General features: G+C 33.2%; 2 protein-coding genes across 4 annotated transcripts; one reads left to right on the top strand and one right to left on the bottom strand.

Annotated features, from left to right (window-relative positions):
* Nucleotides 1-4,799: 4,799 nt before the first annotated feature.
* On the bottom strand, nt 4,800-18,675 carry LOC143236677 (protein phosphatase inhibitor 2-like). Of its 2 annotated transcripts, XM_076475078.1 has the most exons (5): nt 18,520-18,617; nt 14,523-14,537; nt 13,245-13,424; nt 8,004-8,101; nt 4,800-6,913 (listed from the first exon to the last, which is right to left on the bottom strand). In XM_076475078.1, the coding sequence occupies exons 1-5, from the start codon at nt 18,600-18,602 to the stop codon at nt 6,684-6,686; spliced, it is 606 nt and encodes a 201-aa protein (XP_076331193.1). In that variant the 5' UTR covers nt 18,603-18,617; the 3' UTR covers nt 4,800-6,683. The 2 variants fall into 2 exon arrangements, with proteins under 2 accessions (XP_076331193.1, XP_076331194.1); XM_076475079.1 differs by lacking the exon at nt 14,523-14,537 and having other exon boundaries at nt 18,520-18,675.
* LOC143236675 (deubiquitinating protein VCPIP1-like) lies at nt 18,639-57,156 on the top strand. Of its 2 annotated transcripts, none has more exons than XM_076475075.1 (17): nt 18,639-18,742; nt 22,664-23,428; nt 24,398-24,593; nt 27,271-27,402; nt 28,462-28,701; nt 29,391-29,600; nt 31,861-31,948; nt 32,640-32,783; nt 32,955-33,088; nt 33,481-33,638; nt 34,089-34,232; nt 38,438-38,587; nt 38,946-39,159; nt 39,689-39,796; nt 53,665-53,858; nt 55,135-55,662; nt 56,343-57,156. In XM_076475075.1, exons 2-17 carry the CDS (start codon nt 22,778-22,780, stop codon nt 56,463-56,465), a joined length of 3,414 nt encoding a protein of 1,137 aa, XP_076331190.1. In that variant the 5' UTR covers nt 18,639-18,742; nt 22,664-22,777; the 3' UTR covers nt 56,466-57,156. The 2 variants fall into 2 exon arrangements, with proteins under 2 accessions (XP_076331190.1, XP_076331192.1); XM_076475077.1 differs by having other exon boundaries at nt 18,696-18,813.
* Nucleotides 57,157-65,027: the final 7,871 nt, after the last annotated feature.

Here is a 65,027-nt window from a genome sequence, read left to right as displayed (position 1 = left end):
AGAAAATAAAACACTTTAAATATCTTAATTGTCAAAAGAAACTTTCACAAAAGTGCTACCAATATTGATTCTGATTTTTAAACACAATATTTAAGTTCAAAGCACATCACATTTTCTAAGGTGACAGAACGTAATGTGATTCTCTCGTTAACCCTGAATATCGTAACTCTTACTTTTCCATAACAAACAACAAAAATTTCGTTTCCAAACTACAGTTGGACTGAAATTAAGTTTCTAAGAGTTTTAAAAAAGGAATTCCATTTGAGTGTAACAAACTAATAAAAAAATGATTTTTAACCGCGTAAAATTCCACATTTAGGTTATTCATGTATGTTAATACCTTTGAAAGTGAAGGTTCAGTGTTTGTTTAGAAAATATTTTTTTAAAATATTAACATCGTTAATTTTAATGTATCATATTCTCAAACCTTAAAGGTGAATGGGAACAAGAATAATCAGTTATGACCAAACTATACCTTCTATATCTCAACCAAACTATACCTACTATATCTCAACCAAAGTATACCTTCTATATCTCAACCAAACTATACCTTCTACGTCCAGTGATGAAGAGTTATCTCGCCCATTATTAGTGCTCATTAGGCCAATTTGAAAATGACACATACATAGTAGTCGTTAAAACGCTATTTAAACTATCTAACCAAAAGCACCTTGGGTGGGTGTGTGTATGTAAAAAAACAAAAACAAGAACTGTGGCCAAAAATGGATTGATCGCTCGACTTAAAGGACTGTTCGAAATCAAAACTGGTGGCTCAACCAGTAGCTACAATTGTAGCACTAGAAATAACTGTAGAAAAAGGGCTAACTAATGAATAGATATTCACTTTACAATCATTCTCAAGTACTCCGCTGGGACAGCAGTAAGTCTTCGGATTTACAACGCTAAAATCAAGGTTTCGATTCCTCTCGATGGACACAGCAGTTAACCTGACGTGGCTTTACTACAACACAAATAAACATACACACAATTATTCTCAATGCTATAATTTTAGCTACCAATTTTGATTTCATTCTTTTAGATCGCAAGGTCAAATCCTTTTCAGCCATAGTTTTTTTTTTAAACCTAAATTGCTTTTCAATATATATAATGACTTTACTGTTAATACACACCAACAAACCAACAAAGAAGTGATACTCAATAGTAATCAACATTTGAGTTATGACTGTAACCCAATTATTTTGAACAGACCTATACTTTATAGAACCAACAAGATTCTTTTAAAACATCTGGTGTTTTTTTTTCCTCTCTAAAACAGCTGCCTTCAACCTGAATGACAAGAAACAGAAAGGGTTCACTTTTAATATTTTAGGTAAAACTGTGGTAAAATTTCTAGATCTATAGTGCATGTGACTTTTTATGCTGGCGTGCACAAACATTTTGTTCAAAACTGAGCTGTTTCTATTGAATAAGTTCGCACATGAGACAAATATTAAAACTAAATTTGTCATCTAACTGTAGGTTACAAACATTAGTCGGTGTATCAAATAAAAAAAATCAATTACAGGAAAGTATGATTTGTCAAAGATTGTGAATCAAGACTACTCGGGCATAGCTATCAGTGCTGCTGTGCTAAGCTATGTAGTATTAGAGCCATGCAATGTTTGTTGTCACACGTGTTACGTCACTATCAAATTAAAAAATGCATGTTAAAAACCTGGTATCACTTTCTGGTGCCGGGGCGTTGTCTAGCAGTACCTAGATTATCGACAGTTGACCCTAAATTTGAACCGTTAAACTATAGGGAAGGTATCTAGTCAACAACACTCACCACCAACCGTTGTATTAACGAGTAGTGGGATATAACTGTTGCACTTATAACACATAAATGGCGCCAAAGTGAAGAGTGCATTTATAACGTAATGAATCATGAATTTTTTTTCATAGTCAGGGCATGCTGTTAAGTCTTAGAAACCAGTTATCTCTGATGACCAAGTTTTATTACAAAAACAATTATTTTTTTTTATAATTAATTAAACACCTAAGGAAATAGCCTTGAAGAACATTTCTTAAAGTGATAATAACTTTCCTAACTAGGCCTATTGGAGCCATGATTCTGTCACACGCTTAATAATTAACTCACAGCCTGTCATCTATTGGTTATAATTACAATTTGCGTACAGATAAAATATAACAATGTTGGCTTAATTCACAAAATAACTTACATGTTGAGTCTTTGTGAGGGGTTATACTCTCTGTTTAATAAATCAAGTTTACAATGTAATAAATCAGTATTGTGCGTTCGTTTTATCAACCTTTACATTCGAATATTTTTATTAATTAAAAAATCTTCGTCGCTTGTGTCAATATCTTTTGTCCTTAGGTGAAAGGTTTCTTGAACCAAAGTAGGAAACCATAACAATCTAACTTTATTGGTTGAACTATGTACACGCGCAGAAGCAACGTTTTTTCATAAAATTAAATAAAGTCAGCGGGAAAAATGGACGAACTTTTCAACTGCTGTCGTTAACATTAAACTGGTAATCTTAAACCAAGTTCACACATTTTAAACACAATAATAACAAAAAAAAACCAAAACACATGGACGTTGACGTGTACGAATAATTATTATTACATCATACTTTTTTCTTTTGTTTAAAATCACCGATTTCTCAATGCCGTTTCGTGCTACTCATTGTTTTATCTCTTGAATAGAATATACGTCATGCTCGTTTCGGAACTTCGAGTAAAACAAACCAACATATGATGTCTTAGCTGATTGTTATTCTTCACCTTGTATACTAGAAAGGAATAGCAGCATCCACTCGCCGCTAACTAATGGGGTAGTCTAATGAACCAATAGCATTTGATCGTCTCTCTTATAACATATCCATGACTTCTAAGTGCGGAGTGCGACTTTGCAGCACGGAACGCAAACCATAGACTAAATTATCCACAGACCGGCACGCCAACAGATTTTACTAGTTATGTCAACGTTAGAATGTCGTGTGTTTCAAAACAAATTAAAGATTTTTCTACACTTATTGGTAATGAAAACAAGCCATTAATAGCAATTGGCTTTCTGCAGCTTTCGGAAAAGTCGTGTGAAAGTAGGAGATTACGGCGGTTTTATTCCAGCTTCTGAGAAATGTCTTCATGGAACAAATATGTACACACCTTTTTTTTATATATATCTAAAATCTGACATCCGTGCCTGGAGAGTCCCGTCAGTGTTTGAACAGACAAGTTTTCGACTTATTAATTAACGAAATAGAGCGACAAAAATAGTTTGCTACAATAATGGTGGCACGACGTACGATTTTTTTTTTTAGGTTGAGCACAAAGCTACATGAAGGGCTATCTGTACCCTGCCCACCAAGGCTATCTAAACCCTGTTTCTGTCGATATAAGTCTGTAGACGTATTGCTGTGCCACTGGAGGGCGCGTCGTGTGAGAAGAAGAAATTAATAGTCCACAAAGGATTGGAATCACGTGCTCCTACGTAATTAAACAATTCATTTAGTTCGGAATGTGAAATACTACTCATGCGCAGAACTGGTAACCAAGCAAGTTATATGTAGAAAAGTGTTGTTTTATTATAATTACAATATTGAAACGTTAATTATACATTTATTTAGCAACATATTCAGGTAGGTTGTGTATACATACAAAAATAGAGTCCAGATCAAAGTGTTGTCTAACGTGAACATGCATCGGTATTACCTTGCCAACTTTGAAGGCTTGTGTACGCTACCAATTGAAAGTAATAGACCATAAAATCCTATGGATACTTGTAGTTAAAACACACAAGGTAGCTTAGGCGTAACACATTCCTAGGCTTAGCTGAGGAATGTGCTTAGGCGTTACACACTTTCTTTTTTCTAAGGATATAACTGTATTAAGCTTAACAAGCATTTTTATAAAGAATATTTTTAAAAATGTTAACATTACACATCACTAATCTTTCTATTAGAAATATAACAAACTGAGTTAGGCTAAATTAACATTTTTATGAAGACTGAAAAAAAGAGGGTTTAGTTTTCTATGAAGAATATAAAACTACAAGAATTTTTTACTTGAGTGATTCTACTAAAAAGTGTTTGTAATAAAACGTGTAGTTACCTATAACAATCAGTTTTCAACACGAGGAAGGCGTTTTATATTTCACATCAACAGCCCTAGCAAGTTTCCCACATGACATTTTTCATGAGATAAGAAACACTAAACCCCGAAATGTAATTCAAATTACTTTGACTGTTAGTATATAATGAATATGGTATTATATAGTGTTATTTAACGAAACTTTAATTACTGTTTCCCAACTAAAAGTGGCCTTTATGACAAACCACCTTATGCCTGAAAATCATAGGTTTTTACAATACACAAATTTTCAAATAATTTGCAATTTTAAAACCAGAATTCCATTGAAAATTTTGTACATGACACAAGAAAGCTTAGTTACAATTATTTTCACGTGGTAAAATACAGTTTATTCCCGTCTTCAATGTAAATGTTATAACAGCTAGGTTTACATGTGATTAGCACACTGTTCCTGTCTTCAATGTAAATGTTGTAACAGCTAGGTTTACATGTGATTAGCACACTGTTCCTGTCTTCAATGTAAATGTTGTAACAGCTAGGTTTACATGTGATTAGCACACAGTTTGTTCCTGTCATCACTGTAAACATTGTGACTGCCAAGTTTACGTGCGAGGATGATAATGTTTGGATCAGCCCTTACTTTTAGTGTACATTATTACAGTGCATGCTTCCCTGAATAGTCCACACAAAACAAAATTTCTACATATATGTAAAATCATAAGAAACTACTCTTCACAGTGTTTGTTTTTTATTCCAGTTGAACAGTTCTGTTTATTCAATTTCTAAAGAAGTGAAAACTCCTTACAAACTGTCTTGTAACAAAACAATCACATTTCTGGTGCATCATTCTTTATTGAAAAGAAGTAATTTTTTATTGGTTTTCCTTAAAAATTGAAGGAAGAAAAGCACACATTTTAGTAGCATCTCAAACCTTTCTTACTTTTCAAATTTCTTTTTTATTCTAATAACCATGAAAAATCTTTATTTTCCAATCATTTCCAAACATAAGCAAGTCCTACGTTGTTTATTGTGTGTCCTACTTTCTCATAGTTACAAAACATTCATGCTTGCTACAAGTACTGATACACTTATATTCGCAGACAAGGTTGGAACTACTTAGAACAGAATGATTATCAACTAGATTTGTTTTTTTTCTGAATCTAACTTGCAGCTATTTATTGTCTACAACTTTAACAATGTGTACTAATCTATTTACACAAGAAAATGTAAGGTTTTAAATGATCCATTTCACAAACTGGCTGGCTAAAGAATTTTTCTGCTTAATATTTTCAAAATCCTACTTAACACAGAATTCCATTACTTACTTTATGGGTTACAGAAGGTAAAATAAAAAAAACAAAACAAAAAACTACAAACTGTACAGTTAAATATTTACTTTAGAATACTGTTAAATATTCTATATTTTATTTAGAAAACATACACCAGAGGCTACAAAAACAGCTTAGAATACTGACTTATGTTCTAAATTTCACTTGGAAAACTATGAAAGATGCAACAAGCACAGATGGTTACTTAAGTTTGTATGTAAGCAGATATGTTGTTATAATTTATTTTGGGTTTCTCAGCAACTTTCTAAAACAGTAAAAACTAAAAACACACATTAACAACTTGCAGGATTATATGTTTGTAACTTTATAGACGTCTGTTACAAATAACATTAACAATCAATATAAGCCAACCAGGATAAAAGCTCAGTCCTGTAACAGGCAATTTGTGTTGGCAACCAATAAATGTAATCATGGATTACTTGTTAATATTGTTACAACTTTCCAACTACTAATAATTACCTTTCTCTTAACGTGTAGGTCTGAATAACAATATACGTTACTAGTGATTTTAGTTAAATAAAAACAAAACAAGTCTTTTATAATTATTAACAAAATCACCCTTTACATCTTAGAAAATCTTGCAGGGGCAGAAAATGTACATCTTTTTAAGTACAGTGGCTTACTGGTCTTTCATACAATTCTACAGAAGCATCACAGGTTATTAAGTGTTTCATATAAATTTCTCAAGATATTTTAAAACACATTCCTAATTTTAAGACGTTACAGAGATGCAGACCTTACTTTCCTATATCTGCTAGTCAAATTTGAATTCACTAGTCAGTAATATCTTATTTTCATTATAAACAAAGTAAGTGGTCAGAAAGTCTGAAATATAGCCAATGGTTTGTTGTGGAGACAATCGACAGGTAAGTTAAAACCTAAAATATAGCCAGTGCTTTTTTTGCATGGACAATCAATAGATAAGCAAACCAGGTTAAAATTTGAAACACAGCTAGTGGTTTGTAAGGAGAACAAATGAGATGGATAGTGATCCCTGCTACAGCTTATTGTTTGAATATGTCGATCATTGATGCTTCAAAGGTTTTAAATAAAGAATAAAAAAATAGAAATTTTACTAAAAATTTGCATCTCTCTACATAATATCATTAATCTATACATATGCGCACACACAAATTCCCACTTAAAGTAAAACAAAAAAGTAGGGAACAATCTTAATTAGTCTGACTTACTGCTGCACCTCTAACTCTGCTACTCATAACCTCTGCACTACCAACTTGTAACCAAGATAACAGGAGAAAACAAAGATAGTAATGTTCACAACGAGATTTCCGTACTTTCATTACAAGTTGGTTCTGCCACTTCTTCATCAGAGCTTCCACCACTTGCTTTTGTTGCTTCGGACTGTGATTCATCCATTGTTTCTTCTCTATTATCTTCATCTTCACTTTCCAAACCTTCTTGGGCCATCAACTTTCTTGCCAACTTTACAGCATAAAACTCATTGTAGTGGATTTTTCTCCTATATTCGAAAGCCTTTCTATTTGCTAAGGAAACATAAAATTTCTACTCTTAGGTAAAAATTTTGAACAGGTTAAAATTATTTTTCACATCCAACCTTACTTAATTTTTTAACTCAATTGAAATATTTTTATCTAGTTTTCTAAATAAATTTACATCAGTTGTTATAAGAAAAGAAGGTTAACAACAGATGTTCTTCATAAGGAATGTGAAAAAAACACCATTACCTAAAATTAACTTGTTTGTATAATAGTTTCTGGCTCTACTGGTTTTCCAGTATTTCACTGGCTTCCAGCATTCAAACCATATGTTAAGATTAATTTTACAAGTTTTGGGGAAATAAACATGACAGTGCCAATTCAATGTCCATGCAAGTTATAATACCTGGGTTACGCATTTGAAGTACTTGTAATTTTCATTCTTTAAGGCAGAACATAACTTATAAATGTTTATCACTCAGTTTCATCATTATACATAAAAATATTTTATGTTTTTATATGATTTCAGAAATGATGATTTACATACCATGTTCAGAATTCATACATAATTGTAAGTTCTTGAAACAACTCGCACATTACAAGACATTTTCTACTATTAACACTGTCATGAAGTAACATTTAATGTAAACACTAATTTAAAGTGACATACTTGATGTAAACACCAATATAAAGGTGACACATATTTAACGTAAACATTGATATAAAGTGATGTATTTAACGTAAACACTGATATGAAGTGATGTATTTAACGTAAACACTGATATGAAGTGATGTATTTAACGTAAACACTGATATAAAGTGATGTATTTAACGTAAACACTGATATGAAGTGATGTATTTAACGTAAACACTGATATAAAGTGATGTATTTAATGTAAACACTGATATAAAGTGATGTATTTAATGTAAACACCTATATAAAGTGATGTAATTAACGTAAATACTATTCTTAAAGTGAGGTGTACTTGATAAGAACTCTTCACAGTTTGATTATAGTGAAGACATATGGAGAATGGTGATGTATGCTGTATACAAAATATCCTGCAGTTTTACACTGAAAGATTTTTTTGATGGTTACAAACTGAAAACATGTTTAAAATATCCAGAGCTAAATAACCTCTTTCTTCTTCTGTTTCTTCTCCATGCTCATCATCATCATCATCATCATCAGCTTCTATCATGGCCTTTGGCAAATTTTCAGATTCAAGATTGATTCTATTTAGAAATTTTGAAAAATATTTATTAAGTGGTCTTTATACACTCAAAATAACTAAATCTGAGGAATTAAATGAACAGATCTAATAAGGTGGATTTTTATATGTTCTAACATGGTAACATATAAGTCATTAAAATGACTTCAATGTTGTTTTCTCCAACTGTTTTATGACAATTATTTTTGATACGAACCCACATCTACATCACACAAGATGAACCCTAACAACGTCTAATACAAACACGTGCATCATGACACATAACCCCCGAGTGATATCTGATACATCCAAGTGTATGTCACAGCATACACCACCACAGTATGCTGATACATAAACATCACAACATGTTACCTTAGTGACATCTAATACACAACTCCCTAGTGACATGTACATCTCAGCATACAACACCATAGTGATATCCGACATCCATGTGTACCTCACATGTCATCTTAGTGATGTCTAACACACCCACACATATATCAAAACAAAAAACCCAAGTGATGTCAGATACACCCAAATTTACATCACAAAACATGACCCCTAGTAATGTTTAATACACCCACATGTACACCACATCACCTTAATGATGTGTGACACATCAACACACACATCACAACACAAAATTTCTAGTTATTTCTAATACATCTGATACACTCATGTGTACATAACAATATCACCCATCTCACCTAAAAACATCTCTGAAGTAAGTTATACATCTTTTACTTCCTCTAATCTCTAAGAGTTAGCACAGCTTGCAGGAATCACCTACACCTGTTGGGGGGTACAAGTAAACAAAATGTGGTGAATCTGATACATTTGCCTTCTGTTTAGTGATTACGACCTGAATCAGTCACATTGGGGGGGGGAGTACATAAATGTTATTTTATTTGAAGAACAAATTGCTACAAAGATAACATAAACTTGAGACTCAAACCTGCACTGCTTTCAACTCAAACACCATGTTATGTTGACGTGTTGTAAGGTTTGTTTAATTGCATTAAAATGAGAATAAATGGTTGATACAATCAGAGACTTTAGTAGAATATTCAAATATTATGTAGCTCTTAAGAATATCTTACTTTTATACACACTGTTTGTATGATTCATGTACTGGTTTAGGAACAAAAATATTTTCCTTTGTTGAAAATTTCAGTTACCCATTTTTGTAAGACTTTACAACTGAGGTTCTATTTCATTAAACTTTAACTTTGTTTCTATTTCAAAAATAATGCATAAAGTTTTACTGTGTTTATTATGAGTGACATACAATAAAAATAACATTTTATCAAACTGAAATTATAAACAAGCTAACTTTTAAAACAAGTAATTGGAAGGTTTTATTTGAGAAAAGTATTTTTAAATCACTTTTTTCTTTATTCATATAAATTATTTACACTTCATTTTTGCAATTTTTTTTCACCCATTCTAACAATTACTCAGGCTGATAAGACCTAATAATAGTGGCACTGTCAGCAAAACAAAACTTAATACTTTGAATTTGAAATGATTTAACAAAGTGTATTTCAACTTGTTCCATAAAAAAACATTTCCTATTATTTTGGAGCAATAACACAATTTAATGAAGTATAGAATTACAAAACACGTTTTAACAAATCAATCAGATCAGTAATTATAATGAAAGCTGTTTTTAAACATTTCCTTCTGGGCAACATAACTAAGATATTATCATTTTATTCTGACTTCTAAGTCAAATGTTGCTGAACTTGAAATCATAATGGCTTTTTCAGTTGAACAAAACACAAGTTTTCATTGCATGTTTAGGTTACTTTCTGATGCTCACATATAGATAACAATTACATCACACCATGGCAACCATGCTGAGAAACAGTGATTGGCTAAAATGAATAAAACTGCACTTGTATTGATGTTACAAGGTTCAAATTGATGCCAGTGTGTTTTGATTTTTCTGCTATACCACAAAATCGTTAAAAAGCCTTAGAACAACACTCACAACCAAAGCAAGTGATAGTATTGTCATTATTATCACTTGCTTTGGCCGTGATTTTTGTTCTAAGGCTTTTTAAGTTAACTCTTCTGTATTACGTGTATCTAAACGTGATGCACAATGACATTATTATCGCTTACTTTGACCATGATTTTCGTTCTAAGGCTTTTAACGCTCGCCATATAATGTGTACCTAAAAAAATCGTTAAGGCTTTCCAGGTGTGCCGTGAAAATTTTCAGATTGTGCCATAAGTCAGAAAAGGTTGAGAATCACTGTGATAAAGTGATTCACTGATCTCAGGATTGACCCAGCTAAGATCGTTTCTCTAGCATCACATGGTGCACCAACAGTGACAGGTAAAAAGATAGGTGGTGCTGTGTAGATGAAAACAAAGTGTCTCCACTTTGTACTATAAACATATTGCATTCTCCATTGCCTAAACTTAGCTGTGACGGACTCAATTCAAAAAGTTGGGCATTTCCAAGACATTTGACAAAATATATATACAAACAGGTGGTTTGGGTTGAGAAAATTTTTTATGTAGAAGAGCAAACAACATTTTAAACTTCTTCAATCATCTTCAGGTTCACAAAGAAAGAAAGAGGTAACTGTCCGATAGCTGACCACACGTTTGAAGGCGGCTGTGTAACTGAGTATAGGAATGTAGAGTGCATGCTTAGATGTTTGATTATATTTATTAATATAGGTATAAAGGTGTTCCTTTGTAATGGTTTATTTTGGGCTTGAGTTGTTGTATGAGTAAGGCTTCTTTAATTTTGCATTTGTTTATGTTTGTTTCTTTATTTAGTATTTGGGTGTTTTCTATGATTATGTTGTGTTTATTTGATCTGCAGTGTTCGAAAACGTCTGAAGGTGACTTTTTGTGTTCTTTGAATCTGGTTTCCATTTTTCTACTTGTTTCTCCAATATAGAAGTCGTGGCAGTTATCACATTGTATTTTATAAATAATGTTGGTGTGGTGTTTGTCAGTGTAGTTTTTACATTGTATAGACCGTAGTTTTGTGCCTGGTTTTTGAATAAATTTAGTATTAATTGGAATGTCATATTTTGTTATTAGTTTTTGCCAAATGTTGGTTATTTTTCTGCTCATGTCAGAAATATATGGTATGCAGCAGTATATGATTTCATGATTTTTTAATTCACAAAATATATTTACTTTTGTTGGTTGATTTTGCTTTTTGTCTAGGTGTGTTAAGGAACACCTTTATACCTATATTAATAAATATAATCAAACATCTAAACATGCTCTCTACATTCCTATACTCTATTACATAGCCCCCTTCAAACATGTGGTCAGTTATCGGTCAGTTACCTCTTTCTTTCTTTGTGAACCTGAAGATAACCGAAGAAGTTCAAAATGTTGTTCGCTCTTCTACATAAAAAATTTTCTCAACCTAAACCAGCTGTTTTTACACATATTTCTCTACAAGTGGGTTTTCTAGTCATCACTGACATTTGATAATAATTTTAACTGTGTGTGTGTTACAAATGGGTTAAGTAATTGTACTTCAAAACTATACAGTATCTAAAGGTGAGCCTGAACTTACAATAAAAGAGCAACATACCATGAGATTGCTTGGACTTCAATGCTACTAAAGCTGTGTATGAGAGTTATAACTTAGTCCTGGTTACCCTTTCAAGAAGAGAAAAATGCTACTTACATGGTTTACATAACTACTTTTCAGAACATAAGACAGTGATGCTAGTGCCATTAATACTATATATTCACAATGTTTTTGTAGAACTTAGTAAGCAGTTTTAAAAACAAAATTTGGTAACTAGTGAAACACAGCCATAACAGCTAAGTTAGAGTTTCTAGAATCAGGACAGTAAATGCTCAAAGATCAAGAGAAACTGCATAGAACTAAGAGAAGAAAGTGAAACTAGTATTTTTATTAATGGAGAAACACTTAAGAAGTGTTCTGATAACACTGAAAATTAGTTATCAGACCAGAAAAAGAGATACCAAGTTTAGAATAGAACATTAAACACAAAAAAGAAGACAATGAGATTTTTAAAGATTTTAGCCTCTTGCTAGAACTAGTGGTGAAGAATTTGTCAAGTACTGGTAAAAGTGAAGAAGTTCTTGCACTGTTACATGAAACTGACCAAACAGTAGATACTGTTCACAGAACTCTCCAGGGGAAGATGAATAAAAAGTAAGCAAACTCTTAGACAAAGAAAACCTCCATCAGGAATACCTCATGCTAAAAGGTGTAATTTCAAGCTCATACAAACATTTATCTACTCATATTCTGTGTCAGAGTGTTATATAACTTAATAAAGAATGATATCTGAGTTTTTAAAGCTGTGTACAAAAGCTCCACGTATAGTTGTTACAAGTGTTGTGTGTGAAATGAGTTTCAGTGCCCAGAATAGAATAAAAAGAAATTTTCACATTCATCAAAATCAGAAACTCGGGACAATCTTTTGAATATTTATATGAGTAATATTCAGTTATCAAATTATGATCCAGTCAGGTTATGGGTTACAAAAAAGGAATGAAGAAACGGACAGCTTTGTTGACCATATCTACTTATGGCTAAGAAACTAAAGAAGTGTTTCAGTTCCCATAGGAGTTGTTGAACATGTACAACATATTGGTTTAACATGAAAATTCGTGAAAGTTTTTCAAGTTAAACCATTAAACTTTTTGGTAATCATGAACAGAAGGTGATGGAACCTTCTAAATCTAGTCATAATTCAGGGTATATTACTTAGCAGTGGCAGAGCTGTAAAAGACACAATATGTGCAAAGATGCTGGTCGGTTATAAACTTAGTTACTGATATCCATTCAGGCTAGTCAAACTACATATATCAGTTTTGTGATATAGGACTTCAGGGGAATACTTTAATAAATAATGGCTTTTTTTTTACCTTTAGTCAAAAGATGATCTTTGGGAAAGAAATGTCAGTGTATGTATACCTTTTTTCTACCTTTAAGGAAAAATATTTATACATCATAAAGTACTTAGGCTTTACAATATGTAAGAAAACTTTGTAACTAAAGGAGAAAAAAGATGGATTGTTTTAGTCATTGACATAAAATTTAATCTAGAGCTTTGGGAAACAAAAAGTAATTGACACCCCGATGGTTAGTTTTATAGTCAAGCTTAACTTAAGTATGAACATCTCTATTTGTATACAATGACACCTACTTCTTTGTTAGAAGCTCTGTATCAAGAGCACCTCTCTCACCACCTGGCTTATCCCCTACATCTTCATCTGTGTAGTAGTTAAATGGAGTTTTTGGTTCATCAACTTTCATGTGTCCATAGTCTTTATCTGGAGGATGTAGAGTTTGGAGGATGTTCATCTCATCCCATTGGATGTCTTGGCTAAAATACAAAATTCAGCACATCAAAACACATAACTTATGAAGCACAAACTTGAACAAATTACTGTAGAGTGAATCACGTTACACAACGGTGGCAGCAACACAGTTATGGCAACTATACTGACAGAAATAATACAGTATTAATGTAGAACAAAAATATACCTAGAAAAATAACTGAAGTGTTACGTATTAGGTAAATGTCACAAAGATCAATCACTGCACAGAAGAAAAATGTATACCAAAATATCACTGAGGAGCACTAACAGTACAGATATCAGTACTAACTATATCACTGAAGAACACTAACAGTACAGATATCAGTATTAACTACATCACTGAAGAACACTAACAGTACAGATATCAGTATTAACTACATCACTGAAGAACACTAACAGTACAGTACAACTATATCACTGATATCAGATATCAGTATTAACTACATCACTGAAGAACACTAACAGTACAGATATCAGTATTAACTACATCACTGAAGAACACTAACAGTACAGATATCAGTATTAACTACATCACTGACGAACACTAACAGTACAGATATCAGTATTAACTACATCACTGAAGAACACTAACAGTACAGATATCAGTATTAATTATATCACTGAGGAGCACTATTAGTACAGATATCAGTACTAACTATATCACTGATGAACACTAACAGTACAGATATCAGTACTAATTATATCACTGAGGAGCACTAACAGTACAGATATCAGTATTAACTACATCACTGAAGAACACTAACAGTACAGATATCAGTATTAACTACATCACTGATGAACACTAACAGTACAGATATCAGTACTAACTATATCACTGAAGAACACTAACAGTACAGATATCAGTATTAACTACATCACTGAAGAACACTAACAGTACAGATATCAGTATTAACTACATCACTGAAGAACACTAACAGTACAGATATCAGTATTAACTACATCACTGACGAACACTAACAATACAGATCAGTATTAACTAGATCACTGACAAACACTTACAATACAGATACCAATGAGAAAATATCAAAAATTTTAAAAGCAACAAGAGATTAATATTGCTTCTACAGAAAAAACAAACTTACCTTTTATGCCTTCTGCTGGATAAAGCATAAAAATAAAAACAAATAAAATGTGGATTTAGTATCTGGACAAAATGAGCAAGAATTGTAATTTGGTTCATCTTTACATATATAAACATCAATGATCTAACACATGCTCATTTACATATTTTTCTTCAATAAAATATTATAAGAACCTAACAAAAGCCATGTTGACACAAGGCAATGTGAACTTCAAACAACAAATAAATCTGTCGAGTACACACAGATCCACAAAAATAAACAAAAACAGAGATCAAAACAAACAACACACACTTATAAGTTAACATATCTAACAGGGAAAAACTTTTTCTTAATAACAAGTCTAAACCTGGATTTCCATAATGTATATTTATTTAATCTGAAACTTCAACCATCCATCACAAAGAGTCCAAAAAAACTTATCACAGGCAATTTATCCAAGTTCCTATTAACCTGGAACACTTGAATTAAATCACTTTAGTTTGTTTGTTTCTTTCAATTAAAATAAAATCAAGTTTTCAAATATTTTATTTAGTTTAAATGACTGAATACAATAAGAAACAAGATGATTAACAGGAGAATCTCTCATTAAGTATATGGATAATGTTACTTTTATTAGAAAGCATAGAGAGACTAGGTCTTTACAAAACTCTTTCATTAAGTGTATGGATAAGGTTGCTTGTAATTAGAAGCACAGAAAGGATAGGACTAGAACTTGCTTGTCAGGACTCTCTCATTAAGTATATGATTAAAATGTATTGAAGGCAACTGGTCAGCAATACTCTCCATCAACTCTGTTTTTGTTGAATTGCCGACAAGAGAGATGGTAACAGGTCGGTAATATCCACAAGACCTTTGTTTTACTGAATTACTGACTAGAAAAGAGAAAACTGGTTGGTTGTACTTGCTACTAACTTTTTGTTGAACTATTAACCAGAGGGAAGACATATGGTTGGCAGTAACCACACCAACATCTCTCTGTTGAACTGCTGACTAGAAGGAAGCTAGAGATTTAGTTAAAAAAAGTAAATTAGAGAATCCAAAAGAAACAGCCACCTGTAAAGATTAAAACTTACATCAAGGATTTTTTTTTGTAATATAATAGTAAATTGGCTCCTATGGCATGCTGTTGAAAACTAAATCATTGAAAATCATGAGATGGCTGAGCTTTTAAACACTCTCTCCAGTATTTACAAGGAAAGTGTTCCAGAATCTGAGCATTCTATGAGAAATATTAAAATTGACCCAAATGTATGAAGCAAAAGTTCCAAAATGATCTATGGAAAGATTTCATAATCATGAAAGACCTTAAAAATTTGCTATACAAGTAAACAAAGAAAATGTATAAGCTGCATGGACAAAAATATAAAATTCTATATTGTATGACTTGTGAGTTAAAATGGAACAATGCATTCTTTACTTGGAGTTTTGTGTGTATTGTAAAAGAATTATATTCTTGTTGGTTTTTCTATGAAAGAAGAAAACTTGTTAGAGTTTTATTGCAATAAAACATAAAGAACTGAGTTTAAAAGAAATCTACTGTTAAGGTTTTGGATTCAAAAAAGGAAGAGTACTCAGAACTTCAGTGCTCTGAGTCATAAACATCAGAAACAAGTGGTATACTGGATTTTACCCAAGGTTAAAGATGACAAACATTATAGAATGGTACTCACAAAAACAGACACAACTTATTGCATTAAAATATAAAAAGATATGTCTATGGTTTACATTAGTGTTATAGTAATTTTTATAAAATTATGTTAAATTATATTGTTAGTATTCAGGTGGTCACTGTTATACATTAACTTATTGATATTAAATAACAATACTGACAAATTAAAAGCAGATATACCACATCTTATCGTCATCATGATAACATGAAACACACTTGAAAAAAAAAAGTTAACAGATTAATGAGATCAAGTTTATTTTTTGGTGGATTCACCTTGGTTTTCATTTACGATATCACTTCATTTATCACACCCTTTAGAATTTTTCTCACTAAACAGCCTATAGGTTATAGGACAACTCTTATTACCATAATTATCCTCTTTAAAAATTGGAGAAATTTCCTTACTTTAGCCAACTGCCCACTACCAACCTACTACAAATAAGGAAGGCTTGAATTTCTCAGAGTTGACCTCCTTAAACTCTATAAAAATAAAGTTTATTGGTTTGATCAACTTTGGAAATTTGACAAGCTTTAAACAAACATTACAAGCCTGTGGAACACAAAACTTTATTTTTTTTTGATAAAGCACTTATATTAAAGATTTATTGCTGCTCTCCAAAACCTTTATAGTCTGAGTGAAAGATGATTTCTGTATAAAAAACATACTTCTTTTTATCTTAAAGTTTTCATATTTCACTCACATGACCTTTAGAACATTCTAAATATTAAAATCTTTTGTTTTGGTGAAACTTTATACTTGTACTTTCTCTAACCTAACACTAACTGTAAAGAAATCATCACTGTACACTGGAAGGTTCAAAAATATGAAATAAAAAAAAAAATACCATTTGTTCTCTGCACTGACTATAGTATTGATCAGAAATATCTAACCTAGGTATCTTGACAGTTTCAACTCTTAACTTTTTTCACATCTTTCTTCTTTTAATGTTACAGTTTTATTGCTGTACTTTGTACCACCAGAACAGCAACCATGTGTCAAAAGCATTAATGACAGTGGTAGCCCACTGGATGTTTCCTGTGAAACGTGTGATGTGGTACCATTATTGAATTCATGCAAGCATTCAAGCTTTTTCAATCATTTGCCTTTATCTTTTGTTTAATAATTTGTTCACATGCATCAAAAAAGTCCAAATTCATATAAATCCAATGTAACTACTCAATCTGTCCACATGTTATAAAGTCTGTTAAAAATCTTTCATTTGTGAATATAGCCTTTTTTAAAACACTAGATTCCAGGTTTTTAGCTCTGTCTGGAACAAGTACATCTTATAAATAATAAACTGATCAACAAATTAAGTTTTTCTACACATTACTCTCAGTCAGATCCTTGTTTATAATTTATATTATACCATAATTTTCCATTTTTGCCAATTTCTTGGTCACTTGTCTAGTGTCTACTGACCTAACAAACACAAGAAGCTTGAATATCTGATATCTGACCCTCTTTAACCCTATATGAACCTGATATTTATTGTAAAAGGCCTCTCTTCCAAAATGATTCATGTTATTGGGTTTCTTTAATTTTTACTTGTATAATTCTTTATCACAGATCAAAGTATCATGAATAAAATAATTCACTAAATATATCAACTTTCATAAATATTGATTAAAACACAGCCTGTTCAGGAAGCAACAGATAGAAAAGCATATTCACAAAAGCTGGTGGGATTAACAAACAATATTCTATCAAATTATAAGTCAAGCTAAGATTTTAATCATTTAAAGATATGAATATCAGTTTCATATCCTCTATTTTGAAGTAACAATAATATCATCTTTAAAAGAAGGCTTATTTTGCTACTAAGGTATCAAAAAAATAAATTTTAATGTAACTTTCGTTCACAAAAGGCCTTTTCGTACGAGGAAAAACGTTTTGTTTAAAACTTTTAAATTTTGTAGTAGCAGTTGTGTTGAACTACATAACTCGTTAACTCATAAATATATATATATATAACAAAATTATACAGCCTTACAATGCATTAAGTTTAACAAACATCCATTTCCGATATCTGATCCACTATTCAAAGTGCCACTCAGATAAATTTACAAACTAAGTTAGAACTTTTAGTAAATAAAAACTTTTCAAAGTTATATTTTACTTTTAGATAGATTTGTATTTTACTACAAACTTTTATTATAACTACATGCACTGTGAATCTATTTAATTTCGCACCGGTTGTGAAATTTGGCAATGGTATTTTAAATTTTGTATCACAAATATTATCAATATTTGAAACGTAATCAGCATTGTACTTGTTAAAAACGACTCATCGTAATTATGCCATATGAAATATATGTTCTACGTACTGTTTTTGACTTTCAGGATGCTCAAAACTCGTAGAAGTTTTTAAAATACTCTTCGCAGGCTTCTTCGACAAGTATTCCGCCATCGTTAACTTTTGGTGTACATTTAGCTCCATCTTGTGACGAAATTTCGTGAATTGTAATAGATGACGCCACTGAAGCTGTTGTCATGAGTTAGCAGTTGTGTTTGCAACGTATCGTATTTGTATTGTATAACTGATAGTTGGTATGGTATATTAACAAAGATTAAACATTATTCTCATAAGTTTTGTACGAATTAAATAGTCGTGGTTAAAAGTAATATACATTTTACTGTCGTTATAGATTTTTACTGATTTCTCACATTTTTAATTGTAGTTTTTAGTGACTGAATCGAAACTATTGGTACCGTGAATATGATAGTAATTTATGGTAACGGGTTATGAATATGCTATTGCTGTGTTAATAAGTATTTATATTATTGTATTATACGTTTTGATGAAGTTTGATGATTATGAAAGTCTTTCTTTATTAAAACGTTAGAAGTGGCTTGTTAAAAAAACATGCCATTATAAATAGGCCTACAACTAGTGGTAGTACTACTGCACACTGTGAGTTACATAACTTGCAAGTTGTAAAAATCCAACTATGTGTAAAATATAAAACACCGTTATATCTTTGAGGAGAATTAGTCAGTACTTTTATTTGTAGTGGCCAGATAAAACTGAATTAAAGAGTGACCTTAGCTGGTGTTTTTTATTACACAGATTTTATGATAGTTAAGATTACTGCAGTTTGAGTAGATCCTACAATTAAAAGTAAAACGTTAAGGAAAGGATTGATGCTGTTTGTCTGACTATTATCTTAGTTTCTTTTGAATAATTAATTCTTGAAATTTCATGTTTTATTATGTTTTAAGTATCTTATGACCAGACAGATGTACATAAAGCTAGAACCAAAGACTAACAGTAGATTATGTTACATGTACTTTACAGTCTAACATATAGTTTATTTATAATTTGTCAGTTCCATTGATTTTGAACAAAGTATATACTGTACACTTGTATCTATTGACAGTATTTGTGTGCAACCATAATATTTAATTCATGTTGAATTAAGAAATATTTTTCAACCATTAATTACAATACTGAAATATAAAACTTGGTCATAGGTTCATTTCCTCTGCTACAAGTTATTAGTTTCTTAATGGTTTTAATTTAAACATTTCATAAATTAATTAGTTTAATATTATATATCCAATTTGCCAGCATAGGGTGTCATACACATTCAAAGAATGAGTTCCGAGTATCTTATCAGATCCAGTTTTTTAGCAACATATCACATCATCAGTTATTTCATACTTTGGTAACTTTCAACATTTCTAGACATGGACTTTCAAAATATTGTACTTATTACCATAATAAATACTTCAAACTATTGTTACCCCTTTCCTCAGTGGCTTTAATACTTCCAGTGAAATAATTCAAGATGTTAAGTTATATTTAACTCCCATTTCATAAACTAAGCATTATTTTAATTATATTTGTCATAATATTATCAGTATTAGGCCTATTACCTTTCTAAGCACAAAGTTCAAATGGCTTATATAAATAATATTCAAACCAGTGTTATGTTTGTTGTATCCCACCAAGTCTGAAAAGCTATGGTTTGAGATAAATGTCATTGGCAATTGATATGACAGACAGTGAGTGGTTGGAATACTGTTATTATACACTCTTATTAATCAAGAAATCCATAAAGAAGTGTTTTCCAAACTTCAAATAGTGCTTCCACCCTAACTCGGCAAAGTTTCAGTTCTGCTCCCTTTCGCATTAAAATAATTTTTGCAAGTGATAACAGCAAAATAAACATTTTTTTTTCTTTACCTATTTTGAATAATTCTTAATGAAAAAAATTGTTGCAAGAAATTAATAAATGCAAGATAAAAAAAAAAAACCTTTGAGAGCAAAGTGATAGTTTTGTGAGGCTATGTTTGTTTCTGACTCTTCTGTTTTTTCCATCATTATATTTGAAGACTTCACACACACACCCCACAGCCACCAGTGTCCATCTCCTCCACTCTCCAGGGGAATACACCTTGCAGTGTGAAAAATGCTGCTCTAAGGGAGGAGATTAAGATAGTAGTGTTTAAAAATGTAATACGTCTAATACTAATGTCTCATATTATGATTACTTTACACCAGTTATAAAAGGGGTACACACCATAATAATAAGTGTTATTCTAATAGTTTTTGTTTGCTTTCTTTCCAGTACAACATCAGCCTATTGACAAGTTATAGAAACAAATTTAAAACAGTTTTTTATTCAAAATTATGCACAAAATCCATAGTTCTTATATTTCTGTCATATAATACATTGTTTTCTAAGTTTCTTCACCCAAAATTTTAGCAAATGTTCCAAACACTTATTCACTCATCAAACCTTTTTTGATTCAAAGAAACAGTCTTACCAACATCAGCATATCAAGGTAGCTTACTGCCCCAGTGTGTTGGTAATTAATTGGCATAAATATTAGGTAGCGGAGACTATAAAATGACCTTAAGGACTAGTGAAGTTCATAGTTACATTCCAGATTTAAATTATGTAGTATTATGTTTTATTTATTTTGAATTTCACGCAAAGCTACATGAGGGCTATCTGCACATTATGTAGTATAGCTAGGTATATTAATCCTATAAAAATGTCTCTGACTAATGGTCACCTGTCATAACTACAGTTTTCCTTTGTGTATTGAAAGCTTCTATGTTACTTGTGTATTTTGTTAATAAATAAACTATAAATAATGGGAGACCAGGAGATTGTTTGGTATATGTTAAATGTCCTCATTTCCAGCTTACATGGAAAAATGGTTGAAATGTTTCTAGCCCTTAAGTTTTTCTGGATAAAGTTTAGCCTGTACTTAGTCTCATCACATGAAATGTAGTACATGAGCAAAGAGTTTGTTGCTACCATAGAAATATTAGTGTTAGTTAAGCAGCTATTATAACTGATTGTAATGTTTAAGAACAATGTAAATGTGAACTTACACACATGACTGTAAATGCTCCTTTCTGAATCCAATCATTCAGTAGTCCTGAGCATGAGAATATTGCTATTTAACTTTTCCTAACATAACATTAACCATGCACCCATGTTGCATCAGCCATCCTTTGCTGGAAGTTATAACCAGTGAAACCATACCTTTTCACAGATGAAAGGTAACTGGTGTGTCATGATTCAACACCAACAGTTTAAAACACTGTTTTAAAGATGATTTTTTTATTATACATAAGAAATATAATATCCTTTACTTCCATCCAACAAACTATTTGTTGGATACAAAATACAAAAGATGTATTTTCATTTCTGGAATATGAGAAGATGATCTTGATTGAATTAAGTAATTTTTTATTGTACTTGAAGGGGTTCATTTGATCTATTTTAACTGTCCCACATTCCACATTGAAATACTTTTTTCCTGAGCTCTGAAATATTCACCCAGTATCATTCTATGCTTGACTAATGTTTCAGCTTCTATTATGCCCAAAAGCAGACTATTCCACAAGTTATCCACCCTGTTAGAAAAGTACCCCTGCATGTACTAGAGACATGCATCTAATGTCTGATCTAACTGATCATCTAATAATTTTTAAAACATCAGTCATGTTCCCCAAAAGACTAGCAAAACTCTGTAAAGATGTCTAAACCTTAAATAATAATAGTAGCTCCTCTATGTTGCTACTCCAACAACTCAAAGTTCAATGTTATGTTACTTCCAGTTATCTTATTCATACATGCCTAAGAGGCCTTATTACCACTAATACTGCAAAAACTCATCTATGCAGAATTTAGAAAACATTTTTGATTTCCTGTCATGTACAAATAAACTTTGTTAGTAATGGAAATAATTTAACAAAAACTGTTACTATAAGTGGATTTTTGTGTAAGTAATAAATTAAGACTGAGAAGTATAAATAAAGTAAAAATGAATATGAAAGTTCCTATGGTGGAATGTAAGGTGAATCTGGAAAAATCCTTTTCTTTTTTGGTAGAATTATCAATAGGGGTTTTATAAAGTAGTCCTGTGATGTATGTATAATGTGATTTGAATATATATGATATTTATATATATGGAAAAATTCACTGTGTGATTACTCTCTGTTCACAGAATCCAAGCAACAGAACTGTAGATAGCACATTGTGTTAATTGAGAAGTCACATTATTTTTAATGGACAGGAGAATATGAGCTATTTTGTACTGTATTACAAGTAATTAATCAAGATGACCACTGAAGGGAAAATCAAAGTTCTGTGTGGAAGCTGTCCAGATGGGCAGTGTCAGGCCAGACTGTTCTTTCCATCCTATGATACAAGTATTGAATGCACGAGCTGTGGTCAACGCCATGAACGCAGGTTCTTGAAGAATGTCCAAGAAGTTTCTAACCCTGGTGTTGCCTTACACAATATGATTAAGAACATACTAGTCAGCAATGTGATTCCGAAACGAGGAGCTGAAATGGTGAAAGTTTTAGGGTTATCCAATTATCACTGCAAACTGCTATCACCACTTCTCACACATTATGGGATGGAGAAGAAGTCAGGAAAAGCAGTACTTCTACGTGAAATGAACCAAGGGGACATGTTTGACTGCAGTCTATTGGGAGACAGGGCGTTTCTGCTCGATCCCGAACACATATTGGTAGTGGGGTATGGACGAGATGTCTCCGGAAGCATGAGTTATCTCTCTGGAACTTTAGAACAAATAAAAATGTACAACGATGGTGAAGAAAGACTCATTCCCATACATGCTGATGGGGACGGCCACTGTCTGGTGCATGCTGTGTCCCGTGCCCTGGTTGGACGAGAACTCTTCTGGCATCCTTTGAGATGCAACTTAAAAACTCACTTTGAGCAAAATTTAGATAAATACAAGGTAATTCAGCCACAGAGTTTTTACTGAGTACTGACTACATTCTTCATTTCTGGGGTTCTTAAACATACTTGTTTAAAACTGTCAAATATTGGTGTTGAAAACATTTCCATTATCTTATTTTTATGATAAATCTGTGAATCTGTAACAGTTGTGCTTGGACTACTGGTGTGCATTCATTTTCTGTTCTACTGTTATTGATATCTGTTTTAAAAATTGTTAAAGAAAAAGTTTAGCAATGTCTTATAAAAAGAAAACAATTTGGAAAAAAAAGCTGTAACTAGCACCTGCAAACTATAGAGAGAAGATGAGAGTGACAGAACTCAAACATTGATAAATCTGATGCTTTAAATATAACAAGATCAAGATGTATACCTTCACAGTGTTTTCAAGATGAACCTGCCCATGGGGTGCGTGTGATTTATTGCAAAGCCACATCAGGCTATCTGCTGTATCCACCGAGGAAAATCAAACCCCTAATTGTAGTGTTGTAAATCCAAAGACTTACTGCTGTCCCACCAGCAGACTGCCCATGGAAATTTGTTAATTATAAAATGTGAATCTGAGCTATTTAATGTCAGTTAAAAATGTAAAATCTTTTCTTAGGAAGTGATTATTAAACCGACCAAACACAGAGTATAATTGTTCCTCATTTAATTACAAGTAGATAGGTAATAAAAGGTTCTAAAATTGAATGTTGTCCATGTCTTTTGGAGAAATTCTTAGAAGGTCCCTTATTTGTGTTGTATGAAATCTGAGTGTACCTCACTTGTATACAAAATTCATTTATACAGAATGATTTTAATTGGTGTAAATAACAAATGATTAGGATATACTGTATTTTCCCAGTCATTTTACAAATTATAATACTGCAAAAACATTGTTTTGTTAATATTTAAACTTGTAAGTTGTGCAACATACTTGTATATGATAGGAATATTGTAATAATAATATCATTGTTTTGTACTTTAGAAACTCTTCAGAGACTTCATTGCTGATCAAGAGTGGAGAGCTATAATAGATGAATGTGATCCTGACTTCATCCCACCTGAAAATGAACTTTTAGGGTTGAGAAACATACACATTTTTGGGCTAGCGAATGTTTTGAAACGGCCCATCATCCTTTTGGACTCTCTTGCTGGAATGCAAAGCCTTGGAGATTATGCCGGTACATTGTTTTCTCTGTTGTTAGCCTGATAAATCTTCTTATAAATAATATTTTGTATAAGACATATATTCAGTTCTCTCATAACTAGTTCAAATACACTCAGTTGAACAACTGGACTAAAGGAGATTTCCCAGAGACTTAGTTGAAAGTTTAGTCTTTAACTGAAAGTTTGTTTCTGATATCATAATTACTAATTTTTTGTTATGTAAATACTTACTTGCAAAATTAATCAATGTTGGATGCTAAATGTTAAAAAATTTGCTTTTGAAAATTCCTTTCACAAAACTTTGATATTTACCATGAAAGTTTATCTTTTTTGTGGCATCACATTAGTTAACATTTTCTTTTTGTTACCAGTCAGTACTAAAGATGAGTGGACAAAAACAATACAACAGTATATTTTGACATACCTGTGTTGTTAAAAGCATGAACAAATACTTGAAAATAAACAAAAAGCAATAACTTAATATTCATGTTTCAACTGGTGCCAACCAGGCATAATCAGGATAGTGCAGTATCAATCATTGTGCTATTTTGTTGTTAAAACAAACTGAACAATAATACGTCTAACATACAGCAAAGCAGTTGAACCACTATGCACATCAAGACCATGCACAGGCCTTTCATTAATTATACTGGGCAAAGAATATGGAGGAAGAAAATTATCTCCAAATATTATTTAAACTTGTTCCATTATCATTCATATCACCTTTTGTATCAACAGAATCATAAATATTGTATTGCCCATAAAATATTGGACTTGTCCCAGTTAATTGAATGCTCTGTATTAGAAATACTTAATTTTCCTTTCTTACTTGTTTGTGTGTGTTTTTTTATAGCAAAGCCACATCAGGCTATCTGCTGAGTCCACTAAGGGAAACTGAACCCCTGATCTTAGCATTGTAAATCCATAGATTTACTGCTGTACTACCTGCGGACTTTTCTTTTTTGCATATCTTAACCCTCATGGGTAACGAATATTTTGTTTGCTTATTTTTACCTTTATTGCATGGTATTTCAAAAATATTGTAACTTTTGTATAAAACATGTTTCCATTAAACAGAAAATAACTTTTTTTTTTGAGTGGTTTGTAAGCCACATTAAAATTTTGTTTTTTTTTAATTTAGATCCTTTACCAATTTGTTTTGAATAACACAGTTATATACCAGGTTTCACTCTTCCTTTTCTTTTTGTGATATGTTTTAGGTTTCCAGGTTTGTTTCTGAATTTCTTTAAATTACTCTCATACAAACTATTTAGGAAACATAAATTAAGCTTTCTGTTTAGAGCAGCATTTGTTAAATGATTTAATTACTTACCCTCATTTTGAGCAGCACTGATATGTACATCCATCTGTGATTGTTGTTGTGAATGTGAACATGTACGTCATGAACCTGACATCAATGTACAGAGAGAAAAACGAGTGCAATCCCAAACATCTTGAAGGAAAAAGAGTAATAATAGCATAGATCTGGGGAATAGTTCCTCCCCATACTTAATCCAAACATTTTTTTTTCTTTTTGAAATTGATATTTGAAAATAAGCACCAGTCATACATAATTTACTGATGATTAACTTCCATTATTGTAATTTTAAGGAACATTTTGATCTATTATTTGTTTTGAAGGCATTTTAATGAATAAATATTTGATATCAAACAAAATATGTACAATTATTAATAATTTATTAGATCCAGTAATAGTTTTGTATATATAAAATCTGAAAGGAATTTTTTTTATTTCATATCCTCCACATGCGAAATTTTGTAAGGTTTAACAACCAAGCAGCAACCAAATACAAAGGTCATATTCAGAAGATATAATTGTTTATTTTATTTCTTTATTTACTGTTCTATAATAATTTAAATCTGACTGTAGTTTACAAAATACTTGTCTGCTAAAACAGCCAAGACAGAACACTTTGTAAAAACTGAAGGTCTGTTTTATGTTATTGGATATATAGTATTGTTAGCCAGGCATGGCTGAAAGGTCAATATAATAAAAGAAAAAAGTTTATATAAATGTATAATGTTATGAGATTTAAGCTACTTAGTCTAAACATTTATGTTTTCATTTTACAATCTGTAGCCATTCTAGAATGAGAAAAGTAGAATTTATCATTGTTTCATAATTTTGTATGGTGGTTACAAGATCAAATTGACTGAACTCATATTGAGATTCATAACTAAAAATAACAGTTAAAGTACAAAGTTTTTCTTAAGAAATATATGATAACTATCTAGATGTTGTAGTGGTTTCACATGTGAAATTGGAAAATTTTCTGATGCATAAGTGTTTTTTATCATAAAATGAAAATTACTTTGCATGTTGGATAGGCAACATACAAAAATCAAAAAGGCAAGAGAAAAATGTTGTTTAACAAATCTAAAGACTTAATAAAAAATTCTGATATCTTGCATTATGGATGCCTTATAATGTTCACTGATAAACTGCCAAGTTTTATGAACAAATATTTACTAATTTAAAAATTATAGGATGAGAAGTATAACAAACATAAAATAGTTGCAACGTTGGTCCTTGGGAGTAAGCCCATGCTGGAAGAGTTAAATCATTATTATTCACGATGGTGTTATTGCAAGCATGTAGGCTGTGTATTTCTTGTGTTTTAATAGTGGGAGTTATTCACTTTCATATACATTTGCTTGGTGTACATAAAGCTCTGTTCCTTCCGGCTATGGTGTCTCCTGAAGAATGCTGTTCAAAAGATGGAGTGCTTCACAAACCCTTATGTTTAGCCTGGAGTTCTCATGGCCACAACCATTACATAGCTTTAGTGGGAGTTAGGAAACGTGAGTAAACTAACAGTTCTGTTATGGTTACACTTGACTGTAAAACATTATCATAAAGTAATGTTTTAACATGTCTAATGTCAGTTTATTGTTTAAACATTAAAGAATAAAAGTCTATGTATTTTGTAAAGAACTGTTTGGTTTGTGAAAATATTCAAAGCATTTTCTCAAAAGATAACTGCTTTTAAAAATTAGACTTCTTACTATTATTTTTAAATAAATTTGATAAATTTTCTAAGAATGTATCTGTTGTGTCAGTTTTATAACTGTTTTTTTCTGAAATGATCCTTAATATATTTTTACATATGGATTTTTCACACCAGATGTTGAATATCATTTGAGATGAAAATTTGTTCACTGATGTTTTGTGAATAATAAAAAAGGGCATGGTTTGATTCTGAAAAGAAACTGAAATTTCTGTCAACAGGTTTTTTCACACCAATTGGTGTTTCAGATTCCATTAACAGCAACCATTAAAATAAAGATAGTAATTGAGAACAATTAATGATAATACAAGGAAAACTTAGAAAAAAATAAACAGTGATGCAATAAAAAAAAGATTTTCAGTTAGAACATATAACAGAAAACAGCTAAACATATTGCTTTGGAAACATTCAGTGGTGTGAGTAAGCCTTTCATCAGAAATGTTTGTTTTATCTGGAGTACTTATTTTTATAATTTAGAGCATCCATTGAAAAAGTGTGCTATTATCAAGTGTCTATCAAATTTGTCACAAATGAGCACCTGAAAAAAAAACTAGTTTACATGGAATAAGATGTTGCTGTATTTTTAACAGATGTCATAGAAATAAGTTGGTAATTTCTGTATATTGTGAAAGACAGTATTCTCCTTTTCTTTGAAATATCTGTGATTTATTGACTTGAGAATTAATGATATCATCATGTCCATCTCTAAGTGACTGTCCTTTGAGATGTTCATTTTAAAAGGTAGATTTTGAGTGCAAGAATTTTTAAGCATAAAATCTGTTTCTGCTTTAACTTGATTCATCAAACTTAAAACATCAAGCTGAATTGTTTTAAAGGAAGTATTGTTTCACAGGATCTCTGCCACGCTTACCAAGAAGTCTCGTCCCGAAAGTCTGGGGTGTTCCCCAAGGCTTGATTGATAAATATGTAAAATTCGATGACAATAATTGCTGTATTTTGGGAGGAGATCATACACTAGGGGACTCCTATGTCCTGAGACTGGCCAAAGCAATGGAAGAGGTGTTTTGGAAAAAATATGGGGTTCACCCAGAATTAATTACTGATGTACACCAGTATGTTTATCATCGTACAGGTAAGAGATTAAATAGTATACCATGATGAAATGTTAAGACTACATGTTTTCAAGTCATTTTTGTTATGATTTTAGCAAATATCGTATAATATTTGTAAGAAACTTTCAATAAGGAATATTTAAACAGTACTAACTTTATGAAAAGTGAAGAAATAATGATATCATGCAAATGTTTAATTCTTTTTCCCTAAAAGTTAGCAGTTAATAATCTTTTGAATAACTTTTTAATGTAAAGATTCTGAGTTTAAAAATATATTTGAACAACCAACTCTTGAAATGGTATACCACTGAAGAATATTGGAGAAGACACTGTTCAATTGCTCTGTTGTCAGGCACTATTGAAATCACTGTCTTATCAGACTGTTGCAGTCATTATGTTATAAAACAAAACCATATTAACCAGCAGTAAGACATCTTACAATCTGGACTTCTTGAGAATCACTCGGTAAACCTGCTCTTCTGTAACTTGGTGTCCATTTTTGTAGTTAGTCTTGTGGTGCTCTTACTCTTAATAAATTGTTTTTGAGCTGGAAATATTGGAGTATAACCATAATTAAGGTTTTACATATTAGTTAACCCTAACTAAAATTTATTATAATTATCAGAGAACCTAACTACTATCATTATAACTTTGGTTAACATTAAGATTTTTATGCTGTATGCTAACATAGAGGTTTATGTTCTCACAGGAATAGTAGGAGTTAAGCCACAGATGGTTGTGCAGGCAACCCAAAAATCTATACAGGAGCAGCGACTTTATCGCTGTCTGACGTGTGATGCTATTTGTGAGGTAATCGTGATGCCCGAGTGGTTGAAACCTGGAGGAACGCTATACAAAACAGCTACCCAGAATCATGGGCAACTTCAACAAGATAAGCTTTATTCTTTTCCTATGCAAGGTATGTTATCCTAAACACTTCAAACATCTACCACAGCTCTAAATGTTACCTATCCCTCAGTTTCATGTTGTGGCTTCATTAGAAACAGTAGCACCAAGAACTTCACAAACAAAATAGAGGCTTAAGTTGTTTTTAGAATATTAATATGAGAATTATCCTGAAGGTTATATTTCCAAACTTTAGATAGTTTTCTTCAACCCAACTGAGATGGATATTTTTTGATTTGTTTTGTTGATTAGGTTCAAAATTTTATGAAAGTAAGTTTGGTATCAAACTGAAGATTATATACAATGTTGTTATTATACATTAGTTAATTTTTTAATATGAAAGTAAATATTTTTTTAAAAATTCTGAATATTGAATTTTTGTGTCACGTGGTATGATAATGTAGCATTAATTCAGAGAAGGTGTTTGTGATGTCAGTGCACAAAATCTGTAGTTTCTTATGGATTAGGAATTTAAATTATCAATGTTGGTAAGCTGGATTATAGAATAAGAACCTCTTTTCTTTTTTTTAAGAATGTTGAATGAATTAGACACAGTGGCTCTCTATTTTTAAGAAATGTTGAAGTACATCTTTATCTATTATGTATGAATAGCTAATCAAAAGCTCAAAATGTTTCACATGTTTGTTTGTTTTTTTTGAGCCTCTGCAAAGTATTCATGCATGAAACCCTTTCTTTTTATGGTATATTCCAAGTGGTATGGTTGGACATTGTGAGCTCATATTTGCCCAACTACAGCTCAGCGTCTAAACCTGACAATTTATAGAGGAATTTTATGGTATTGATATAATAATTTATGATTTTTTTTGTTATTTAAAAATGCATGTATGAAACATAAGTGAAAATATTTTGTTTTACATTCTCCATGTACAAAGTCTGATAAGGCTTAGCAAATTATAACAAGCTACAAACAGGTACTAAGTTCATAACTAAAAGAGATAATTGTTTGCAGTACTTCTTAATTTACTGTTCTATGTTATAAGAAAATTAACTGAAATTTAAGAACTTATTTGTAAATAGTAGTAATATAAGATGTATTACAACCAAAATGTGATTGCATTTTACGAAATACTGGTTCACTAGAACAAAGCCAAGTCAGGTCACTTTGCCACAGCATTGGAACTTCTTTAATGTTAGTCAGGCGTACGTGAAAGATTAATGAAATAAATATAATAAACATGTATAATGTTAAGAGATTTAAGCCATTAAGACTAAACATTTGTGGTTTCATGTAATAATTTATAGTTATTCCAGAATGAAAACACAGTAACTAATATCTGTTTCCTTATTGTCGTGATGGTTATTAGGTTTGTGAAATGGACCAAATGCATATAGAGATACAGTAGTGAAAATAACATAAGATACAAAGTTTTTTTCCTAAAAAATCATTTGGTAATTATCTGAAGGACATTATAAAGTTACAGAGGTTTTATGTGTGAAATTGAAAATTTTCTGATGCATAAAAGAATTTTTAATCTTAAAACCAAAAATGCATGGGCAAAAAGTACCTAAAAACTGTTAGTATTTAAAAAACCTGATACTTTGTCTATGAATGCCTTGTAATGTTTACTGATAATCAGCAAAATTCCATGAAGATACACATACATTTTAAAAGGTTACAGCATAACTAGTTTATGATTACTTTGAGGAATTCAGGCTGGGTGGAATTGACCCATCTATAGTAGAAATAGTAGGTTAAAAAATTATAATATTATATTAATACGTTGTATTTAGCATTCTTATTTCATCAGTGATCATTTAATATATGTGTAGTATCCTTTTTGTGAGACCTAAAGAGTATAAATGGGAAATGCATGTAATATTCCTATTACTTATGAAATCATTAGCTGGAAATGGTTCAGAAATACTAAAATTGTGCACTGTTCCATCTTTGTTAGTTTTGCTACTCAGTCTACCAACAACAAAGTTATCACATACAACTTGTACCTTAATTGTTTCTGATGTAAGTTGTGGGAACAGTTGTAGTACAAGTTTTCAGTGTTTATTGTTTTTATATTTCCTTCTTGTTATTTTCTTAATGTGACAAGAGTGTAGTTTTAAAAATAGAAAACCTTACTCATACAGAAGAGAAGTTGTGAGCTAATACTAACATTTGAATATCTCACTCTTTTCTTTGTCAGTATTTTAAGTCAAGAAGCTGTCTGTATTGGAGCTAACATCATCATGCACATGATGTGAGTTTTTGAAACATTCTTTATTGACCTAAAAGCTTATTAAGTTTTTTTTCTCTAAAGGTGTGATTTGCCGATATGATGTGAGCAGAGATGAACTGATCCCAGATTTCAGCAGGGAAGCTTTAGAGAAGTGTACTTGGTGTCAAGGGTGAGTACAATTATTGTTGAGTAGAGAGTTATAACCTTATTCAGTAATAATAAATTAGCTCAAATAATCCTCATCTAGCTTTGCATGAAATTAACAAAAAAACAAACACACAGTAATAAATTATAACTTTACTATGGCAAGTGTGTTTCTTGTTCAGTAATGAAGTATAGCGTTACAAGGGTGAGTGTGATTCTTGTTTAGTAATAAATTATAACGTTAGGAGGGTGAGTGTGATTGTTGTTCAGTAATAAATTATAACCTTACGAGTGTGATTCTTGTTCAGTAATAAACTGTAACCTTACTATGACAAGTGTGTTTATTGTTCAGTAAAAACAACAATGAATCTATTATAATCTTACTTTTCCCAGATTTCAGCATGGAATCACTGATTTATTAAAATCGGTAATTTTTGTATTGTGGTGTCTGAGTGGAAAACAGACGAATGACAGGTTTCGTAGTTAAAATGTACTTCTTATCTCTAAATGAAGTAATTATCTTTTTCTTTTCAAAACTAGTTTACTTTTCTTTAATGGAAGAAAGACAAACGTTTTGTTTGAAATTCTAATTTCCCGTCTCGGTTCAAGTTTCTTCTTTGAAAGCTGGATTGTTTCTCTCTCTGCTGTTGAAGTGCCACTGAATGACTTCATTATTTCACAGGTAACATTTTGTATCGCTTTAATGATTTTTGTAGGACTCAGATGCGACTGGTTAATGGAGATGGAGCAGCTCGTTACAGGAATGGTGACAGAACAAAGACTCGCTCCAAGTCATCTTTATGTAACTGTGGATTTAAACATTACTGGGATGGAAAGGAATATGATAATATTCCACTTGAGTAAGTGTTGATGTTAATTACAGGTGTACACTTCCAAAGGGAGTAATTCAGAAATCTTTAAGTATAAGAGTTTGAAATAATGTTAATTCTTTGATCAGTTCTCTTTTTTTTGAAAATGTGTTGATTTTACACAAAATTAAATACATTTTTGGTGTTTATTATCCTTTACAGATTGCCAGTGGTGTTAGAATGGAATAATAAGGTTGTTCGTGATACGGTGCTGTGGTTTCAGAATGAGAGTGACTTGTCTCTCAACAGTAATGTCTATGATGTGGCTTCTGCTGCTGTTCAGAAATATTTTCCAGGTATAATTTTTAGCTTACATGGGGCAAAACAATAATCTAATTTCTTGGAAATATTGAAATACCTATCTAATGTCAAGATGCTGTTAAACAAAAATGTCTTACTCCACTTTAATTGTTAACTCAAAAAAGGAAGCTAATGGTGAAGATCTTCCAGATTTTCTTAAGAATAGATGAAATTAGCACTAAAGCTAAAGATCTGAGAAACAGTCTTAAAATCTCTTTCATTGTATTTGGATGAAGAAGCTGGACCTAAAGAATTTGATGCATTTTAATATTTTTTGCTTTTACAAATTACTTAGGAAGAATGACAGGGGAAACAAAAATTATATGTGATACTGATGTAGATGCAATAATTTTGTATTTGCCAATTTCTATTTTATTCCCTCTGCAAGGAGCATTTGGAAGTGAACGTCTTTTGCAACGAGTGGTGGACCAGATTTTAGAGCAGACTAAAGATCAAACTAAAGATCAAGGAAAAGGACCACCTGTAGATGGAGCCACTTGTCACATGACTGAAACAGCTCAGAAGCTAATTATAGGTGGCGCTGGTGTATGTATTGCTAAAACTTTTCTTAATAAATGTAAAAAAAAAGGTTGCACAAATTAATCTTTAAAAAAATTACGAAGTTTTCAGGTTTTTAAGACCTGTTATAGTATGTTTATTCCTATGGTTTAAGTCCTTTGAATTCTTTCATTGTTGTAACTAATCTTTGTTCTAACTTTCGAATAAAATATGGAAATATTTTTGAATCATGTAATATATCTTTGGGTTTGTTTGTTTTTTAAATGTGGAAGCTTTACTCTTTTTTTTTATCTTGTTGGCAAAATGTAAGCATTAACCTTTATGTATATTATAGATTGGAAGCAATTGTTGAGATCTTTCCTTTGTCTGATTGTGTATCTCAGGTCTTATGATGTTGTATCTCTGGATTACTGTCTGCTTAAACTTTCATGAAAAAAAAAATGTTTGTTTTGACATGTCTTTGTTTTATTTTTAAAGATTTTACACAAAGAAGAGCTTGGTGTGAGCAAAACAGAACAAGGAATCCAGCAACAAATTGCAGAGAAAATTTCTAAACATCAGCAAAAATTTACTGACAAAGTAAAATCTAAAAGAGGAGCCTTGAAATGGGATCGGACAGCTGTAAGTCAAGCCACTATTTTGTGTTTCTTACTTACCCATAGCTTCTGAAATAACTTGTATGTAGATAAGATGGGAAAACAATTTTGGATCAGTTTCACTTGTGGTAGTATTTCCAATATGGTACTTACCCCCCTCTCTCAAGATTAGCTATTTTTGTTTAAAGCTGCCCTCTGTGTGCAAGTGTTTTCTTTACCCATGCTACAAACCTTCCACTGTTCCCCTTTAGAAATTATTATGTTCCAAAATGTGTCTTATGTAAGTCATTATGAGCCACATCTTAACCAATAGCACAATGATATGCTCATGTGATTGTCTCTACTGAATTTTCACTTCTCATTTGCAGCAGAGTTCAGACATTCTCCTTTTGTGCCTAGGGCTTCCAGTGTGACAATTTGTTTGTATTCCACATGAAGTGGTTACTTTTTTATCTTAGTTTCTTTCAATCTACAGATGCACGTGCTAATATTGATCACTTCATTTTTGTTGCTATATATCTGCACTTGAATTTTGTGGATCTTTCTTATGCAATGAATTCCAAAGTTCACGTTACCACTTCAGGAATCACACCAGAGATTAGCATTTTATTACAGACCTCAGGTATGGGTGACCCGACTGTGGATCTATTGGCTTTTATAAATTAAAAATTCAATCTTCTGTGGGTTAACCTTTTTATCCCCAGCCATTGCTAAGGCTCCCCCTGAGTGGGTTGAACCAGTACAGAATTAGGATGATTTTGATTGTCTTATCCTGTCTCAAGAGTTTGCCATTCTTTCCCATTAACAGCATGAGGAATCATCTAGGCCTAATCCCATCTTTACAGATTTTGTCTCTCAGATTTGTGATGTTTTATCCAGTTCCCCAGTTTTTTATTCATCTCAACTTTCTTTATCGTATGAATGAACTTTCCAACTATTTTTCCAACTATCAGCAAATCCATGCTGATCTGTTTGTCTTGCAGTAAAATGAGGGTAGCAGCATGCTACATTCCCTGAGGACTTCTGATCAGTTTGCTGTTTGTTATTGTTGTGCAAACTATCCATATTTTAATTAACAGTTGTTAATTTCCTTGTTACTATTATGGGTCAGTTTCAAAATCAAATGATAGTCTTATCCATGCCCATTATTCTTGCCTATGTCTTACCCTGCCCACCCTCTTACAGTATCTTTCTTTTATGCATCTCCTACAGTATATCCTGACAGCACATCCGTCTTGCCCTTAGCTTTGGTTTGTCCACCTCAGGGTAATTTATCAATTTGAGTCCCTCCCCTTCAGAATGGTCTCAGCATCTTGTGTTTTTTGTCAAATAGTCTGAGTTTTTGCACATAATCTCCATGCTCTGGGGCTGTGATTTTATTATTTCTTGGAGAACTGGCTCATTTCAAGCAAGAATCAGCCACTCATACTTATCAGTTCCTTTCTGTGATGGTTTAGATGGGCTGGTTGATGAAATTGGAGAAGTCATTCCTTCAACCCATTCAATATCAGGTCCATTTGGGGGTCTTTTTCGACACAGATATCAGTCTTGCATTGCCTACTCCTTTACATCTTTGTTCAAAAGAACTTTTAGTTCACCATGCCATCTTGGCTCAGTCTTTTGCTGCTCAAGGTTCTATCACTCTTTGAGAATGTGGTTCTCCATGACTGCCCTAGTTCCTCTCGGTTGTGTCCGTGTGAATGTCTACTCTCTGTACCCTTTCTTGAGACATCAATGCAAATCTAACTAGAAAGTTTTTATTTTTATTTTCTTTCTTTTGGGGCCCTTTATCTACTTTTTATCCCATGGATCTTGCTCAGTTGTGAGTGTTGTCTCACTAGACATTTTTTTAAATCTGCACTGTCAAGCCATGTCAACTCATGTTTTATTTTCCATGGCTTTTCATGCTTACTGTCAAGATGGGGTGTTCCACAAAAGCACTTGATGGTTAATAACCTTATGATATTTTGCAGTATAAATATGCCTGCCCTGGACCGTAACACACAGGGACTATATGAGTAAAGCAGAAGGGGATTGCTGTCCATCCCTGCCATACTTGAAATGAATAGCTTGGTATGTTCTTCTTTTGAACATAACAAGTGGAGTATGGTAGTCCTTACCACTTTCCAGTTCCAAGTCATTAGAGAGGTTGACCATTGAGGTGCCTCCTGAATGGGTCCCACAGAAAGATGTCTTGAGAGTAAGGCTGTAGTGTTCTGCTGGTGTAGATGAGACATGGCCTCAAGAGGAGTTGAGCTGTCACTTTTCTGGATGACATGGCCACCTGATACTATTTACATTACCACTGGAGCTGAGCCATCAAAGTTGCAGATCACCTTGTGATTGGGTGTCCTCATCCTACCCTTTAGTAGATGTTTGTACCCTATGAGGAAGTTTTGGATTAGAGTGAATCAGTCACCAAAAGTCCTCACACAAGCTTAAGTTGTCTATGAAGAAGAAAGACAAGGATAAAATCATACAATCCCACATGCCATTGCTGTGATCCAAAACACAAATACATAGGATTGTTACAATTCTATCCTTCATTCTCTTCTTATGGGGATGTTATTGCCTTTGGATGATCCTGGCCTGTGCCATGGTTGGGAGAGTTGGATTCATGGGATAGACATCCTTTAAATTCCTGGAATGAGAATTGACATGATCCTCATGTTATACCCAGGAATTGATGAGGGTCTTAATCTTCAATTCTTGAATTTGAGGTGAAGTTGGTAGGATCCTCATCCTATCTTTGTGTGGATGTTGGTAACCTGCAAAGATGTTTTGGGTGTAGTTGAATTATCAAGTATGGTCTGCCACACCCTAACCACTCTACACCCAGGGTGCATTCTTGTTTACCATTTTTTCTCTTGTGGAACTGAGTGACCTTCCAAATTCTTTCCCACTCGGATGTTCTCCTTTTAATTTTCACTCTTATACCTTACACATTACACAGATAAGCGAAGAGTATTCCTGGTTCAGGAGTTATGCGGTTGGTTCCCCTTTTCTGATCTTTCGATTGATATATCTCACTTTCAGTAGTATCCTTTGGATGCTTTTGAGGATATTTATTTTCTTCTATTTCACTAGTCTTTCTGTCCCTTCTTCTCAGTGTGGGATTCTAGCTAATCTTGTTAAAAATGGTAAGTATTGTATCAGAAGTTATAATTTTCCTATACAGAAAATGTATTTCCAGTAGGTATGTACCTCATCTTACACTTCCCATTTTTCCTCACATTTCTCTGGTGCTAACATCTGCCAAACATTGAAGTGATAATTTGGTAGAGGAATGTAGAGAGAGTCACGTGAGTGCATCTGCTACTATTGGTCAAGATGTGATGCATGATGATTTACTTGATGGACATGTTGGAACATAGTAATTCCAACAGGAGGGAGTAGAAGGATTGTGACATGCGTAAGGAGGGCAAAGCTGAACAAGAATGGCTAATCTTTTTTCAGGAGACAAGAACCTATTGGAAATACATTTTCAGTGTAGGAAAATTATAACTTTTACTTCATTTGTTCACTAGTAGTTTAGTGAAAGTAACAGTATAATACACAATTGCACTCATTTCAGTAAACTGGTCACTATATAGCTTCAGAATAATTCTAATATGTGAATTCCTTTTTTTCTGCACCAGAATCTCAATGGTTGTTCCTGACATGGTACAGTGTTTAATAAACCATATGGTAAATCGAAGGACCCATAGTTCTTATTCTATTGTTTCAAAGTCACATTCCACAATTTGGAGCTGTTAGTGTGTTATAAAGACAGCAAAATCCCAGTATTTGAGTTAGAGTGTGTCCATAGAGTTGGAAGTAGATGCTATTAAATACGTGTCATCCTTCTAGTCTACTCATTCGAAGTGAAGGACAGCTATGTGATGATATCATTTATGTACAATCAAAATGGAATACAAGCTGTTTAATCATCTCTCTTTCCAATAATTAATCAGAAGATCTACTTGTAGAAGGACTGTTCACAAAAAGTTGTATAACTGTCAGTTTTTTCTGTCACTAGATTTTCTGTTTACTGTTATTAATAGCTGTGAAATCACCTCATTTTTCTTTATCATAAGTTCTACTTGTAGAAGCATTGCTCTAGGATATTAGCAACAGGCTGTGTAATTTCTTCTCTTCTAAAGTAGTGTCTCAGCCACAAGCTTTTTTTCTTTTAATTCTTCTAAATTTCATAGGAAGAAATATGTTTTGATTAGTTTGTTTTCCATTTAGAGTCCACCTAGTCAGAGTTCTTCATCATCTAGTCCTACTGCCTCTCCTACTGAGAGGACCTCAAGAGAAACAAGGTCAGAAACTACATCCCCAAGTGGCTCACCATCAAAAGGAAGTTTTGTGAGAGTGGTCACATCTGATGGAAAACAAGTAACAAGAAAATCCTCCTAATTTGGTTAAAGGAAATGTATCCATATGGACTTCTTTGAGTGGTTACACCATTCACTTTGGTTGTACTTAAAGTTAAAGAAATGTTAAACTGATGTTCCTATAATATGAGATCATAACATCCGACACAGAGTAGTGTGTATACATAGTGACTCTTAGGAATGTACTATTACAGTTTCTTCATCCGGCATACAGTTTACATACCTTGAGGCTATAATACTACTAAATAAAAAAACCTACATCAGTAACATAACTCATAGGTGTAGGATAATGTCTGTTTTATTATGCATTTGTAATGTCAGATATCACTTTAATGGCTGTCACTTTACAATGTTTCTAGGCACGAATGCAACTCAGGCCTGAGGGTATCACTTTTATTCAACTTCAGACCTGGATTCAGGAAAAATTTGGTGTCGAACCTGCTCAGCAGCGGCTAAAGTGGGGGTTCCCACTGAGGGAGTTAAAACCTCCATGCGAAGAGCGGAAGAACAGCTTGTTGCCTCTGGCTCATGGAGACAAGGTCACAGTTGAAGTTCAGCCCATTATAATTTCAGGTAAGAATTATTATTATGTGGTAAATAAGAAACTTGCTTCTGTTTCAGGTGTTAATTACTGTTGTCTGGGGAGTGAGGATTCCTGTCCTGTGTCAAGTTGGAGATGTTTTTATATGTTACTACAGCCATTTCAGTTTGGAGTTATCCTCTTTCACTACAACTATTTTAACTTGTTTTTATTTCATTCTTCTGTATTCATGTTCATGAAAATATTGAATTAGTTTTTGTATCAACTTTTCCAAGAAATTATAATTTTTGAACATTTTTCATAGCTCATTCATTACTAGTTTGTGAATACTTGTCACAACTTGTTTGTGTATCAGTCCAAGAATACTCTCCATAAGTTGTTCATATATTCGTGTTATTATTTAGTAGAAGGGTAACTGTTGTAGAATTTACTTTTATTTGTCTCTTGCTAACGTGAGGTAAAAATTAGCATCAGTTAACTACTAACTGATAAATGTTGAAGATATAGATTGAATGTTTTAATTCTGTTTTGTCCTAACTTCTTCCATACTCTATTCATAAGAACCTCAAGAAATAACAGACCAAGAAGGAACACTGGCAGTAGCAGGACCATCTCTCAATTCATCATCTCTGGGCAGTGAAGTTTCCAAGTTTGACATGCTTAAACAAGGTTAGATCATTTTTAAGTTGAACATATGTAACTGATTTATAACTAGAGTGTTATATTCGCTATCAAGAACTGAACCATGGATGTATGTATTTACCAAGTTTCTCACACGAAGCATCCCCTGCAATACTGAAATATTGGAAAGTAGGAAAAATGTTACAGAATTGCTGGCTGATCATACAAAGTACACCATGTGCCCAAATATAATGCACACCCCATTTTGAAAGGTTAAATTGAAGAGAATTTGTTTTGTACACATTAGTTGTACAAAATGTATTTAATAGCTTTTAAATAGAGGAGACAACTATTAATGTATTGAACATTTTTGGAAATCTTTCATTGAAATTTGGTTTACAAGTCAGTTTTAAACAATTTTTTGAAAAGTATATAAGTGGTAATACATTAAACTAATCATTCATTTTCACATAAATCTTTGTAACTGCTAGAACTGTTGCTGTGATCAGATTTGCTTCCTTGAACCTTCACTGCATCCTCTTCTAATTCCCACATCATGTCATCATCTGTTGCATTAAGTATGTAACATCTTTGAAATCTTTAATGATATTTAAATGAAGCTTCTAGTATAATACCTAACAAAAGTTACCATGCTTAACTGTAATGTACAGTCAAGTTTTTGAGGGGTGTATTAGGAGGAAAAAAGTGTGCATTATATTCAGGAAAATATGATATTTTACTCAGGTTCTTTAATCTTTGAATTCAGACAATGAACTCTAGAAAGAATACAGATGTGGTTATACCTTGGACTTGTAAATTAATACATGAAGTAAAATTTTTGCATTTTGGAATACTGATTTTAAATTTAAAGTAATTACATAAACACACTATCAGTTTAGAGACAATTGTAAGTTGAATTTGAGGTAATTCTTAAAATTAAAAATTTAAATTTCTTCTTTAATTTTGAAGCATATTTCCCTGTATGCAGCAAAATACGATAACCATTTCCACACAAGTTTCTTCACTTATTTAGAATTTTTATGAACAACTGTTTTGTGAATCTATCTCCTTGAGTTTAGTATCAAACTTACGTTATAATTCAAATTTTTGTATTATACATTTTTAATTTCTTAAAAGTAACTTAAAAACTTCTGTTTGTGTTAGTCACATCGTAAGTTGAATGCAGCACTGGATCAAGTTAGGTGTTTGTAATGTAAAACTACAAAGTCTATGTTTTTGTTGAATTAGAAACTCAAGTTATCAATATTGACAAGCTAGAATATAAAACAAAAAATATTTATCTTTTCTATTTGCTGACCTATCAGTATAGTTAGTGAACCAAAAACAGTGGTTCCTCTTCACCTCTTTCTATTTTTGGAAACAGTCCCTTATTTACATCTACTTCTGTATGTGACATGAATAACCAATCAGAAACTCAGAATGTCCTTTCAGCAATTTTCTCAGCCATTTTCAAATATAATGATATCATCTCTGTTTTGAAACAAACATTTGAACTGATGAGTTGAGTCTTTAGTTCCTTTGTGATGTCATATTTTTTTTATTCAAATACAGATTAGTTATTAAACTTGATAAATTATAATGGAATTCTATGATATCAGTGAAGTAATTTATGATTTTTTGGTTATTCATATGTGTAGATAAAACCTAAAAGAACACTGTTTCTTATCCTCCACATGTGAAATTTGATAAGGCTTAGCAAGTTGTGACAAGCCACAAATAAATGTAAAATTTATAACTGGAAGAGATAGTTGTTTGCTCTACCTCTTAATTTACTGTTCTATATCTTAATAAAAATAAGTTTAATAACCTTTTTGTAAATATTAATAATCTGTATATATATATAATTTATGATAATTGAAATGTGACTGTATTTTACAAAATACTAGTCCACTAAAACACAGCAAAGATACGTCATTTTGTGTAAACTAAAGCTCAGTTTTATATTATTGGATACTGTAACATGAGTGCATGTGCACCTTGTCATTGTAACTTCTGTATTATTAGCCAGGTATGGCTGAAAGGTCAATATGATAAATGTATAATGTTATGAGATTTGAGCTACTTAGTCTAAACATTTGTGTTTTCATTTTATAATCTGTAATCATTCTAGAATGAAAAAAGTATAATTTATATTCATTTCTTAATTTTATGTGGTGGTTACAAGATCGATCAAATTGACTGAACCCATATAGATATGTGTTGGTGAAAATAATATAAAATACAAATTTTTTTCTTAAGAAATGTTTGACCCCTCGGTGTGGATTCCTATATGTGGTGAGGGACCTCCCAGAGAAGGTTCTGTTCTGTCTGGTTACCTTCTCTGAGATCTAAACATCCACCCACTTGTTTGCCATGTGTGGCAACCCGTGAAGGGCAGGAGAGGATCCTGGTGGTTGAGGGGTCCAACTCTAACACACCACTTTGGCCTTGAATTCCTGTAGACGGGCTACCTTTGGGTGGCCCCCCTTGGGTCAATCAGCTGGTTCACTTGGGCTGGAGTCAACCGAGTACCAGTGTTGGAAGTTCTCAATGGGTGTTGTGGGCATTGTGCCTGATGCTGGTGTTTGGGTATAGTGCTCACGAAACCCTGGCATTGCTGCATTGTCCTTGCATGACATTGTAGTGCATCCCCTTGTAGGGCTCCATGGTGGGTGGGGTCAGTGAGTACCGAAATTTTTTTTTCTTATGGATCCTCCACCAAAACATTTAAATAAAATAGTGAAAAAACAGTCAATAGGTAAGCGACCACGTCTTGAAGACTCTGAGCAGCAATCTTCAACATCTGTAACACACGTACCTCATTTTCTTATATTACATTCTCTTTCAGAAACTCCTTTAGGGCAATTGTCCCCCCTTTTTTATTCAGAAGGGACTAGAGGGTCTTGCTGGCTCTCCAAAGTCAGTAAAGAAGCTTCGATCTGGAGACATATTAGTTGAAACATCCACAACCCACCACAGTGAACTCCTCTTGAATTCAAAGGCAATTGGGGATATACCTATTGAGGTTACACCCCATGCTACCTTGAATTCATCACGAGGAGTTATTGTTGAGATGGATTTGAAGAATGTCTCCGAGTCAGAGATTCTCGCTGGTCTCTCCACTCAAGGAGTTTCTGCAGTGAGGCGCATCTCCACTCGCAAAAATGGAGTTACACTGCCAACAAATACTCTCGTTTTGACATTTACATCATCACGTGCACCTGCCACCATCAAGGCAGGTTATCTAATTTGCAGGGTATGGCCATACATTCCAAACCCTTTCCGACGTTTCCAATGTCAGAGGTTCGGCCACTGAAAGACATCATGTCATGGTTCCCTGACATGTGCTCGTTGTGGTGGCAAGGACCATGATGCCTATGAATGTGACATGGACCCACATTGAGTCAACTGCAATGGTTCTCACCCTTCCTACTTTCGTTCTTGCCCAAAATGGTTGGAGGTAAAAGAGGTGCAGCGTTTAAAAACGACTCATAACATTAGTTATCCTGAGGCTCGAAATTGCTGCCCGCCACCCATCTCGGACATATGCTGCTGCACTGTTCCACAACTACAGTGGGAGTGCAGACAGATCTCTCTGTGCCTCCAAGAGAATCGTTTTCAAAACAAATGAAAAGCCTTTTGACCTCCATGGTTAAAAAGGTTGATGAATCGACTTCCACACCCATCTCTGTTCCTCCCATACATTCCAATAAACCTCAAGATCCACATCCTTCAGTTTCAGATACAGGCATTTCTTCTGATACATCTTTTTCTCCCACCCCAAGAAGCAAAACAATCATTCGTTCACGTCCTCAGTCACTGGAATCCCCTTCCAATAACAAAGACCTGCCCGATCGACCCAGGGCAGAATACATGGAGGTTGATAGACCTCCTCCGACTAAGGACAGTAAGGAAAAAAGACGTGGTCATAAACAGATGGGTTCTCCAGCCACTTCGCCTACTCGTCATTAAAAATGGCCACCTTGATACAATGGAACTGTCGAGGTTTACGTTCTAATCTGGATGATATCAAAACACTGATTGCTTCCTACCATCCTGTATGTGTTTCCTTACAAGAAACATTTCTAAAACCTGCTGATACAGTCACCATTCGGCAGTTTTCTCTGTACAGAAATGACAGACTGTGTGATGGACGAGTACATGAAGGGGTGGCACTATTGGTTGATCAGCATGTGCCCACCCTGTCTTTGTCACTCAACACACCCTTGGAGGCCGTAGTCATCCGTGTTTCCTTGGGTCATTCCATCACTGTTTGTTCTCTCTACCTGTCCCCTGGAGAGACATATGATCAATCAGACCTTGATGCTCTCGTTGAACAGTTGCCGTCTCCCTTTCTACTCCTGGGGGACTTTAATGGACATCATCCCCTCTGGAGAAGTGCTGTTATTGATGGGAGGGATCGCTCTGTAGAGCGTATGCTCTCTGATCACAATCTTTCTCTTTTCAATGTTGGTTCTTCCACTTATTTTCATGCACCTAGTCAGTCCTTTACCACTATTGATCTCTTAGTTTGCTCCTCTTCATTATTCTCCCATTTTTCATGGAGAGTTGACAATAATCCACTAGGCAGTGATCATTTTCCTATACTTTTGAGAGACTGGCCATGGTCGATGCCATCCTACCCACATGCCCAAGTGGAAGCTGGATCAGGCAGACTGGTCCACTTTCACTGCTCTCGCAGAACTTGATCCTGCCATCATGAATCAGCCATCAATAGACGACTGTGTGGAAGCAGTAACTGGCTGTATTATACAAGCAGCTGCTCAGTGTATTCCTAAAACCTAGACACGTTTTCCACGATATCCTCCTCCGTGGTGGAATCCTGCTTGCCACTTAGCATGGAAGGCTCAAAAACGAGCCTGAGATACTTTACGTAGATATCCAACACTTTCAAACCACGTCGCTTTCCAACGGGCATGTGCACATGCCAGGTGGGTAAGACGCCAAAGCCAGAAGGAATCTTGGATTAAGTTCACAACTAGCATATGTTCTACCATCAGTTCCAAGGTCATATGGGACAGGATTCGAAAGGTCAGTGGGCAAAACAATTCTGTCCCCTTCTCGATCTTACTCTCTGATGGTCAGGAGGTAGTTGATGTCTGGAGCATCGCTGATACTCTAGGTGAAAGCTTTTGCCGGGTATCTAGCACTTCTGCTTGTTCCTCCACCTTCTTGGCCATCAAGACTTGGGCAGAGCGTTCACCTCTTTCCTTTCTAACTGACTGTATCTTTGACTATAATTGTCCCTTTACACTGGTGGAACTGAAAATGGCCCTTCATCGGTCTGGCAGTACATCTGTTGGACCTGATGATGTACACTATGACATGCTGCACCATCTATCTACTGCTTCTCTTGATGACCTTCTAATTGTCTTTAACCAGATCTGGCAGAAGAATGTTTTTCCTGATGCCTGGTGCCAGGCTATTATTTTACCTTTCTCTAAGCCAGGGAAAGATCCCAAGATTCCTTCAAACTACCGTCCAATTGCTTAGATGAGCTGTCTCTGTAAGACCTTAGAAAGGATGGTTAATGCTCGTCTTGTTTGGTTCCTCGAATCAAACAACCTCCTCTCGCCCACCCAGTGTGAGTTCCGACGACAGCACTCCAACATGGACCACCTAATTCGACTTGAAACATCAATCAGAGAAGACTTTCTCAAATGCCAACATCTTGTATCAATATTCTTTGACATTGAGAAGGCTTATGACATAACATGGAGGTATGGCGTTTTGTGAGACCTCCATATATATGGGTTATGTGGCCATTTACCCATGTTTATTAAAAATTTTTAATAGACAGAAGATTCCAAGTTCGTCTGGGTTCGACATTTTCCCATTCTTTTGTACAGGAACTTGGAGTCCCTCAGGGCTGTGTTTTGAGTGTTACACTTTTCAGTATAAAGATAAATGCCATCACTGAACAACTCACTCTCACGATTGTGAATGGGCTGTATGTCGATGACTTTCACATCTCATATCAGTCGTCGAACATGAGATATATTGAGCGGCAACTACAAACTGCCCTCAATCGTGTTCAGTATAAAGATAAATGCCATCACTGAACAACTCACTCTCACTATTGTGAATGGGCTGTATGTCGATGACTTTCACATCTCATATCAGTCGTCGAACATGAGATATATTGAGCGGCAACTACAAACTGCCCTCAATCATGTACTGAAGTGGACTATGGCGAACGGCTTTAATTTCTCTCTCTCTAAAACCGTTTGCATGCACTTTTGCCGCCAATGGGGTATTCACCGGATCCTGAACTTCATATTGGTAAAGTTTTGCTTCTAGTGGTCCCTGAGACCAAGTTCTTGGGGCTTATCTTTGACCATAAGCTGACCTTTATACCACACTTAAAGCAGCTACGGGTCAAATGCACAAGAGCACTGAACATCCTCTGTGACCTCTCTACTACCAGTTGGGGAGCAGATCGATGTTCTATGTTAAAGGTATATCGTGCTCTTATTCGATCAAAACTCGACTATGGATCAATGATATATGGCTCTGCCAGACCCTCGGCCTTAAAGTTGCTAGACCCCATTCATTACCAAGGACTTCGACTCTGCACTGGGGCTTTCCGCGCCTCTCCAGTTCAAAGCTTATATGTTGAATCTCATGAACCTTCTCTGCACCTTCGCCGTTTGCAACTATCTTTACTATATTCTTTGAAACTTCCTTCCTTACCAAAGCATCCCACCTGGGATTGTGTTTTCCTTCCTCGGTGGGCCGTACTTTTTCAGAACAGACGATCTGCCATTGCTCCGTTTGGCCTTCACATCCAGGTGCAATTGGATGACTTGGGTCTGTCCTTGAATAACATTGCAGATTCCACAGTTCAGCCCATCCCACCATGACTTATTACAGCCCCCAAATGTGACCTTTCTTACAGTCATCTGAAATGGGCAGATACTCCAGGTTGGAAGTACCGTCATTTATTTAATGAACATCTTTCAAACAATCATTCCATTCCCATTAACACAGATGGTTCCAAATCAGGTAATTCAGTGGGCTCTGCTATGGTTTGTTGCGGTTCGGTGGTTGCATGCAGAATCCCCTCTGCAGCTTCTGTGTTCACTGCTGAACTGTATGCCATATCTCTTGCCCTGGATCATATTGAAGCTGAGCAGTACTCCAACTGCACTATTTATACTGACTCGCTTAGTTCTATACTGGTCCTGGAATCGCTACACGTTGGCTCACACCCTGTTCTCACTGATATTCAAAACCGACTGGCCCATTTCTCGTGAACTGCTACTTCTATCCAGTTTTTCTGGATACCAGGCCATGTTGGTATTCTGCGAACGAGCTTGCAGACACGTCAGCTAAATTTATCTGCTCCGGCACTATCACCACTGTGCCTATTCCGTACATGGACTATGGTCTTGTATTCAAGGCTCGGCTCCGTGCCAGCTGGCAGTCCACTTGGAACGAGCAATGTGACAACAAGCTTTTTCAAATAAAACCCTGTATTGGGCTTTGGCCATCTAGCTTTCGTAAGGTTCGGAAGGAGGAAGTTGTTCTAACTAGACTACGCATTGGTCACAGTTTTTTAACTCATCGTTTTCTTTTATCTGGAACTGATGCACCAGTGTGTAGTTTGTGTAACACTCAAATCACTATCAGCCACATTTTACTTTCTTGCCATCGTTAGGATTCTCAGCAACGGCACTATTTTAAACATGTTTTTTCCCAGGGTTTATCTGTAACATTGGACAGTGTTATTGGTGATGGTGACACTGTCCACCTTGATGAAGTTTTTAGTTTTTTAATGGCCATTAATATTTTTAATCTCATTTAAGTGTTGGATATTTATTCATTACACCTTTTTAATTGTGGTTCCCTTTTCACAGTTTCATTCTCTCTAGTTCAATTTGACATTGAAAAATGACCAGAACATTAAATAACTCGACACCAGGACTGGAAAGGCCAACTTCAGGTGACTAACGCTGCTGTTTGATCTACCCGTTAGTCGTCCTGGCGAGTTGTTATTCCTATTTTGCTGCATGTCTTTTAAACTTTTATTACTTTACCCTTTGGTATTGGCTTTCATGACACATAACCCAGAACCAGGACTGGAAAAACCAACTTCAGGTGACTGACGGTGGTTCTTCAACTTACCTGTTAGTCTTCCTGGCGGGTTATGATCATTACCATTTTGCTGGAGTAAGTACTTTACAACTTCTTCTACTGTGCTTTCTCTCTTACCATTGTAACCTAGGTGTCAACATTGGTTTTATGCTTTTTTCTGTTTTTCAATGGTGTTTTGTTTTACCTTCATTTCCTTTTCTGTATTTTACTACATTTAATTTGTTTTTACCTTTTTACCGGACGTTTGGCACAGATAGCTTAGCTACTTTGTGCCATAGAACACTAAATCAATCAGTCAATCAAGAAATGTTTGATGAAATTATCTGGATGTTATAAGGATTTTGGGTATGAAATTTGAATTTTTTTGATGCACAAAGTATTTTCAATCTTCAAATGAAAATTTCTTTGCATTCAGGTAGGCAACATGTAAACATAAAAGAGGTATAAGAAAATCATTGTTTAACAAACCTTAAGACTTCACTAAAAAAATCTGATGTTTTGCATGCGAAAACTTTATGATGCTTACTGTATTCAGAATTTTCATGAACAACTATTTTATGAATTTATATCCTTAAGTTTGGTATCAAACTATAGATTATAATTCAAATTTTTTTTATTGTACATTATTTAATTTCTTAATTTAAAAGTAAATATTAAACAATTGCATCTGAACATCTATTTTTTGTGTGTCACATGGAATGCAAATACAGCACTGGTTCAACTGTCAAATTTCATGGACATACACTAATTAAAAAGTAATAGAATGAAATTCTAACAAGCACTATCTGTTTGGCTGTAGAACATCTGTTAATGTTTAACTTATACAGTACTTTTAAGTACCAGACATGGGATATTCATATTCAAAAGCATTCAAATACAATTTTGGAAGTATTCATGCTTGTATTTTAATATTTAAGTAGGGAAAGTTAAAGTATTTGTATTCAAATTCAGTGACATGGTATTTGTATTTGCTGAATGATTTACTTAATACTTAAAATTGTAAAAGTAAATATCAAATTTACTTATTTGATAAATATTTACTTATTTATAGACTCATCAAGTCTATAAACCAGAGGTTGGCTGCCTGCTGGTTGGATCTGGCCCGCCAGCTGAAATCACCCAGCCCTCAGTCTTCAAACAAAATATCATATCCACCCAGCCCATGGTGGTCCTAAAAAAGAATTCATGTTTGTAACTTAATGTAGCCCTCCATCCACTCACAGACATGGCCTCTGGTCCCTGCACAGAAAGAGGTTGCCAGCCCCACGTTAATTTCACTTTCAGTACAAGATTTGTTACCATGCAAGATTTTACAATGGGAATGAAATTTGTACTGAAAGAGAAATTAATACTAATCTGTACATAAAATTACATAATATTGTATATCATTTGACACTGTTGATGTCTGGAGTTAACAGATAAATGTGCACTTATGTGGGGTCACTGGCCATTTTATATTTGATTGGAAAATACAAAATGGTTATGCTGGCTTGTTGGAATTTCAAGGAGTGTCACACATCTGATGACATTGCAGCTTAGTGAAATTTGTACTGAAAGAGAAATTAACACTAATCTGTACATAAAATTATATAATATTGTATGTCATTTGATAGTTGAAAACCTTAGCTTTCTACTGGTTATAAATAATAGTATTGAACTACAGGGAGGATTATTTACACATTTTGAAAAGAGGATGTGACAGATGGGTCTTATTTTTATTTGATGGCTATATAACCAAACAGAATGGAATAGTCTGAAGATTATGATTTCCCTGAACAATAACATTATGATAGGTAATCTTCATATTACTTACACAGGTAAGTGAATTAGAGAAGAGGGGATGCCTAGATAAAAAGTTACATTTTTCCTACTAGTGGAAATTCAGGGTTTTTTTTATGTTCATTATAAAATTAGAAACATAGAGCTTATATACTATTAAAATGTTAACTGTGATTTTATGCTATATTAATTGGTATAATAGGAGTATAAAGTAGTTTAAATTTTAAATATAACTTACTGAAAACACTGTGACATGCACAGCAAAAGGTCCACATGGTGAGAGGGTTAAAGGTTATTGTATTACATGATTATTAATTCAGTCAAGTCACTTGAGAGAACTTGAAATGGGCTACTAAACTGTCTTCAGTGGTATACAAACACTTGATACTTCCTATTGCTAGATCTGGTCAGATCAAGACACAGTGTTAATGTGGTGAGCAGAATACTTCTAATTTAAGAACAATCATCTCTAACATGCTGACACATCTGAAGGTAAGCCTTTTTTTTTCTCTCTCTCTCTCCCCTTAATATGAACTATATGTTATGCAAATTGTAGAATAGAAGAATGTAAACTAAATTTCTTGTGTATGTTAAACTATATTATTATTTTCATTTATTTAGTATTATGTTTATATTATTTATATTGTAAACTATATTCTGTGTTAATTAACTGATATTTGTTTATTTTTATATATATTTTATTGTTATAAACTATGTTCCATTGTTAAACTAAATTTCTCATTTTTTGAACTATATTCATCATTATTATTTCTATTATAAACCTAATACTATATTATACAACTGAGGTATGCTTTTGTATTTCTAGTGAAATCATGAGGCATAGCCACAGAATCAACTCAGTACAAGTCTACATACCTTTGTCAGAAGCACGTCACTGACAAACTTGTCAGTTGCTGGTACAGTGTAACCATTCTCAGTGATGGAGTCAATAGATCTTCAAGATCTAATGACAGACAAGGATTCTCAGTATATTCTTCCCAGTCACAAGCATCTGTTCAAAAATGTTAATTGAGAGCAAGTTTTATGAAGTCCAATAAAAAGTCACTGCAACTTGTAACCAGCATCAGTGACACTGTTGATGTCTGGAGTTAACAGATAAATGTGCACTTATATGGGGTCACTGGTCATTTTATATTTGATTGGAAAATATGAAATGGTTATGCTGGCTTGTTGTAATTTCAAGGAGTGTCACACATCTGATGACATTGCAGCTCAGTGTGATGACATATTAAACCTCTCTAATATCAACAACGTGTCATGTGACATCTGGTAGTGGATCAGACATGATCCAAGACTTTCTGCTTGCCTGAATTTGAATCACAAAACTACCTAGTGTGAGAGATGGTGATAACTCATCTACAGGTAGTGACTCAGTAGATTATTTTTTTGATGAATTTAAGTAAGCAGACAATTTATTTTAATTTCTTTCTAAACACAACCCCTGCCTTTTCCATGTGCTATGGCTTATGGTCAGGAATGTTATGAAAGAAACTGGACTACTGCTGAAAGTAGTTTCCAGAGCATCAGCTATCATGTCCTACATTCAAAAATCAACTGATCTGCTTGAGGGAGTTCAGTTAATAACACCAACATGATGAAATTCAGAAATCAAGGTAATTAAGTGTTTAATGAAGATTTCCCAGGAGATGTTGGATAACCTAGATACTGGTAGATCGAAACTTACTTTTCATGAAAATACTAACACTTTCTGAAGTGTTAGAACATTGCTACCTCCAGTTATGTAATGCCATGTATTTATTGGATGGTGACTGAAATTCATAACATGCAATCCAGGTATAATTTTGGTTTCTGCACTGAAAAAAATCTTTACACCTGGCTGCCTCAAAAACAGCAACAAAGTGTTTTCTGCTTTGCCACATCATTGGATTCCAGATTTAAAATTGACTGGTGTTTCACTAGACCTTTTGTCTTTGCATCCCATCAAACCCCCCTACAACAAGTTAACCACGGAACAAAAGGAGGATTGTTCTCCCCCTTGCAAAAGAAGTAAGCTATTTAGTTTTTTTGCTGCTTCCAAGAAACCAGTAACCTCATTTTCAAAGGACACAGAGATCATCACTTACCTCGATGGCCCTTGCATTCTTTAAGAAATCAACCCTCTAGATTATAAGATCCATGAGAAAAACCTTACCTATCCTATTTTTACAAGCCAAATGCTACCCAAATGTTCTAGCATCAGAGGAAAAACAATCATCCAATTGCTGCCACCTAAGTGACATTTAACAAACTGATGTTTATAAAGAAGAATGGACAGTTATAAGTCTATATTAAAAATATATTGTTGTTTTATAACTTTGTCATTGCATTTTGAAAAATAAGTCCCCCGTTGATACGTCAGTAAATCTTCGGACTTACAATACTCAAATCAAGCGTTTGATGCTCCTCGGTGGACACAGCAGATAGCCCACTGTGGTTTTGCTATAAGAAAATACCCACATTATTGAAAAATAAATGAATTAAAATGTTAATTTTTATTCAAATTTTGGTTTCCAAAAAGTTTGGTTCATAAAATCAAAGCATTGACATCTTTTCGTCTACATTTTTATCATTATTGTATTTTATTTGACAAAGTATTCAAATATATACCATTTTTCTTGTATTCATAAAAATATCAAATATTTGTATTACTGATATCCAGTGTTTACTCCATCCTGCTAAATAATTTTTATTAGTATCACGAATCAAATAAAAAAAGAGGAAGACAATTTATTTTAGAATTTTTTATATTTACAGCCTCTTCATGAAAACTAGAAAATAACTAGTTTATAAATGTGATATATCAAAATGTAAATTAAATTGTTTTTAATGCACAAGGATAAATAACTATTAAAATAAAAACATGAAGAAATGTTGACTTGTTATGACATCTTCAAACAATTTAACTAATTTATTTTACTATCCTAAAACAATAGTGGATGAATTTTGTTTTTTTCAGTAAAATTAATACTAACATTTTAACTGTTTATATGGTTTTGAAGTTTGTGTATTTCTGATTTCTGTTTATCTTCTGTAATAGCCAAAAAAAAATTATGCAACTTCTTTGGGTGAAAAATTATGGGAAAACTGTAAGAAAAAAAATGTGATAATCGATTAACTAAATTATCCTCAGAAACATTACTGGATACAAGTTTAATTTCCTGTAATAATTACTCAGAATTCACAATATATTCTCTACTATTTAAATTTTTGAGGAATAAACAGAAATCTTAAACTTTTTTTTTATAGTACTCTTTTTAGTTTTCTTACTTTCTGTCAATGATAATCTGAGAAAACTAAGTAACCTGCACAGGATCTTCTAAATGTGGTAGACTTTTTGTGCTTTAACATGTACAACTGTTTAGTTTTAATAGCAGTTTGGTCAAAATCTTTTTTTGAAACTCTGGTGTGATGCAGTCATATAAAATCTAATCTTTCAACTTGTGATAAATCACATTCTGTCATTTTTCTGTATATTTCTTGTAATTTCAGTTTATATTTGTTGTTTCCAATTTAAGTATAGAACTTTTTTTAAAAAATGGTTGATATTTAGAAAATGGTATTTTAACAGCTTTATAAAACTTGACAGTAAAATATAGGCTTGTTCTTCATTAGAACTTTGTTGGTTTGAATGTTTTGTTGATTATTAGAAGATATAGCTTGATTTATGGAATGGAAATCACTGTGTTAAACATCTGTTTGTTTTATACAGTATAGCTCAATGTATTAGAACACACAACTGATTAACACAGTATAGATCATTAAATTAAATATCTGTGTTTTATGGATAGAATAATAGTGAAGGTTAGATAATGCATTTTTTTCTTTCAGATGATAACCTTTGACATTTTTTGAACATTATATTTAAGCAAATTCCAGTGATTTTGAACTTAACCTTAGAGAAAAAAAGAGATAAATATTGTTTGGTGTAACAGATGGTTAGTTGAGTCGTAAAAAACTATAATTTATCTCTTAACATTTGAATATGTGCATATCCACAGTGAAACAAGACAGTTTGGATGCATCACTCATATCTATGATGCTGACTGCTAACTTGGCAGGTCAAACTGTGTGGCAGTATGCCCAAAAACAACCCCACCTGTTTGCTTCAGGAGGTCTTTTGTACAAGCAAGCCGAGAGAGATGTGGGACTCGTAAATGGAAAACACTGCCGTCTTCCTCTTATCCCTGACAAGGTATTTTGAACAGTTTGAATACCTTCTCTTTAAAAGTGATATTAGTAAACTCAAGGAAATTGGTTCTGACATTGTAACTCAACAGCTTGTTCTGACTTAATAACTAGCCACACTTTTCACCTGTACATGAAATAAAATTTATGATATTTGACAACAAGACTGATGCACACAATTCTTTCTTAACACACACATTTTAATATACAAACAGCAATACAATTTATAATAATGGTTATTATAAATAGTTAATAAAAATAATGGTTTATGTACAAGAGTTTTACAAACTTAAAACAATATTCAATCTTCTATCTGGTCTGGAATTTAACATTTTTATCAATGGTCCATGATGAGATAATTTATGTTGATACATAGATATACTTCACTTGATAGGAATGCTAGCTAGTTCTATTCTTGTTTGGCCTCACTCTGCTTAAAAGCTTACTTTTCACAGAGGAAGATAGATGAACATCTAATGTCCTCAGAGAAATACTTATGTCCAAAGTTAATTTGTCGAAGTTAAATGGTTTATAAATGTTCCTGGTCCACTTTTGTGGTTTTCTGATTAATAAGGATTTTTTCACAATTATAGTTTTTGAGGCTTATAATATACTGACTATAGGGACCAAACAATATTCTGTCTCTTGATGTGTTGGTTTGTTTAGTTTAAAGCGAGATTCTTGAATGTTCAACAATATTCGAAGGTACTTCAGTGTTTTCATAAAATATACATTATTGATTCTTAGACTCAAAAATCTTCTACAAATATAGAGAATAGGCAGGACTTGTTCAATACACATTTATCAACAGATATTACGTGCATCAAACTGAAATAAACATAGATATTTAAATAAATGTATAACAGTGACTCCATTACATAGTGACTAAAGAAACTTTTGTATGAAGTTCTAAAAGTAGTTAACACGAAATTAATGTTTTAGAACATTTAACTTGATTTTCTCATCAACAGAATAATTTAAATAAACGTGTCAAGTAACGTAGAACTGTGTTTTTGTTTTGAAATATGCATTTTAAATATCTCTTTTTCACCAGCTAGTTACACGTAGAATTATTTAAATTTTCTACAGGTACAAAGAAAGTTGAAAAAGTGTGCATAATGGAAAAATAATTACATCATTATTGTTTTGACTAAACAGTGGGCACTTAACTATTTCTTGTAATGACACTTTCATTTCTACATTGTACTTTTAGATATTATTATGATGTGATCCTTAAATTTGTTGTGGTTTTTCTGAAGAACGTGGAATTCTGATGGTTACAGGTTTTTAGGTATAACAGTCACTACGATCAACTAGAGCTTTGCCTGGAGCCTCATGGACACTTTGCAATATCTGAAGGCATCGAGGAAAGAGTACTTGGTCAAACTCTTCGTGTTTCTGAAGCTAGTCCCGTTAGCTCAGTAGCTTCACTGCCAGGATCTAGTGGCATTGTATCCACCAGTGCCGTTCCTAGACGATCGGCCCACATACCCTTTCAAGGTATGGGTCACACGCTACGGGAAAGTCAACCAACTAATAGTAAAGTTACTGCTGAGAGAGAGGTGGCCTGTCCGAAAACTCCATTTACTTCTCATTCTGTTGCTTTACCAGGGGCTACCCCCTCCATTATACCGCCTCAAACATCTACTCGTAAAGGTCCTGGATTTTCTGTCCTTGATCCACAAGAAGTAGGTGTTACTAGAAGTCCAGAAGATCGATTAAAAGAAATGGTGGCTAAGATAAAAAGTGCCGATCATCCAAGTGAAGAGGACAACTTGAAAAGATTAGAGTGCCTTGAGGAAGATACTGAGGTACATAGAATTCACACAAAAAAAAAAAAATAAATAAATGTGTGCTTGAAAAAAAAATGTTCGAAGTTCCTAGGATTCTACTTTTGGTAAAATTTATTTTATTTTTCAGTTATTGGTAACACTGTTTGATCATTTCATATGTTTTTGGATAGAATAATTTTTTGTTTAGCTGAGCATAAGATTATTTCAGTTGTACTTCTTGGAGGTAGCTCTACTTTGCTGTCAGTAGAAAAAATTCACTTTAAACTTGAATTATGGATCAGATAGCTTTATTATAGAGATAAAAATTATTTGTGCACCAAATTGCTAGTAGATCCATGAGTTTCTTTTGGTTATAGGATCTCTCAAAATGTATGTACCACACAAAATCATATAATCATAAATGTTGTCAATAAATACCACTAATACAATAAATTAATTAATTACGATAAAAGCTTCCCGTGTCCTTTACACACTTTGTGCTCAGTTATGAAATTTTTCATCATAAGTGAAAATATAAAATTATTCAATATGTTACAGTAACTGGTGTAAAAACAGATCACTAACCTTGAGGCTTAAGCTGTTAGGATTCAGAAAACAAAACAGTTATTAATTCACTGACCAAAAAGAAGCAGTAAATAAATCTTTACTGTAGTTAAAATATATTTCAAGGGCATTTTCTCATCTTTGTCTTATTTCAGATGGAAGAAACATCCACTGAATCAAATATTCATCATCCTGACAACAGAAGAAGTGGTCAGGATCCTCTGAAGACAGAGAATGACGAGACCTTGTGTCAGAACATGGATACTGATGATAAGTGACAAGAAGCAAAGTAAATTTTCTAAAATAAAGGAAAAGCTAATGGTAACAGAACTGTGATAGTAACACGTGTTTGTTTGTTTTTTGTTGTTGTTTCTTTAAGGAAACTTCTACATTTATTAGTATACAGGCATGAAAGGTAATTAATTTGTAAAGTTATGTATTATAAATTAAACATAATTACATTGAGAATTTAGTTTCATTACTAACAAAATATCACAAAAGAAGTTTGTTCATTTGTTTTTGTAAAGAAAGATGGTGGAGTATACAGTGATTCAAGAACTGAATGTTGATTCCTTTAGTTCTTACAATGTAGGTCATTATGTGTCATTTCATGTATAGCAGCTTAATTTGTTGAAGCACGAATTGCCAGTAATTCCAGCTGCTAGCTAAATAACTAATGAACAAGTAAAGTGTTTATATACTGTTACCGTGTTTAAATTCTGATTTATTCAACCATCTGAACGTTATTTTATCAATTTATATATGTATATATATCTTTAGTATTTCCTCAGCCAATTTCTTCCTGTGGATTAGATTCACTATTACAAGCCTAACAGCATAAAAGAAAAAAGTTACATTTCTGCACACTTTAAGGTGAAATATACTTATAACTTCAGTATGTGAGCAAAGTTTTTAGGATATCTTGTTCCTTAATTGTAATGAAATAAATGTTGGAAAGCAAATTAAAAAGGTGTGATGTGACTTATTTAGATATATATATATACTATACAGCAGGGGCTTCATTAATTAAGAATCACCTCCATTAAAAGTAAGAGAGATTAATTCTCACTTTTGGAAGGAACACTTTGTAAAACGTATCACAGTGTACTAGTGTAGTTCACAAAATTAACACTAGGAAATATAACAAGAAACTAGTGTAGTTCACAAAGTTAACACTAGGAAACAATACAAGATACTAGTGTAGTTCACAAAGTTAACACTAGGAAATATAACTAGATACTAGTGTAGTGCATACAGTTAGCAGTAGAAATTATAATTAAATACTAGTGTAGTGCACAGCTAATAGTAGGAAATATAACTAGATATTGGTGTAGTACACAGTTAACAGTGGGAAATATAACTAGATACTGGTGTAGTACACGCAATTAACAGTACAAAATATAGCTATATGGTGTGGTACACACAATGAACAGTTGAAAATATAACTAGATACTAGTGTAGTACACAGAGTTAAAGAGTAGGAAATATAATATTGTAAGGATATTACACGCAACTTTAACATTCCCTGTACCTGAGATACAACCTCTGTAAAGTACTTGTAACTGGTTATACTGGAATAGAATTAATTACTATTGAAAAAAGTACGAATGAAACAGAACTACTATGATGAAAATATATTTTTAAGTGACTTATGAGGCATGCTGTATTACGTCTTCAAACATTCATTTGAAATAGAACGAAAATAAACACGCACGTGGTTGGATCACACGTGCATAAACTGTGGTAACCATACTTTTGGCCGAAAATTGATACAAAGGGCATCAATAACCATCTATGATGTAACTGGACAAATTTGACCATGATAGACATTTACTCTCCATTGATAGTTGAACACGCTACACAATTTTTTGTCTGTGCTTTGTTAGAAGATAAGTTTAATTCTTAGCCTTCAACTAACACAAGCTTCAGATCAGAACAAGCTACCTACATGGATCAAATCTCAAGATAAACCCAGTAAAGATTATAACAGCCAATTATATATATTCCTTATAATGATGAGAATGTTTTGTTTTTCTTCAGTTGGGGGTTCGTTTTGTTACATTTTTTCCGTAATTCCAATAATATCACCCATTGGTGAGCCAACTTAAGATAATTTAGTTGGCCCTAACGTCATATACCAAGGTATCAATGCGAAATAAACCATAAAATATGTAAGAAAAGAATTAAAATGACATTAAAGACATTCCTATAAGTATTGCTAATGAAAGTAAATAAAGGTAATTCATTTAACGATCTAATTTCACAAATGGACCTGTTGATTAGCGTAACTGACTCTTAATTTTCTACAAAAGCAAAACCCAATGGCGAACATGCTCTTTCTTTCAGTCGTGGAGTAATTATAACGTTTCATCAATTCCAAATTTGTTGGTAAATGGTTAATGGTAGCGTTGTCGTCCGGCTGTCTTCCCTTTGATTGGCAATTCAACATTAGAGACAGCAGCAAATAGTCTTTGCAGCTTTGCCGTTGAGAAAACAAAAACTTCAATAACTCAATGTCAGATTTTGGGTTTTTGTTTGTTGTTATTTTTTAAACATATTATGCTCATGTTTTTTCTTAATAGAACTTAGTTATTTTACTTTGGATACAAAACGACCGTTATTGTAGTGATTATATATAATAGTCTTGTAGTGATTTACCGACACTGTAGTGTCAATCAGTATATTAGCTGATAAGGCACTAGAAATGTGATAAGACATGTGAAATTGTACAACCTGTACAATTAGTACAGAAGAAAGTACTAGATACGACATTATCATCAAATTCCACGTTTCTACACCTTATTTACACCTAGGCGTTTCAAGATTGCACTTCTCCATAGCGGAGGATGTCACAGAAAGAAATGAATACATCACAGCACAACTAAACCGACTCGTAGGGTATTCGTCGTTGTCATGGTCGCGACTGGAGAGTCTAAGTTGTTATATTACAAGGGAGAACAAGTAGTTCCAATGCATACGGTTGATACTGGACGAGTTTTGTTTGTTTTTCAAAGGCTACGTGTACGTTTTCTTCTACACAAGGAATTAAGTGATAATATGAAAGTCAAATAATTATTTTTTTTTAATGAAAAAGTAACGAGCAATTTAGAATATATGGGGTGGTTCGTAGTGACTTATTAACACTCCTACGAAAAGACGTTTCTAGTCCTGATTTCTCCAAGCCCATTCCCCTGGCTGTGGTTTCGCTAGATAGTAGATAGGGACAGTGGGAATCTCGTTAATACATTCATTAATGGATTTAAATGGTAATTTTATTTAACTACAAAATTATTAGCCTAATATTAATAACCTTTCAAGTTGCTCTGGGGCCTATTAGGCCCCACTTTTCGTAGGAGTGTTAAGGATAAGTAGGCCTATTGGTTAATAGTATATATAATAATACGCCGTTAGAGGTTACGATAATATTGTATTATCATTTCTTTGTGGAATAAAGTACAAACTTTAGCATTGTTACTAAAACGTGTAATGTGTAGGACAAAAAAAATGTTAACGTATACCAAACTGTTTAGCTTATAAAAACAATGTTCTTTATGGGAAACATTTTATACTGGTTTCGGACCTCGTAATTAGGAATATTTTATTATTACTGTTTATATAGATGGAGGAACGGTAACAGGATCAGAAATATAAGGATATTTACACTGTTTATATAATATATAACAAAAATTCTTTAAAAATTTTATGCTGTCTATAAATTTGAAACAACAATTAAGTAGAATAACTTGTTCTTGGGAGACTATCATGATTACAACCACGTAGACTGCATGAAGAGTCTACACCCGAAACTGAAAAAGACCTTAGCCTAATGAACTTTTTAACGCTAAATATGCCATCGCTTTCCACTTTGTGTCGGATTTTCAAAATTTGTAGACCCCACGGCATGGGACTTACTTATTTTCTACGTGCTGGCTTTCTGACCTGATATTAACCAACTTTACCCGTTAACTAAAACAGATACAGCGACTAACCCTTAAACGGTGGTCATTATCAAATGATGCTGCTACTTGCAACATTCCCGCTGTTTAAGGGCTAGACGTACTTAGGACTTTCTCCCCTTCCCTGTAACACAGACTCACAATGCTAGAAACCGAGTTTCGAAACCTATGGTGGGTAAAGCACAGATAGCTTTTTGTGTAGCTTTGTGCTTAATTCTGAAACAAACAAACTTGGGCCTAATACTGAACGAAAAAATGCTCGAGAACTTCGTACACACACGCATCATAGAAGGTATTTGTAAAAATTAGACAATATATTTGTTTTCATTGCCATATCTTCGTGGAATTTTACCATGACAGTAAAATTTAACGTTTGAATGTAATATGGCATTAAAAGATAAACAGTTGGTTGAAAACTTTATTAAAGTATTTCTACTGTCATCATTGTATTATTTTCTATACGATATGTTTTAAATTTCAAAAATCGTTTAATTGTAGGCGAATTGATTCCAAAGTAATGAATATTTTCGATAAATTTTTAAAATATATATTATTTATTAATCAACAAAAGTTTCGATTACTGTATTTCATCAGAAATAACAGCCTGCATTTACTAGATGTAAATATACATATACATTTCGTATAAATATTTATAGTAATTACCCTATTTCGTGATAGCGAGAAACCCACTTGAAATAAAAATGTATTGCAGAGATGGCTGGTATTGTTACTAAATACGTTAATAAAATAAAGTGTAGTAACAATATTTCGACCTTCGTTCATCTTTAGGTTTAACAAAGATAATTTGAAACTGAGTTACTGGTCACGTCTTGAGGACAAGAGTGTGAATGAGTACGAGATTATAAGGGCGTATCGATTAAATGTTAGGTTATTAATTAATATAAAAGGGTTCGTTTATGTTAGTTCAATTTTGGTTTGAGTTCTTTTGTAAGTAGGGCTTCTTTGATTTTGTGCTTGTTTTATTTAGTATGTTGGTGTTTTCTATAGTTGTGTTTATTTAACTTGCAGTGTTCAAAATCGTGTAAAGGTTTTGTTTTTTTATTATTGAACTAGTTTTCCATTTTTCAATTTGTTTATCCTGTATAGAAGTCGGGGCAGTTATTATACGTTATAAAAATGGAGTTATATTTGTCGGTGTAGTTTTTACATATTATGGATTTTTAGTTTTGTACCCGATTTTTGAATGAATTTAGGGTTTACTGGAATGTTATTTTTTTTTGTAAGTTTATTTACAAAATATATCGTTAATATCATCAAATCTATTCTAGGTCAAATAAACCGTAAAACCTTAATAGTCAATTTTGATGTAATCTCCCTCGTCACAAAGTCTGCAAAAATAGCTTTCTTTAGAACTTTATATTCAAGACCCAAACACTACCAGAAACTACGAGAATATGCACAAAGTATTGATGTTTTCAAAACTTATAAACTAATATAGCATGGGGCGAAGTGACTAGCTTAACATCCATACCAAAGTTTCTAGTATTAATATGCAAAGAACGCACGCCTCCTATTAGAATACGTTTAGTTGTTGACTACGAAACCTGTCCTACGTTTTGTAGCAATATATTCAATGTTTTTCCTTTAAATAAGTATGGGCTGGTTATATTCAAGACCCAAACACTACCAGAAACTACGAGAATATGCACAAAGTATTGATGTTTTCAAAACTTATAAACTAATATAGCATGGGGCGAACTGACTAGCTTAACATCCATACCAAAGTTTCTAGTATTAATATGCAAAGAACGCACGCCTCCTATTAGAATGCGTTTAGTTGTTGACTACGAAACCTGTCCTACGTTTTGTAGCAATATATTCAATGTTTTTCCTTTAAATAAGTATGGGCTGGTTGCCGAAGTAACAATAATCTCATGCCTATTCAGTATAAAAGTGAGAACGGCTGATATTTCTGCACTGCGGAGGTAAATGTACTGACGATAAAAGAGGGATCTCATGTATTAAATACACGGCCTTCCCTGAAAAGTAGGCTGGATATTTTTAAGGTCTGGAATAAATCGTCGTTGAAAGTAACAAAGGGAGGGTTGGCGTGAAAAGTATGTTAGCAGACTGAAATTCCGAGCTGCTGTTAAGGGGAAGAAAATGAAGGTCATTACTATTTGGAAAAGTGTCGTTACAGGAACTTTGTACCCAAGGTTAGAATAGAAAGGTTAAGTGTGCGTTAGGCCTAAGATTTTAAAGTGGAATAACTAAGTATATTATTTACATTCAATTTAAGCAAGTATCAAATATTGAGAATGTCAAATAAAAATAAAAAGATAATCTCAATTTAGTACCAAAATGTTCCAGAAAAGAAATTATGGTTGTAATTATTGCTCTAAAACTTGTACTCTGGGTACATAGACAGTTACTCTTCTTTTTGTGTGAGAAATTCAAAGTTACACAAATCGAAAATTAGAGAACTAAAAAAATTATTGAAAATGTATACAATTTTTTTAAATCACAAACGTGAATGATTATTCACCGACAAATAAAGTCGAATTACACTTTATGAATTTTTAACTTCAACAAAAATGGAAAACATAACGAATAACAAGTTCGTATAAATTGAAACGTTGAATACAGTCTCTTAGCCATTTAAAAAGAGCGCAATCTTAGTTTAAGTTAACATAAAAATTAATCCTACTTTTGGAACAAAATACTAGGAAACTGGAAACCAGTTTTCACATTATCTTATGTTTTTATCCAATATTACATCACTTTAGCTAAAATAAACTATCCAAGTTAATTGTTAAAAACTTGACAAAACATAAAGGCAATAATAAATTTGGTAGGTTAATAACTTCCGGTTGTAAGATGCCCTCCATTTTATAAGAAACTAAAAATAATATTTAAAACACCGAATATCAGAAGTACATATTTCCAAACTTATCAAATATCTGTATATTTAAGTTTTTAGATGGCTTAACTGGGTAATGAAAAAATATAGTAATAAATATTCAACGTTTCGAAAAAACATTTGTCTTCAGATGCCCTAGGAACTTGGTACGTTTATAAGGTTTTTCATTGCCCAGTTAAGCTCTCAAAACATTTATTTTCTAAAAAGTGGGTTCCTCATTTTCAAGACCTGTATATTTGTTATCTGTCTGAAGAAAGGAATCCGCCTCCAACAACTGGTACAGTAGTACTTCAAGGCTACAAGGTTTCGCGGATATATTAATTGTTACTTCCGTAAAGGAATTCAAGGTTACTCTAGTTCACGAAGAGGTCACACATGGCACGAAATCGAACAAGTGAAGTGGTGGGACAAGGCCACTTTGGATTGAAAGAGAAAGTGACGATAACATCAATTCTTCTAACAAATACTGCAAGGTTATGATAACCTTGAGTAACGGTAAAGAACTAGATGACGACGATAAAGGCAGCCAGCCAATCCGCATAAGCGTGCAGCTACGACTGCAGATCGGTTAACCAATAATATTTCTTTGATTGCCGTTGTGATAAGTGTTTGAATTTTTAGGGAAACGGTAAAACATATAAAATACTGTAATGGAGGATAAATATTACGCCATTCCTTTGCCGTGTCGATGAAACTCGCGTTCGTAAGCGTAATATAAACAACATTAATAACAAATCTAGTAGCAAATTAGTACCTGTTTTTTGCTCACAAAAATAAGAATTGTAATTACCGTAACTCAGGGCAGTTGGTACTGGTATTAACACTTTTACTAATAAAGCAGAGAACAACGTTTCGACCTTAAGTCATTTTATGGTTAATAAACAGAGTTTACAACTGACTGTTGCTGGAAGCATCTCTTAGGAATGAGTGTAAACGGCAATGGGATTATAGGGGGCGTTGCAGTTTGATGTTAGGTTATTAATTAGTGTAGTTATAAAGGTTTGTTTGTTTGTTTTGGAATTTCGCGCAAAACTACTCGAGGGCTATCTGCGCTAGCCGTCTCTAATTTAGCAATGTAAGAATAGAGAGAATAGTCATCACCACCCACCACCAACTCTTGGGCTACTCTTTTACCAACGAATAGTGGGATTGACCGTCACATACCGCCCCCACGGCTGAAAGGGCGAGCATGTTTGGTGCAACCGGGATTCGAATCCGCGACCCTCGAATTACAAGTCGAATGCCTAAACACGCTTGGCCATGCCGGGCTCGATGAGTATCTCTCCTTTTTGAAAACAATAGTGTGTCACGTCATGTCATGCTTGATTTCTCGAAATAGGAGGAGTCATAAAAGCCAAAATCCAGATAGAATAATTTGATTACTGTTTGCCCATTAAGATTTTTAGCAACAGGGATGAAATAGGCCCATGAGGGAGGGGGTGTTATGAAACCTTATAAGAGTAGTAAGTGTTGCGATCTCCTAGCCTAGAGCCAACTGCATAAAATTAACCATGAAAGTAAAAAGTATCGATTCAGTTTCACACTTAAATCTATTAAGCTATTTTCTGTCATATCGCCAACGTTTTTAATAAAAAAAACAACAAACTTCTTTAATTAGCAGAAACTCTAAATTAAGAAATCAACAAATATTTTTCTAGCTTTTTCGTCTGTACATTTCATTGTATGCATCCAATACATTGACTAACAACAATATTTAAACCCATAACATTAAATATTCTAAACTATGTATAATATATTGTTTGTTTTCAATTTTGCGCAAGGCTATAAGAGGTCTACATGCACTAGTCGTCCCTAATTTAGCAGTGTAAGACAAGAGGTAAGGCAGCTAATCATCATCATATACTACCAACTCTTGGGCTACTCTTTTACCAACGAATAATTGGATTGACCGTCACTTTATAACGCCCTCACGGCTGAAAGGGCGACCATGTTTGGTGTGACGGGGATTCGAACCCGCGACCCTCGGATTACAAGTCGAGATA

This window comes from Tachypleus tridentatus, chromosome 13 (assembly GCF_004210375.1).
Source record: "Tachypleus tridentatus isolate NWPU-2018 chromosome 13, ASM421037v1, whole genome shotgun sequence".
Taxonomy (NCBI): domain Eukaryota; kingdom Metazoa; phylum Arthropoda; class Merostomata; order Xiphosura; family Limulidae; genus Tachypleus; species Tachypleus tridentatus.
Note: the sequence above shows the minus strand (reverse complement) of the source record. Positions and strands in the feature narration are given on the sequence as shown.

Coding starts and splice junctions, on each gene's coding strand:
- LOC143236677 (XM_076475079.1), bottom strand. CDS start 18,632: ATGGAGCTAAATGTACACCAAAAGTTAACGATGGCGGAATACTTGTCG. Junction 8,102..13,244: donor ACAGAGCTTCTAACAAAGAA/GTAGGTGTCATT, acceptor ATTTCTAAATAG/AATCAATCTTGAATCTGAAA. Junction 6,914..8,003: donor AGAAACAGAAGAAGAAAGAG/GTTATTTAGCTC, acceptor ATGTTTCCTTAG/CAAATAGAAAGGCTTTCGAA.
- LOC143236675 (XM_076475075.1), top strand. CDS start 22,778: ATGACCACTGAAGGGAAAATCAAAGTTCTGTGTGGAAGCTGTCCAGAT. Junction 24,594..27,270: donor AAGCCTTGGAGATTATGCCG/GTACATTGTTTT, acceptor GTGTACATAAAG/CTCTGTTCCTTCCGGCTATG. Junction 53,859..55,134: donor TTCCTCTTATCCCTGACAAG/GTATTTTGAACA, acceptor TGATGGTTACAG/GTTTTTAGGTATAACAGTCA.